This window comes from Dermacentor silvarum, chromosome 4 (genome assembly GCF_013339745.2).
Source record: "Dermacentor silvarum isolate Dsil-2018 chromosome 4, BIME_Dsil_1.4, whole genome shotgun sequence".
In the NCBI taxonomy this organism is placed as follows: domain Eukaryota; kingdom Metazoa; phylum Arthropoda; class Arachnida; order Ixodida; family Ixodidae; genus Dermacentor; species Dermacentor silvarum.
The window spans coordinates 21,036,673-21,108,761 of record NC_051157.2 but is presented as its reverse complement, the minus strand read 5'-3'; the positions used below and the strand labels follow the sequence as shown (position 1 = coordinate 21,108,761).

Sequence of the window (72,089 nt, the reverse complement as noted above, 5' to 3'; positions counted from 1 at the left end):
AACGAGAAACGCGCTGCAGTTATGGCACGTACACACTAGCGGCAAAACGCGCGCGGCGCGCCGCCGGCGGCAAACCGCAGCAGCGGCAGGGCGGCCACACCAACCGGCGGCGCGCCGCTGCGGCAATCACGTGACAGACTAGACTCCTCTCCCCTTCTCGAACTATCCGCGAGCTCACGCGTGTAGATGATAGTGCGAAACGAGAAACAAGCGGTCGGGCGGGTCCGCATGGCACCAGTTTCCCGCGCGCACGTCACGGAAGCGGGCCGCTCTCATTGGTCTCCTTCATCCGCGGCACGCGGCAAACCGCAAAAAATCGGTCCAGGAGCGATCCCTGCCGCGGCAACAAAAACCCGTTTCGCGGCTGCTTTCGCGGCGCGCGTCTTGCCGCCGGCGGCGCGCCGCGTGCGTTTTTCCGCTAGTGTGTACGTGGCATTACAAGATGAATAGATACCAACTCGCCCAACTTTCAGTACTTATGACTTATTTTGGAATATTCTTATCATCCACCGCTCACGGCCGGCTGATCCATTTGATAACGCGAGCGGACCGTCGCTCTGACCACTGACAAAGCGCGATAAGCGCGAAAAGGCATTATTACTTTAAAAGTCATCGCTACAAAATACCGGCCCTGCTGTCTTTTTTTTCCCCTCTTTACTCCTATAACTCGATGGGTGCTGTCAATTCCAACTTGACGTAGTAAAGAGGCCTTTAACACATTGCACGTCAGATCGCAGAGTAACGGTGAAAAGGAATCAGAGGTTTTATTTTGAACAGCATAGATTCACTCACAACTATATGTAGCCAATAAGTAATGAAGCCCCGCATTTCGATGGGGGCGAAATGCAAGAACGTACGTGTTGGGGGCTCGTTAAACGCCTTGGGGGCTCGTTAAAGATCCCCTGGTGGTCAAAATTAATCCGGAGTCCCCCACTGGTTTTGGCATGTAAAACCCCAGGATTCAACTCAATTCAATTCAATAATGAAGCCAAGGAAAGTATAGGGGAAGTTATTTGTAGTAAACACTACATATAACTTCCCTTATGCTTTCCTTTACTTCGTTATCTGTTGGCTTCATATGGTTGTGATTAACCAAAATCGGGCCCCTCGGTGCCTCCCCTTCTTCTCGTTCATAGGTTCACTCACGTAATCACTGTGTTATGCATGTGCAGTGCAAATCAGACTGTCATAAGCCTTTTTGCCTCGCCACCTGCCTGCTGTGCAGTTGAGGCATGTCTTGTCATTTTCTTTTATCCCTCATCTTTTTCTTTTATGTCATCGCGTTCTTTGCCTTTTCTCTCTCTTTTTAGTCCCAGTTTGTCCGTATTTGATTTTGCTTGGTCTTCGCTTTGAACCATTTCATTTCCTCAGCCAGGAAAATGAAGATCTCAAAGATCGTTATTTGCATGGTTCAACTGTTTTTATATTGCCCGGTTGCGTGGATATCACACGTTTTACGGTAATAAGGCCTCCATTACGCGTGTTTCTCATTGGCGCTATTTAAATCGTTGTTCGTATGTTCATTATTCTTTTACGACTTGCGTATATCAGCCAGCGCTGTGCGATTCTATAGGGTATCACGAGAACGTCTGGGCTGAATCTCTGCTCCTGGTCAGAGAGTATATAAAATTGCGCCTTTTCCAATATAAAGAAAAACAAAAAGAAAGCTAAATACATTGATGTTATTGACAAAAACTATAGTATGAAGACAGCGGCCTCTTATATTTAACGGTTCTTTTAAAATAGGTAGAAAAGTCTACAGGAGTCAGCTTATAAACGATATTTGCAGCAGAACCACTCGTCCAGACTTCTTTTCAGAACTAGTGGCCTTTGGTGTCAACGGGTGGCAAAGAATGACATGCACAGTGAAATCGAAGGCTGCAGACAAAAAAAAAAAAAAAAAAAGGTAAACTTACAACCCCTATAACCAAGTTAGCTGCTTTTCTTCGTTTTTCAGAGGCTCGCCAAAAATCGGCGTTAGCGTTCCCTATACGAGTGGCTTGCATCAGACTGTATACCACACTTGATGAGCGGCGCGCGGGCTGAGCAACTTCCCGCAGCTCTCGCAAGGTTATATCCGCTTGTATGCAGCACCACTCATCCTCCTCCTCCTCACGAGATACGCACAATTGCTAGCACTTCATTTGTTTACAATTACGCATTATGTTTTCACTAAACTATTTGACAGCCCTCGATAAACGTTTGTTCATCATTCCTCTTTTATCAGCAATCTCCACATGAACATGAAATTGCTTCCTTCGGTGAGTTCCCTCCGCTTCACCCGACCACTTCTTTCAATAGCTTTAGTTGACTTGAATATAGCCAAAAAATAGTTGCAGTGGCTTAGGTCGGCTATGCCAGGATATACGTAGCGTTAGCAAAGGTTCAGCTGAAGGTCCGAGTCGCATTGGCGCTTTCGCTGAGTTTCACAGTATATTCAGTCGATCGGCGAGCCTTGACGTCATCGACGGCGTTTTGTTGTTGCTGCAGGGGTGGTCGGGCACGTCGCTCAGCCTCCTGGCGACGCCGCTTTGCTAGACGTTCGTCCCTTTGCTCCAGTGTCTCCGCAGCACGTTTAGCCTTCTTCTGTTCATTCCTCCTACGCTCAACCGCTAATTGCCAGGCAACTACTTCGGGATCCGATGAGTCAAGCTTCTCCGTTCTTCTGCGCTGTTGAGCAGTATTTGCGCTCTCCTTCTCCACGGCTATACCACTCTGGCAAACGCCAGTCAGAAGCGCAGCGGCTCCAGCGCAGTGTGAGACGGCGACTGCACAGCGAGCGCGCGCCGGCGCCAGTGCGTCTACCACGGCTACGACGTCACTCCTCTGGAATGCGCAGACCGGCGGCGGTGAGTCGCGCGCGGCGGCGGCGGAGTGCGCGAGAGGTGCCGGCTCCGGTGGCTCCGGTGCGCAAGCCGTGTGACATCACTGATCCTTGCGCATGCGCAGCACGGCTCTTGATGTGCCGCGCGAAACGGGCTTGGCTAGGCCAGTGTAGCTAACGCTACAAAATACAACGTTACGGCGTGCGTGCTAAGCGAACGCCGTGTCGTCTGCTTGTCGTCTGCTTTGAACGGGAGACACGGGCGCCGCCGAAGAGAACGCGCCCGAGCGGCACCACCGATCCGCCGGGCTGCTGCTCCGGTGCGCAAGCCGTGTGACATCACTGATCCTTGCGCATGCGCAGCACGGCTCTTGATGTGCCGCGCGAAACGGGCTTGGCTAGGCCAGTGTAGCTAACGCTACAAAAAGTTGCTTCCGCATTCCTTCTCGTAATCCTGCTTGTGTTTTGTAAATACTGTTGGCATTTCTCGAACGTTGTTCACCGGATACCTCACAGCACAAAAATAGACCCATACATGCACCTTGGCTATTCCCCACTGCTACGAAAGTCATATAAACAAGACCCCACACATCCCTGAACAACGCCGCATGCCCTTCCTGAAACTAAGTGTCAGTGATCACTCTCCAGGGCTTTTATGCGAGTCCGTTTCTCCCGCACCAGCGGCTAAGAGAACGTGCGGTCATTCGCCAGCCACGCTCGGCGCGACACATGGTCGGAAAGAAGACCAAATAGAGACGGATAGTCTACACACAGTGTCGCCGTACACACGCGCGATTTGCCCGACGGCCGAGGGCGATGATTCTCCAACCCTTTCAAGTGGGAGTCGCGTTCATTCAGCGCCGCTTTACACTGCTGGCGACCACGACCAGCGGAGAAAAGGGCGCGCGTGAACCACTTTATAGACTCCTCCCTCGTACGGCGTACATCACTCTGTTTCCTCCTTTTTTTTTTTTTTTCTTTCTTCCGATTCGCAGGCCAACTCGATAAGGCTGAGAGGGGACGCGTGATCGCCGGGACAGCCTGACAGCAGAGACGCTCCGGGGTTCCCTTCCGTCCACCGGCCGGCCGGCACGCTGCCTCCTCCGCAGACCCGGCTGTGTTTGCGATCTCTGCCCTCCGTCCACGCGTCGCCACCACCTCGATTCCCACAGGGTGCACGATAGGTGAGCGTTTAATACACCGCCTTTAAATGTGAGTAAGTGTTGCTGGTCTCCAGTAAAGACTATCTTACGGAAGCGATTGAGTGCCGCCATCGTCGTCGTCTTCGTACTGTGAGAACCAACGCACGATAGTATAGGGTATTCGTCTGCATGAAAACGATTGTAAGGAAGACATGCTGGATTGTGAATTTTGACAATGCATGGTTGAGGGAAGTGGGTCAAGCTTGCTCTCCTGTTCTAGAATATTTTTATCCTGCACCTCCCTGCCCCTTCGTCTGGAAGAATCCAGATTGCCAATGAAGAAAGAAAAAAAAAAAAAAAAAAGGGGGGGGGGGGCATTACTAGACGAACAAAAGAACATACAAGAAGCTTCGAACCATATAGTTTCCCTTCAATCCAATAACTGCGGTTACCGGCATCCTTTGCGGAAGTTGTGGTGTAGATAAACTCGTGATGAAATTCTGTAATGTGCGATTCTACTTTCCGCACGTAAGTGTTGATGTAAGAACGAAACATGACCCTACTAAGAGATGTAAGCGGTTGAAAAAAAAAACATGAAAATTTCGACGAAAAATTTTTTTCTCGTTGTTTTTTTTTTTACTAAAATAAAATTTAAAAAAGAAACAGAGCACCCCGCGGAAGTTTCTTTTTAAAAGGCTTTTGCAAGAGAATTTGGTCAAAAGAAGGAGTTTGGGGAGTCAGCGAAGCACCTGGATCCATCCACGTGGTGGCAAGCACTTTGCTTCAACCAACCCTTGATCGAGCCCCCTCGCCTGTCGCGCTACTGCAGATTTACGCCTTCTTCTGCAGCATGCTAAAAGAAACTGGTCCGAGTTTGGAAACTGTGCACATCAAGCTACGCAACAGGCTCGCAGGGGATCGCGTCCAAGAACGTGCACTCGAACCTCAATGTCCGGAAGGCTTCGTCCGCTACACAGCGAAGCGTTGACGCGGCAAGCGGAAATGAATCGGACACAGGTTGATACAAGTGTCAGTCTTGACGCCTTGAGGTGAAACCAATGCCGTGACGTGAAATCGTGCCTAGATTTCGAACCCGGTAGCTCTGCTGGGACTATTGTGATGCAATAAAGTAACAATTATATTCTTTTCAGTGTTAAAGAAATAAATGTGTCTGGTTTTTCATAGCTCTGTGCGCAATCGTCGTTCTTTTTAAATTGTTCCTATTTTTCAGGAAAAAAAATGAAAGAAACTAGTTTTTTTTTCGCCCCTCAAAATTTCATGAAATTGATTCGCAAATTTTACATCTCTAGGTCTTACCGGTAAAAGAAAAAGCTGTTGACAATTTTACTTCCGCGTGCGTCCGTTAACGTGATGCTAGTTTAATGGAACAGAGATCATGAAAATAAGACGTTTACATCGGGAACAATAAGTCATGTACACAAGTTGAAAAATCGGCAATCACATCACATTCGAACGCGCGTACGACACCCGCTTCGTGCGCACGAAGGAATCGTCGCTTTAGTTTTGTCAGGAATATTTAGCCTGGACTATTCAGTCATGCACCTTGGCGTAGCGAACTGTGGCGCGAAAGGAAGGGAACAGTACACTCCATGGGCATTTTGTCGATCATGTACGACATGCATGTGCGCGCCGGCGGCCATCAGAAATTGTCGATAGTCACTTGTTAACGCTCTTTATCAATTCCCCACAAAATTCATGCTCAACTTTTATATATTTACTTTATCGCATAAGAGAGAAAGAGAGAAGAAAAAATGAAAGGTAGGGAAGTTAACCATGACTGAGTTCAGATGACTACCCTGGACCGGGTGAAGAAAAAAGTATAGGAAAAGATTAAGAGAATCAGAGAAATTCCAGTGTTGATATCGGCAGACTTAGTGAAAGTTCTCAGCACTTTATCTCAGATGGTTGCTCAGTTCAGTTGCTTTCAGAAATCGCGGCAGCGCTTGTGTGAATACGCTTGAGTGGTATCCGCAGCCGATCGCTAAATACGGCATAAGCATGGAAGCTTCTCAAGTACAAATTTTTGTTAGTCTTAACTTTGTTCTCGCCTCAGGCAAACGCTGGCAGGGCGTGCAAGAATTCGCAATCCCTATTTCACATGTCTTATACTTCCCACGATTACTTTTGGTAGCTCTTTTTTTTTTGTATTTATTTAGTCGAGCACCTCACAGACGTAAAGCGCTTCGCAACATTAGCAGGCTTTAGATTGTAGGAAAGGAAGGGGCTTGCGTTCTGTTTGCGTACGCAAGCCGCTTGTATACCAGCAAAACCCAGTCAAAATTTATATTCTTGGATACGCAAGTCACTTGCGTCCACTAACCTAGAACTGTCTATTAGGGAATTTTAGAAATAACTACCTAAGCGACTTGGTATACCCAAAAAACCGAGACTATACTTGTTCTATTGTACTCATCTTGCATGCTTTTATACACAGAGCCGATAGCTTCCCCTAACTTTGAGTTTCCTATTTCTACAACTGCCCAATACACGTCGTTCAAACGCCGACTGTCGAGCTAGAGACGATATTTTCGACAACTGTATACGACAGCCTAAACTAATCGCGAAAGTCTTCAGCGTATTTTCGATGGCTGTCTATCGGCGAGAGCTCACGCGTCCTCCCACTTTCTTTTTCTTCTTCCTTGTTGTCATGTGACGCCCATGTGGGGATCCTACAGTGTGGCGATCAGAAAGCTCTCACAGAATGTGCGACCAACTTGGTGTAACACAATAGCAGGGAGCCAGCGGTCAGAGTGATTGCGGTTTTGGAAGCAGTGCAATAGAAATCGCACTCTGGGCTGGTAGTTTGTAGCGATGCCTTTCCGATGCTAGTGCCTTTTCACGCTTTTCGCGCTTGGTCAGTGGTCAGAGCGACGGTCCGCTCACGTTATCAATGGGATCAGCCGGCCGTGAGCGGTGGATGATAAGACTAGTATAGAATAAAGCATAACGCATCGCTACAAAATACCGGCCCCGATGTGACAAAAGTGGCCTTAACCTTAACCTACATTGTGAAACAACCTTAACGTAAACAGAGGCCATATTGTCACTCAGTTTGATAGCGTTGTTTACTTCTCAGCGCTGCAGTCGGTGCTAAGGAAGGTCTCGTGATTTCGGCGAATCGCGGATACCAAATCGCATCGTCGAACTCTCATTAGGGCGGTAGCGACGACTTAACCTGGAACTAAAGAGAGCCTAGCGTACTGCTCGGAATCGAATGACACATAAAAAAGGCCGCGTCTGCAGATCAAGGTGTACCGTGTGCTTGTGTAGAAGGCAAGCGTTCCTCATATGCCGTGTGCTGTTCAGTACTGTTTGCCCGGTGTCATTCCTGGAACAGTCACTTCCTCGATTGTCTAGTGCCTGCACCTTCGTTTTCCTCAAAACTCTCGCGTCACCGACGCGCGCCCACATCTGACACAATCATGTTTACCCGCCCGCACATTCTTTCTATATACTTCGTTCGTCCTTTACGTGGTTGAGTGCTTGTAACTTTCCTTTATCGATGAAATCACGAACGAAGCACTTCGTTGCAATGGTTACGCATGCGTAAATTTTCACCGACCTTCCTTGCGTGCTTGCTGTCCCTTAACGTGCCGATAGCGACAAGACAATAATGCACTTCAATTAATGCACTTCAATGCAGCCTAGCGCAGTGCGTAGCTGAACTCGACCTGGTCCAGTGGCACATTCAGGTTTGCAGGATGGAGGCCTTGCTTCAAACGTTTCTGCTAAGTCACGAGAAGGTCAAAGTGCCTTGACATCGACGTTCTACTGTCGCTATACCAACACCATCCCGTGGTAGCTTCCCTTAGCATCACTTTTTTCCGTTGCAAAGTGCGTTTACTGACCCAACGGATAATACAAAAGCCTCAAGAAAACGAATTTACACAGCTACAGCAGCTACAGGCTCTAATGCACATGATATCTCGCTCCTTCAATGCCAGCGTCGCACACGACAGTGGTGCTCGACACGGGAGGTCGCCGAATGTGAACATGTAACCGTTTGCGAACAACTTTTATCTAGCGTGATCGCTATCGGTCCATTCATGCGATTACTGTAATCAATAAGATCGAATAAACTTATTTGAATGGGCCAATTGCAGGATATTGCTTCTGTGCTGGGCTTAGGCGAGTAAAACACAGGCACGATAAGTATGCACGATAAGTCTACTAAACTTTTCGGACCCAGTATACCGGTACCACTATGAAGCAATTAATGATAAGAAGAAACTGTGCACGTTAACTGTAGACGCCTTTGTTCTACACGCAAGCACCTATAGTCAGGTGCCACATTCATTTATATCTTTATTCAATACGGATCACTCCGCTCCATTCCAGAGCGCACATGTGGAGCGCTGCGTATCAAAGAAAGCGATAAGGCGGCCAAGACAGCTGATTGCGTGCTCATGGGAATGATCCCGCTGACAAACAAAACCACCCGCCATCAAGGCGTTGCGCTGCTGAGCACGAGATCGCAGGTTCGAATCCCGGCCGCGGCGTCCGCATTTCGATGGAGGCGAAATGCAAAAACGCCCGTGTGCTTGCGTTGTAGTGCATGTTAAAGAACCCCAGGTGGTCAAAATTAATCCGGAGCCCTCCACTACGGCGTGCCTCATAATCAGAACTGGTTTTGGCACGTAAAACCTCAGAACGAAGGAAGACAAACAAAACTAGCGGCTACATGTGTATAAATAAAGTCAGTTTACAGCCGACACCGAATAAATGAGAATTCGCTGGACGAAACTTACGAATAAGCACGAAGCCAGGCCTTATGTGCTTGTCGATTGAGGATGGATAACGTCGTTTTCATAATAAAAACCTTTCTTTAAAAACTCCGTTAAATAGAGCTTAGACGGGTGGCGGATTAGGCTAACTGGCCTTCCATACTGCTAAGTGGTGGAGCGCGAAACAAGAGAAAAGACGGGGACCAGCGCTTACTACATATTCCAAGTTAACTTTATTGCTTTAACTGGGGTTTATATGACAAAATGACAAAAAGCAGCAAACAAAATTGTGAGATCAGGAGAAAGAACGCATCAGAACTAGTAACGAGAACTAACTGAATAATGAAAAAAACGTTAACAGGATATCACAATCGCCTGCAGAGTGTGCAGGTATTCTCAAGAAACGCCAACTCCTTTTGCGATAGGGCGACTGATGGCGTTTGCTTTTGCTAGGGTCGCTTTCACGTGCTTTGCTGGCTGCTTCGACAATGATGCGAGTGCGATCATCTCCATGTCTGAAGATGACCACCGTGTGCTTGAACACGGGTGCTCAGTCACATGCGCGGAATGCAGGGCTAAAAAACTTCCTTTTCCGTGGTGAACGTTGTTCCCGTGCTCACGTATACAGGCGATCGTTTGGGCGTCTTTTTCTCGTCCTTCCTTCTTGCTTCACACTGCACCATTTATCAATTAAATGGAGCTTTAGCGAAAGCTTCATCAACCGTATAAATGTATGGGCGCCGAATGTTCCTCGTCCCACAGTAGTTTAGTTCCCACATATGGGATGCAAAGGCGCCAATTCTTACAAAGTGAACAATATTTGCAGAAAAATATTTTTAGCATCGGATGTGATTGGCCTCTTTGCTTCATATACTTCGTCGATCATTCTAATGCATGCACACATAGTGTTCGAGGAAAAAACTTCAAGATGCGGGACAGAATGCTGGCATCTTTCTGTCTACACTAGTCACGTCCAGTTCGCGCTTTTACCAAAGTCTCATATCAACATTGCTTTAAACTTCACCAAGACGCGTGGTCTATAGTGAAGTTAAAGGAAAGTGCGGCCTGTGGCAGGATTTCGCATATCTTCAAGTTCTGATTAAACGCTATATACTTTGTTTTCAGCGCGGCGCACCACACTCAGCCATGCAACAGCATCTATGATTCTTGAATGAATGAATGGGTATCACTTTCCTTTCGAACCCTAAACTACTTCAAATGACGATTACGTGACAGTCTAGAATTCTAGCTTGTCGCGTATGGATTCGATGCAGGCGACGCCAGTTTGTGGATCGCAACTGTCTATGAGCAGTGTACGGAACTCACGTGATCGCGTGTTTTCCTGGAAGGAAATTCGTTGTCACTCGGGATCTTGCCGTGACAGCTAAATCAACTGGTATACCTCTTTCTTTTTCTTTTTTTTTTTCCTCGCAAGAAGACGAGTCATAGCAGGAAAATGGTTTCCGCGACAAGGCCTCTCGTCGCGAACGTCGTGAATTTGTGAAAACGATCGGTGTGCGCACGTTTGAGCCGCACGGACGGTCGGATTCTCGTTAGCGCACAACGCCGAAAGAATGGCGCTGCACCGGAGAGGAAAAGTCCCTAATCGCGCGGTTCTGAGGAGTATGACTCATCGTATAATAACCTGCGCTTTTCGTTTGCTGTAGTGGTATATGCACTCTAAAACCACACTCAAGTGCATGCATGCGTGGTGGGAGTATGCATGAAAACGAGTAAACATGAGGGGAAAAATAAAATAGGAAGAAAATCCGTTTTCGGAGAAAGCAAAGAGAGACGCGCTCCGAAGTTAAGATACGAAGATGATCCATGAGCTCCGGGGTGAACACACGCAAAATTAGGCCCAACACGCAAAAATATACGCAAATAGCATTCTCAGTGCCTCAGAAAACTCAGTGCGGTCACGCACGTATGATTCGCAACCTCCAGAGGGAATTCCACTGTGCCGTTGCCAACCCGCGCCCCTTTCAGTGCGTCAGCGATCACGTGACTGGAATATGCGGCTCTCGGTTCTGAACAAATTAACCGGCATCTTCGGCAAATATACTGAAAAGAAAAGAAAAAGAAAAGGAAGGGGTAAAAGGCAAATCCACGTGTGTCCAGTATGAGCTGCTGCTTTTATTCTTTAGCTTATCCTTTTTCTTCATTCGAACTTTTTACCATGGAGAGGACAACCAACATTTCTGCTTTCACTTGACGTCAGCGGCAGGTTGTGAACCGGTTTGTACCCTAGCTTGTATCGCCACAAACGGCGCGTATCAATATTCACTTCGTGGAGTCCTTTCGTACGCGTATATTATACTCAACAGAGCGCCAGTCTATTCGAAGTCGTTTTTTTTTTCTTTTCTTGCTTTGTTTGACTTTAGCGGCGACAAGACAAAAGCATGCATTTCTGTTCACGTGAGATGCGTCAAAACAACTCTATGCCGGAAATAACAACATACCGGGGACAAAGCTTCCGCCACAAATGAAAGGGCTGCAAGTTTACGCCCATCGAATCTGACCCCTCTGAGAATCCAGATTGTAATCCTCGATGCCACCAGTTTAGTAAACATTTTGTATTTTAGTCGCTACGTTGCTGATTAATGGCTTGATAATGCAATTACGATTAACTTTTATTCTTCGATTATACGCTCGAAGTCACGTCGGATAAGTGATGCTAGTGCATGAGCGTAATCAGGGGGAAATGGCGGGGAGCACTTCGGCACGTGCCCCCCCCCCCCCCTCCCCCTACTTTGTTTTTGTGAGTAGCCAATTGAAACCAAGTCCACACGACATGCTTAAACTATGGTGGAGACGCTGTCTTGTATAGTTTCGAGATCCAAAGTAGCCTGTGAGTTTCCAGATTTCTTCTCGCTTGTGGCAGCTATGTCCAAGGGCTGCTGTAAAAGCGGGCATTACATAAGGCTCACGTAAGTGACCTTACAATGATGTTTCTGTTGATCGCAGCGCAGGCTCAACGTCGCAGCGTTTTCTGTAACACCAACCAGATGCTTCCTGCTTTGGTGATATTCCATCTGCTGTAGCAGGCTGCCGCCGCTACCTGAATCAAGCTTCAGATGTATGATGTAAACAGACAGCATACACGCTTACTTCGACGGTGCAGGTGCAAGTTATATATATATATATAGAAGCAAGCGTCGCATCGACGCACCGTTCCGCGAGGACGGCTCTTGAGGCAGCGGCGCAACACCTCGACCTTGAGGCGGCGACGATTGTCGCCGGGTCTTTCCTCTGCGCCTACCTTACAAGAAACAGCGATCGAGAAATAATAAGCTAAAAAGGGAGAGAAGAAGACACACATGCCAATTCAGCGTCGCCGGAATAGTTTGTGTACTACCGGCGAGAAAGCGCGTTCGCTGATCGCAAGTGCGTCACAAGCACCTTCTTTCCCATTGGTCCTCCCTTTCCACCGGCTCTTCGCGTCGCCGGTGATTTCGTGACAGCGGTGCCCCGTGGCAAGCCCTTCTTCTGCCTTCCACATTGGAACTGCTATTCGCTCCTCTCCGACGCTGGGTTTTGACCGCTACCTGCCTGGGAGAGAGGGAAAATGTCACCTTCTCCTTTCTCGCGCGATCAGTGCGCGGTCGAAATTGTGTGTGTTATGTCGACCGAATAGGGAGGAAGAGCTGAGAAGTTGAACCACACGCACGAATTCAGGGCCACTGGAATACGGGCACATAACCGGCAGCCCAGCTCGTCTATTCTCTACGTTCTGTGCTTCTTCGGAGCATCGTTTTCACGTGTAATTTGTGAGTATAGCCGTTCACGTTTCTTTGTTCTGCTGAGGTTGCCTATTAGCGTCGGTCACTTTGGCAGCGGCATCACCTGTTGCTATTGCGGCCGCAGCGTGTGGTCTGCGATCATGAGCTGAAGAATGGAGCAGCGAGCTCAAACTTGTATACAGTGATAATGCCGGCCTAGATGCAACGAACCTTGTAAAGACTAAAACGTGCTCAATGTGGCGCAAAGCACAGAAATCGCGGCAGTCTTCGATATATTCTTATAGTTGCTACTATTCAATATGCTTACACTTTGAAACTATTGCGCACGATAACGTTATTGCTGTTTGCGGGTGTGGCTCATCGCGTGTGGATTGATCCATGCACTGACACCGACACCTGCTCAACATGCCTGCTGTATGCTGCACATGACTAGTGACGCCTGGGTGACCGACGAATAAAATCAGCGAAAACGTTGTCTTTCTTGGAGAGTCCTTAACTGCGAGATGAAGATTTTAAGCCCTATGAGATCTGACAGTGTGTACTTGAGGCATGTCTTAGAATTGTCTATCGAGTGCAACTATAAATGCCGCGACAACGCTTTCAATTTTTCTATATATATTCAGCATACCCAAAGTGTTCACGTGAAATCCACGTGTGTCGTATGTTGAAAGCATTTAGAGCTACGAGCAAATACATGGTTCACCAATTGAATAACGTGCTGGTTGGGACCGTCCAGGTGTCTTTTCAGCCAACTGGCGTTATAAGGTAAATTGATTTACCTCGTGGTGCATTTATTTAAATGAGCCGCTTGTTATTCCTTAGTTTTACTGTTATTTCAGTATTTACTTGCCAAAATAGTGACAGTTCGGAAAATTCCAGTACGTTTTATTGTATACCATTATTATAGTTATGCATGATTATAGTTGTGCGATAAATAGTGCTAGAACGTACCCGTTTTGTTTACTCATCACTGCCTTAGAAATGCTTCCCAACAAGCTCCGTGATGACAGAAGAAGGCACAAATCTCTAACAAATCTCGTACGAGTAAAGAGCTATGACGAATGCTGAAATGTTAACTGCTAATTAAACAGTCTAATAAGCTTAAAGCTGTTCAAACATGAATTGCAAGAAATCGGGAAGAAACTAGCGTAACCCAGCTGATTCGTTTCCTCCAAGCCAAACATATGTTGCCAGAGGTTTGAAAAATAACACACCGCGCAACTCTGCAAGCAGCTGACTTCGGTTCCTTTCACCTAGAGGGGCATGCACAGACCTACTTCAATGGCTCCGTTATACGCCGAGCACGCTGGTTTTGTAGTATGCAGCTGCAGTCTGGCGATCTCAGCAAAATATGTCATAAACAAGATAAAAACATTCTGTATATAACAACGTCGACGGCTGTAAATCTTGTCAGGGCGGTAACACATATAGGGTGCCCCACGTAATTTGAGCTAAAGTTTAAAAATATACAAATGCCACGTAGCTGACGTGCACGTTGGGGTGCCTCTGGTATTCTAACAGCGCTCCCCAAGGTTGGGTAGTCGCTGTCTTAAAGGGCCCCTCACCATGTTTGGCCATTTAAAGCCAGCAAGAGTGGCGTATATACAGGTTGTTTCAGTTAATTTGGGCCGAAGTTTAAAAATATGCAAATGGCACGTAGCTGGACAGAACCAAGGTAATGTTGTTTGCCGTCGCTTGGAGATACTGGGATGATTTTTTTTTGCATTCCGCATAATTACATAACTAGTCTTCATTATTAATCAACTTTTCAATTATTATAATTAGATGAAAAGTGTCAATGAGAACTTTGTAGAGCACCATGAAAAACTCCCAATGCAGCTTTCGGTTGCTCAATACGCGCTACGTAAAAGTGTTTTTTCCAAGCATGAAAGAAGCCCGCGAATACACGCAAAATGCATCGAGCGGCCAGTCGCGCGGCAATTTTTCGTGTATTCGCGGGCTTCTCTGGAAACACACTTTTATGTAGCACGTGTTGAACAACAGAAAGCTGTATCTGGAGTTTTTCATGCTGCTCTACAATTTTCTCATTGACACTTTCGTACTTTGGTTTATATAGAGACGAAACCACACATACACACACACCACACACAGAGAGAGAGAGAGAGAGAGAGCAAAGCTTTTTATTGAGGCTCTTGGTCCAGGGCTAACCGACAGGGAGTGTCAGGGGAAAGAAGAACAAATTATGCGCAGGCCGGACGCGGGTGTCCTTTATTTACACCTTCCTATCTGGACGGCGTTGGCGGTGATGACCTCGTATGGCAGTGTCTACGATCCGACGGTTGGACCCATGGTCCTGGTCCATGAAGTCATGATAGGGAGACTCCGTGATAGGGAGACTCCTCTGTCTTAGCAATAGTTTTGATTAGCTCAATAGCTTTGTCTTGCGGTTATTATGGTATGTTTTAGTATTATTTAATTCTTGCGAGTGAACAGTTAGCCTTAGGGATTCGAAGGCAGCATTTCATTGTTTACCATGAAGACCGCGGTGCGGATGGCACACAAGAGATCTCCCGACATTAAACAAACAATTACCCACCTTGTCGAGACAGAACACAATGTTCCACAGCAGAAAAATCAGGGGTTAGAGTGCCACTGCGTTATCATTGGGAGTGAGCACATGATTGAAGCAGCTTGACGAAGGAAACCATAGGATTTTACAAGCCTGCCCAACTTATACCATCTTCTCCCCTGCGAACATGTACGATCACCGTATATAAAGAAGGCTCGCGTATATCACGCCTGCTCTATAGAGCGGGCGGTGCGAGAAAGCTGGTCTTTCTTTCTTAATTCGGAAGTTCGCCCAGCGGCATAGAACGTGTGAAGCATGTTATATGGGCATGTTATATATAGCTTATATTCAATGAAGTCCAGCAGAGATCTATGGTACCCACCGCGGTGGCTCAGTTAGCTAAGGCGTTGGGCTGCTGAGCACGAGATCGCGGGATCGAATCCAGGCGGCCGCATTTCGATGGAGGCGAAATGCAAAAACGCCCGTGTGCTTGCGTTGTAGTGCACGTTAAAGAACTCCGTGTGGTCAAAATTAATCCGGAGCCCTCCACTATGGCGTGCATCATAATCAGAACTGGTTTTGGCACCTAAAACCCCAGAAAGAGAGAAGAGAGATCTATGGTGTGAACCACAGATCCATAGATGGTAGTCAGGTGGGCGGCTTGACTGTAACCCCACTTTTGACAGGTAGTGGCACCTTGACGAGCGCAGCGCGGCACAACTCCACAAGAGGTCCGGCAGACCTGTGAGAGCAGCTGGGCGAGGACAGAAGGGACAAGTAGCAGAATTATGTCTAATATGCCTGAGCGGAATATACCAGCTTACCATGCAGTGCCATGCCACGCTATATATATCCAGGATGCTTTCCCTGGCCTTCGACACACTGCATTACTGCGGATGAGGACAGTGTTTCTCGCCTATGCTTGCAAGTTGTCTAAGCTGCGCCTTGTGTACATACGGCAGACGGACGCCGCCTGTTACCACAGGGCAGGATCGTTTGATAAACCAGGGGCTGTCATTACAGAAGATGGTACAACCCAGACATCATTTCCGACGAATATTTGTGCAGGAGAACATGGCGACGGCTAAGGAAACAATGTAAGCCTGTTTTCTTCTTGTTGTGCCAATTTTTGCCAAAAGATGAAGACGTACCAACTCGACCACCTCTCTGTCCTTTTAGATGTAACCCTAACATCACCTGTCATCGCATCGCAATTCAAGTCAAATGGCTCACCCAGATGCTGTGGCGATTTAGAACTTTATTTTTTTACTTTCTATTATTCCGGCGCGTGCGTCCTCTGCTTTAATTCCATCTTCTAGCTTATAACTTTTATGCCTTTTTTTTTCTATGTGGCAATCCGTTTATTCAAGCGAAGACCGTTGCCTTTTCAACGTTCCAGCACAAGAGAAGCCATTTTGAAGGAGGTATATAGTGATATGTGTTACAACGCCGTTCCGACATCAGCGATACCAATGATTGATGTCAACGAAGTGTGATGCGTATAGCTCAGTTCATGAACCTTGCGGAGACATTGGCAATGTACACTCGTATTTTTCTTCTGTATCTTGACGGAGTCCATCTTGCAGCAACATTCATGAGTTTACAGCGAACTATACATCTGAGTTTGACACCTTATCGTGCTTGCATATCGTGGCTCAAAAAAGATATCAGGGCTACCCTGAGAGCTAATTTTTGAATTGACAACAAATTCGTCGGTAGAAATTTGATCCGATGGTCCGATGGAACGGGATCATTTTTGCCACGAATCACTCTATGACATAACATTTTCCATCCGCGCCCACTGTTTCTAATTGTGACACTTCTTTAGGTGAAGAGGGGATTTTTTCACGCTTCAACACATCAATTTTATTCGCTATATTGGCTATATAGTTCTATGTGACTGAGGCCTATGATCGAGCTCATAGCAAGCATTGTGCGATACCCTAGTAATACATAACACCCACAGAATGACTGTGCTTCTCGTGTAGAAGTATGCGTCCATTGAGACCAAACTCAACATATAGGGCTTCACTAGGCGCACAAAGTTCTCCAAATGTAGCGTATTAGGATAGAAGCTTGGGAGAGTTGGTCGGGGTTCATAACGGCGGTTTTACGCGAAATGTAGGAAAAAAGGAGAGAAGTGTAAAGAGCGCTTTTCGCTCTTCTCTGTCCTTCTTTCCTACATTTCGCGCGCTACGCAAGACCGCCGTTATGAAAGTTCTCCAGATCCGCAGTTCCTACACAAATTAGCACTACGTGTCACAACTTTGTGGATAAAGATTTGACGTCGCTAGTGCGTTTCGCTAAAAAAAAAAAATTGACTGCAATTCATCGTTAGAGCGCCCGAAATGTAATGACCGTGTGCTTAATTTTCAGCTCGTGCGATATTAATTCGAGTGGTTACGAGTAATTAAACATACACAATACCAATACGTGCTTCGAACAGCTTCCAAAACAGTCGTTTTAATTATTAAATGCATGCAAGACTATGTTGGCACTTCATAAACGCTGGCGAATCCTCTGCTCCGACGTGCGAAGGGCGAGTTCTCGCGAATACTTCATAAGTAGTGACACGCAAGCCCCTAGCTCACAAGCCAGAACACAAGCCCAGTGCAGTCCGTGTGAAAAAAGAGAAAGAAAAAAAAACTATTACAAACAATTACAATTACAAGGTCCTGCAATTAACAATTAACGAATGGAATAATTATGAATAATGGAATAATTATGGAATAATAGGATCTGTGTAGCCGCAAGTGTAAGAAAACATCGAGGTCACAACAGCTATTTAGATGTTGAGCGTCAGCGAGAGAGCGCAGCTCATCAGCCATCAACGTCAGTAGTTACGTTTGACGTTGCTCGGATGTACAGGATCCCATCGCGTGATGGGAGAGGAGCACGCTACGATTCGCGACAAAGGAGAATATCGCTCAAGCTATAGCATTACAAAGTGCGAAGAGCCTGCAGAGCGCGTGGGGGACTCTCCGGTGTATATAGCCCCACCGGCTCCCCTGCACAGTCGAGCGCGAGATATGGGTTTGCCGGGCTCTCGGAGTTCGGGTTTCCACAATAGCAGGATATATGGTGCGACCGCGTGCGCGTACCGCCAGATCGACGGGTTAGACTTCATCGCAGCTCGGTATATAGCGTCGGCGCAGTGCCGGTCCAGCGGAGATTTCTCCACGTTTCACTTCCCGGCGGCCAGGTGCGCGGGTCCACCTCGCACCGAGGGCCCGCCAGCCGCGCTGGCAGCGGCGCCCGACGACGATCCGGGCCCCAGCGGCCCCTGGAGCTTCGTCTTCGAAGACGCGAAACCGCTGCTGGGCCCAGCGTCACCTCCGCAGCTATGCCGAGGTGAGAGGCGCGATATGTCACGGCTGTCTGCCTTCTTAGTGCAGTGTTCTCATTGCAGCCATCTTCGCGAGGAAGTCGGGCGGCGCGTTCATTTGCGCTGTGCGCTCCGTTAGGTCAGGTCGAACGCAGTCTATTCTTGGAGTCGCGGAAGGTTATTGTTTTCCAACCGGCCAGCGCACAGTTAGGTCTGCTTATCTCGAGAGACGGCTGGCCCCTCTGTCTCAAGTGAGGAAGACGGGGGCCCGACAGATGGTTTATACTCGCAGAGACCTGTCGCTGACTAAATCTCGCCCTGTCCAGGCAGAACGCAGCATCTAAAAGCCAAGGTGAAGCAGAGTCTGTAGTAAAACCAACGGGACTAAGGCCTGGCTTTACTCTAATTCATTCTGTGCATGCAGCCGCAATTGGTGCTTCTAACGCAGATGTATACGCGTCTATATGCTGCATGGCTGGCTGACCGGCTTCGAAATGTTGAGTGAGCACATATTAAGTTAAACAATTTAGATAGCATATCCGACAGCATGTCTGGTATCCTTTGTTTGCGACAGCTTTGTGATGCAAACAAAATGTGCCTCAGATACGAAAGAGCCATTGGCCCCTAATGACAGCCCAGCGAACAGATAAAGAATGTTTATTATGGCCGCTGTGTAGCACGCCTGGTAAGCAGGAGTTTTATGTGGCCGACCTTGAAATTGATGTCGTAGGTTGTGTCAAAACACTTAAAAATTCCCCTTTCAGTTCCCTACAACGTCGTACACTATGACAAACCGAAGCAAAATAAAAAAAGAGCTGCATTGCTTCCTAAATAAGCCTCAATCTAGCAACCATTGTAGACTTGCCATACCGTATACGACAAGGACACAATTACGCGAATACGCTCCGAATTATCCTTGACGTCCCACAGTGACATCATACGCGCCGCAGTTAATGCGCGAAATTCAAAACGAAAGCTCGGCCTCCACTTATTTCATCCAATAAACAATTTTTCTATCTCCCTTTCTTATCGTTTTTGTTTACCTACAATGGCAGAGAGCTGTAATTCTCTCGGCGTTTGTTTGGGGGAAGGGGACGAAAGAAAGGTTGTTTATTTCAAAATTTTCAATAATAGCACTCTACCATTCTAAAACTAATATCGACGCTTCTCGTGAGTGTCTTTATTGTCGCTCCAATGATCACACTCATTCGTAGTTAGCCTTGATTGCCAAACACCTTGATAATAAACGAGTGAAACCTGCGGCAAACACGAAGATACAGGGTGATGACAAGGACGGAACGATGTCCCCTTGGCCCCGTGTCTTCCTACTTTCACCACCCCGTCACCACCCTTGCACAATCGCAGTTGCGCCGCATCCACGACCGCATTCGGTGGGTAATCGTCGGTTGAATATGACCGCACCCTGCGAACGCCAGGAGCCGCGCGTATATCGCGTCCTTCTCGTGATAGCGATGATTGACCTGCGGCACCGCGGACTCGCGATTACAGACGGAGGCCGTGTTTCGGGCGAGTCGTGTTACGCTCATCCATTGCCAGCTCGGTTTCGTTTTTCCCCGGCGGCGCTTCCTCAAAAGATGTCCCTCTTTGTGGCCCCATAAACGGAAAATAGCGTGCACGAGAGGCGCTTTTCCGTGATGCAGTGGACACGGCGAATGGGCTAGCACTGTGCATGCCAACGCAAACAGCACGTTTAATTACACTGAAAGGGGACCTGCATGGCGTGCCAGGCTTCTTGCAAACTTCTCTGGTTGTCAGTTTTAACAAGTGCGATTGTCTTTATAGTATTATCTTGAATGCGGTCTTTGAGACATAACACATGGAAAGCTTCTAAAATATAAACTGCTGAATAAAAAGAAACATATACTACCGTTACATATTTCTTTTTTTTTTCTGTTTGCGCAAACCAATTTAGGTGACTGGTAATGTTTCCGTCAGGCTTTGAAGCTCGGTAACTGGTATATTTAAACTATCGCAAACCTCGAAAATCGCTCTGATGAAAGTGTAGCCGGGCCATGATTGACGGCTTACGGCACCTGCCATGTGCTGTGCTCGAATGTTTTCCGCGTTGTCCGTGAAGCAGTTTTCTTAGTTTGATTATGCAGGGTACCGAACACAAACACTTCAAGCGGCTTCACTCTCAATTTCTGTTGTTTACACGTGTAGCCATTTCGCTGTTGTTCGAGCGACGTACGACTTCTGTGCACTGCGCACTGTTTTCTACTTTTTTTTCCCTGAACCGGCTGTGTCCACAGTGTAACATACAGAGCAGCTGCTTCACAGATTGAAAAAAAAAAAAAACCTACCTGTTTACTACGTGGATTCACGTGCGTGGGGTGAATACCCGGCTAATCAGTCTCCATATCGAAGCTGGGAGGCAGCTGTGTAATCATGGTCTATTACATGAGCCCTGCTGTGTGCAAAACGCAGCTGTGATCCGAAAGGTCGCCCGGTTCATTCAGAATCTTGTATCGGCAAAAAAACGTATGTTGTTCACAGGAACACTGTTTTCTGATGACGTACACCAATACCCGTTTGCCAGTCCCGATTCATTTCCTTGATGGACTAATGCAACCGTATTTACTCATGTACGGGCCCCACTTTGTTTTATTTTCCCTTTTTTCATTTGCCGGGAGAGGTCTGATGAGTCGGGATGATGGCTTTACGTCATGACAACGCGTACTGCACCGTGACTGCTTCAACTTGTTTCCAGTATTCCGCAACTCTTTCCCCGTCGATGAACGCCCATGCCTGGTCTATAGTGTAAGTCATTTATATGATTTCCATTTTGTGAAACCCCTTTCCCAAGATTTAGAGGTGCAGAGTTGGATTGCTCGCTGAACGAAGGGCAGCCTTTTGTAACGAAAAACACGGCAGGGTCCGATATTACGACAACCCTGCAGGTAGTTTTTATCTTCCACGATCAGTTCTTAGTGATTAATTATTTTATGAGCAGGTGTCCGACCTACTGGTACCTTCGTATGTTTGTGTGTCGTTACTTACCACAATACGATTTTCAAAAGTATATATATACAAAGTCGTTAAGTTCAACCTTATGTGTTGTAGTAATATAATTTTCATGTATATATTCATCAAGTTCTCATGCAGCGGCTGTCCTGTTATATTGCACTTTTTGATAGCGTTAATGAGTATATATATATGTACTATACGGTATACAGCGTATCTCCACATATTAACGACGTAAGCAACGAAGATAAGTGACATCCACATCTAGACTGCAACATACATGTTTAATAAATTTGTCAGTCATAGTTGTTATAGGAAAGCACACAAAATGGGGGAGGCGGGGCAGACGCTCTCGCTTACGCCGTTTGACACCTTCTCCATGCACAACACTAATTCAAATACGCAATAATTAGCACTCGAGCGTGTGCACGCCATACATCTAGCCTCCGGCCGCTCACATAACGGCCGTACGAAACGGCTGCTCGTCGTGATTAGGAACGGTTGCTATTTAATAGTTCAAAACTTTATTTACTTATTAATCACATATCAAATATGGTGCAATAATGTATTATTGTAAGCGAATGTCTTGAAGTGCAAGAACTGTCAGTAGACCTCTTCAGTAAATGTGAATAACACTAAAGTGGGCAGGGTACCATAAATGGTGGTGTAGAGCTCAGTTTAGTACGTTTTACATTATGAACAACCCAAAAAGAATAAACGCAATGAATGAACTTGAGGATGACATGTGCAATGCCAAACGTCTAATCGAACTGTTGCCAAATTGCCTGTCGTCAGATGCACTCATTATATATGCAATGGTTGCGTCGCTAGAAAGTAATTCGTACTTCTTCTTCATCGTCCCATACGGAACGCAATAGCAAGTAATGTACCAATATTTCTGCGAAGGAAGCAGGAAGCCCACGGTGGAAAATCAATGGCAAATTGCTGTGTGAATACAACTAGAGGTCGTTAATCACAACCCGTTAGGCGAACACGTGCTCATAGACTGCTATAATGAAGTCACAGAAACCACGTAGGCGAAAAGAAGTAAGGAAAATGGCCGTCTTTTCCGCAACAGGAAGTTGGTCTTCAAGTTTTGGAGCATCCCTCATGAAGGATCCCGTCACCGAAACCTCCGCACGCCTTGGTCTCCAACAAAGCTAAATACAATGAGGAGCACCTCTCACCTAAATTTCTTAGTCTTTGGAGATCTTCGCGCAGAGCTCCTTTACGGATAGATATGATAGAGCTCTGGTCACGTGTACTGCAGTGTGGTTTCGAAACTTTAAACAGTTATGTACTCTGACGCTTGAATGAAACGAAAGTATACATATACAAAGTTTTCTTTTACTTCTAAAGCTTTTTTTTTGAACCTACAAAAGTTCTTCGAATATCACGTCACTACAGACTAATTATTTGGCCAGGCGAACTTCATTTGCAAGAAAAAACGAAGCAATCCATTCACGAAGTGAAATAATTACATTAGTAACTTTTTAGTTACAAACTTTAGGGCACATGTTCATATTGGAAAGTGGAATAGGCATAAATGTTTAGTTTTGTGTTTCTACCAGGGTATAGAATCGAATCCGAACCAAAAAATGTACCCGAACCGCAAATTTGGGCGGAGCTGAACCCGAACCGTAAGCCGGCGACAGCGGGTGCTCAATAGATTAAAAAACACAAATTCTGGGATATTACGTGCCAAAACACGATATGATTATGAGTCACGCCCTAGTGGGGAGATCCTGATTAATTTTGAACACCTGGGGTTCTTTAGCGTGCACCCAATGCACGGTACACAGGCGTTTTTGTATTTCGGCGCCATCTAGATGTGGCCGCCATGGCCGGGATTTGATACCGCGCCTTTGGGCTCAGCAGAGCAACGCCATAACTACTACCGTCCACCACGGCGCGTCAATAGTTTGCACGATTCTTCGAATAACTACTTCAGTCGGCGCACCCTACTAGCAGATTGTTACGACTCGCGAGTTGCTTTGTGTGCGTGAGTGGAGAGAGAGAGAGAGAGAGAGTATGCAAAGAAAGGCAAGGAGGTTAACAAGAGGTAGTTCCGGTTGAAAGTGCGCGGGAGAAAGGAGTAGGGGGATAAATAGATGAAGGGTATGTGCTGGTAACTACGGGCTTCTCGGCAGAGAAGCTTACACTTCTGAAGTCGGCCATGCCAGTAGTGTACCGCGGCTGCAAAATTTTTTCAGGGGCTCTGTGGAATCGATATTTAAGGATCATGCCCCCAATTCTGCCATTAGGCCAACTGGTTACTAAAATTAGATAATCTAAATCAACTGGGACAGCGTAAAAGGCGATGTCCTCGAGCAGGGATATCAGCGAGTTCAGCTACATGACTTATTGTAGCCATAAAACTGCGGTCGCTAATGCATGTCACCATTTTCTCAGTGAGCAGTAACCACGGCTGTAAGCGGCACTTGAAATTTGCTTTTGTTACATGCCATGGTTCAACGCACGTTTTGTGCTTAGCCAAGCAGAGTACAACACTCTTAGAGTTGCAGAAAATATTCGTCGGGCACAGTGCGCATGCTTTTGACCTCTTTGTCCGCCCTTTGCCAGCAAAACACTACGTGTCACGTGGAGAAGCGCAACAAATATCGACGTATGGTTCATCACAAACCGTCCTAGCTTGTTCATCGTTCAGAAGCATCAATGTCCTCACCTGATTCTAAAGAAGCAGCAAATTGAGCGAAATGTGAAACGTTGGCTTCTTTCTTTGCTACAGACTAGTAGTTTGAAGTTGTAAATTATGTGCGACAGTACGAATTCACGCTGTCTCCCACACCATAGATCACATGTCACTGTTCGATAACCACCAATCGTGTAGTCAAAAGCTGAAGCAAAACGAAAACTGACTCTGCTGCTGTCAAAGTAACGAGTGTGAAAGCTACGCAGACCTTACGCTGACTTAAGGATTCTCACGAAGTTACCTCTGTCTTTAACATGTACATGAAAATTTCGCCATACCTGTGCAATTCATTCGTAAATTTCTGCTTCCTCTTCATGAAACTTGTTCATGCGCCATGCGAACAAGTCGACAGTACTATGCTGCATATCACTACGGGGCAGGATAAAATGAACTGCTCCCGAACCGGTTTGCGAACTGGTTCGCGAACCGTTATAAATGTTTTCTCCGAACCGGAACTGAACCGGAACGAAATCGGAGCGCGTTGAACGCGAAACGAACCGGTACTTTTTCGGTTCGACAACCTGAGTTTCTACATTTCAAAACAGTTCTTTAAACCAAAATAACTCGTCAAATTATTTGTTCAGTTTACCTGATTACGCATGCAGAACTTCCAAGTGCTGCTCGCAGTGCAACCCCACTGTGACGTATAGTAGGGCGGCGTAAAATGAAGGTGGCTATACGGCGCGATAAAGCGGTCCATCTCGCCCCTGCTGCTGAAGTGACTGTGCATCCAGTCGGCAGTTGCACACAGCGCCAATCGGAATAAGATCGTGGGAAGAGGAAAGTGCGAAGGCAGCTTCATTTTAAGCATGAAATGCTTTAAGCTCTCGTTGTCGGCGACCTTTAAGTGAACTTGAGCCAAAAGCCAGAGCCATTATCCGGGTACTGAAACGAGAACATCCGGGCATCGTTGCGAGAACAAAACGAGATTATCTGGGCAACCATTTAAAAGTTTTAAAAAATGCGGTCTCAGGCCCCCAACTCTTTGTACTGGATCGCATCACATACGCTAGTTACTGCCAAAACAAGTTACAAAAAATTTGCTTCCGAGTTCTTCGTAATGTTTGTTCACAATACCACTCAAGCTGTAACTTCTAGTACGCAGTAGTTTTATTTGTCATTTCCAATAGCAACGTTCAAAAGGCACGATACAAGCACCATACACTTGACTGTCATCTTTTGGCGATGAGACAGGGTTGCCTGTGCTCTGTTAGACGCCAGCGGTCCGTGAGTTCCGCGGCGTGGGTTTTGCGCCTGCTCGAGAGATGGCGCCACGCTGCGTGACCAAGCCGGCAGCGACCGGCGCGCCGCGGATGGCTCTTTGGCCGAGACGAAACTTGCAAAGAGGTTCTGTTTGTGACAGGAAACCGTTGCGTCCATGTGGACCAGTGCACAGTATGGCGTGGTGTGGTGTGGTGGGGTGTGCTGTTGCGAACATACACTACGCCCATTTAAGATTGTGGCTAGTATCATCTCCAACCAATCTGCTTTGCCGGTAGCCATTTCATGCTTACATCTACTCTCGATTACGGGAGAGCCAGCATTTTCTTACGCCACGCTTTTACGTCACACATGGGTTGGACAGTGAGCCGCGCTGCGTAATCAGGTTAACTGAACGAATAATTTGACACCCGTTATATTTCCGTCTACATGATAATTTTTAAATGTAGTATCACGGAACAAAATACTTATATGTGCCATATACCATATAATATGTGCCATAAGATTGCTAAACTAGAAGTTAATTAATGCAATTCGTAAATAGATTGCTTTGTTGTTTCTTCCAAATGATGTTCGCCTGGGCAGATAATTCATCTCATCTCACGTAATTCGAATAACTTTTGTGAGCTCTTTAAAGCAAGTGTACGAAGTAAAAAAAAAACTAACTGTATAGGAAGATGCAAAATAGAATACCTGACATGCTTTATTTCTTAAGTAAATGCGCTAAAGCCACAAAGCTAAGCGTCTGTGAAGGAACTATACAAGTGTCGCGCACGCAGTGGCGAATGTATAAGGGAGATGCGCTTGTTACATCATTAAGATACGTATCAAGTACGTCCAGATGATGAATGTCTAGGTTCGCTTGATCGAGTACAACACAACCGTCGCCCCGCATTATTTGTCGTGGTGGTCCTTCATCCTCCTATTCTATACAGCAAAAAACGCGCCCTTAGAGCACCTGCCGCCGAGCCGGTGGCTCCAAGAGGCGAATCAACCGACTCTGTGTACAACTGCCCGAGCGGAATATTGTTTCCTCGTGTTACTACACTATATAAGGAACCATCGTTGTGCGAATAAACGCTACTGTAATCCTTTCATTAGGGAGTTTTAGATGTTAGATCGTTTAGAGTTTTAGCAAGCGGCTTCTCGCACCCAAAGCGCCACACACTGCTCGCGTTCTTTTGCACTCCTCTTGGGGTTCTTTCTGGTACCATCTGACGTTCTCGTATATACGCCCGGCGGTATGCGTCCCCTGACATGGGGTGAGTAAAATTTAAAACTCACTATTGTTTGATAAATGGTCGGTAGCGTTCTGCAAAAAGGGTTGAAGTTGAGTCAGTTCCGAGCAGGGGGCACGTACATGAATGGATGTCTGCGCGGGTCTCCGCGGTCCATTTTCCACACAAAAAGACGCGTGCGCGAATTGCTTGCGGAACGGGTGCGGATCGGAAGTACAGAGGCGGCCCTTACATCCAACCACATCAGCAAAATTTGAGTCAACATCCCATACACTATAGCTGTTTGGTTTCAAATTCCCTCAGCTTGGGCGTATGAAACGGCTAGAAGAACCCAAACTATAGTTACGACGGTGATCCGTGTCTTTATACTTACTATACACGCACCACTGGCCCGGTGATATGCGCTTGCCAAACTGGCGAACAGCCGCACTAAAGCCCGCGAAAGGTTCGATATAGTGATGGGATGTGGTTTTGTGTTCTGATCAGAAGGTTCACAGTGTAAAGAACTATAACGAGACAGAATACAGTTGCCTCTTTCTTCCTTTGGCATCTCTGTCATCGCGGACTCTGTCCTTGCAAGTCATTCTGCCGAGATACAAGTAGCTTTTTCGGCAAATATAAAGTCCCAGCTAGCCTCAAGTTGTAGGCTTCGTCGCAGACGGCCATTGAAAATGATCCATTAGAACGATGACCTCTTTGTGATGGTGAGCTGCGGGAGGAAAAGGGTGACATCGTTAAAGAACCCCAGGTGGTGAAAATTAATCCGGAGCCCTCCACTACGGCGTGCCTCATAATCAGAACTGGTTTTGGCACGTAAAACCGCAGAAAGAAGTGGGCTCTTGGACTGTCGGTCGGCGCGCTGTATATCGAACCAATACGTTTTTTTTTTCTTTGCCCATCTTCAATCGTAATGTCTGTAGCGCTCTCATCGCATCATTTTGAAGAGGTGTAGAAAACAAATCCGCTCAACTTTCTTAATGCAGAGTTGGACATAGATTTGAAATGGCACCGTCTGAGTTTGAATAAGCTTCGCGACAAATGTTTTAATCAAAGAAAGAGAGAGAGGAAGTTTATATATATATATATATATATATATATATATATATATACATACATACATACATACATACATACATACATACATACATACATACATACATACATACATACATACATACATACATACATACACACACACACACACACATCACCCTGTGATGTTTATATCCTCAATTGCAACTTGTTCTGTATATATACAGAACAAGTTGCAATTGAGGATATAAACATCACAGTGATCGCTAAATACACGTGGTTACCAGTCGTGCTGTTTTGTACTACATTGTTTATTTTCTTGCAATGTTTTCATCCAGTTCGTAATATGCTTTTTCGTAGAAGAATGTTCTAATCTTGATTATGAAATGGAGGAGGGGGCGCGAGGTTGACACTTCAATATCCTCTGGAATATCCCCTTTTTTTCACAGTCGTTTCTGTTAAGTTAGTGTAGATAAATGGTTCGAGTTCGCGGGTATCATTCGTACAGTCATGGGTTCAGTACTATTGAACTTCTCTATAAAAAGAGGTGAAAGAAACCGTTTATTCTATATAACGCACAGTGCCAAGTCTGTGTATAATCGGGAGGCGTTATCGAGGTTGTTAAATCAGTATACATGTAGGTGGTACTCCGTTTATATGTATTAATTCACAGTGTGTGTCCCGATTCGTGTTATACGAGTATGCTATATATGGGCCTCTTATAGTAAACGTATGGGAGTCTGTTTTCCTTACGTATATATAGGGAATCCCTCTTTTCAACAAGCTTGTGATTACTGCGTTAAAAATGAAAAGAAGGGGCGCATTTGCCTTGGTATAGGTGACGGGTAGTCCTTACTCGATACTTCATTTGCTTTTGCTCTTATTGAAGCAAAAGAAAAGTATTGCTTCAAAGCTCTTGCGTCTTGCAGTGCCTCTTTCGGAACAAGGCGCAATGGACGCAGCCTTTCTTAAGCAGAGGTGGTACGCTCGCCAACCTTCGCTGCATATCTGGTTCGCTAGCCAACTATACAGCACAGACGGCATCATGTCGACAACACTCCAGAAGTGTGGCAGGAAAATAACCCATGTGCCACGTGCCATGTCGTCCACCGGCTGCGCATACGGGCGCAAAGAATGGACGGGAATCTCATTACGGGATCAAGCTGACGCCGCAGCAGTCGTCGAGTCACGACGTGACTCAGGTGACGCCGCCGACCTCTGAGCCGTGACCGTGTTTGTAGCTCGCGGGCTGTGCATAATAATAGCTCCTCGCGCCTGTATAGACGCACTATAGTCCCCGGTGCGACGGGGCTTCCGCACAGGTTGGATCGGATCTCTCGGGCACACTAGCTCATGGCGCTATATCCATAGCGGCGTGTACATCAGTTTCTATATAGACTAAACAGGGAGCTTCATGGACACACCGTGCGAGGGGTGGTGTAAATGTACTGTGACCACATCGCAGAAGAACTGGGCGAACGTAACTGCCTTATCGTAACCACATCCCCCATATCCAATAATCTCACACGAACACGTGGGGGACCCATTTACAAACCCGCTAGCTAACGACGTATAGCCAAGTGAACGCACCGCCACGCTTCGCTCAGTCGGCTCTGCCTGAGCAGCGTTGTGGCTTCCACTGCTGGCAATGAGCGCTGTACGCACACTCATTATAGTCCCTGCTGAGGAGCTACGCAGGAGCGCTAATGACCAGTCTATGCAACCACGGTGACCAGGTTCAGACCAGATTCAGGCCAGTCTAAGCACCACGGTGTGCTTGCCACACCGTGGTGCATATAGACTCGTCTGAGCGGAACCGTTTAGTAAACGTCAAGCTACAAACCTATACAATCCTTTCATTGGGCGCTGACAAACGCCGGCGGCTTTCTATCGGTTTCATCTTGTGCATATATCATCGAGATGAGATGCCATTGTTGCGACAGCGGCGTTGTAACCAAGGAGGTTTAACAAATAAACCTCCTTGATTGTAACACACCTGCCAGGGTGCTGTTGCTGCGCAACAGCAGTTGTCTCTTTTTTTTTTCTTTTTCTAGCACCAGATGTTTCTCGTGCTGCGTTGTGTCATTTGTCGCCTCTGCGTATTGTTAGGAACATCGCGCAAAGAGCCCGAACGCAACGCTAAACCTTGCTATCGCTTTCACTTCGCCGTCGGGTGAAACTGCTATATTTTTAACGCGATTGCGTTAAGGGCCCCGTGTCTCAGGATATCCGGCGTCGGCAACCGGCGTGCGATGTCAGTGGTTGGCGGAGAAAATCATCCCCAACCACTCCGCGCAGGCCCTCCACGTGGTGCAAGGTTTCGGTGAACAAAAATTGAATTTATCACACTGAAATCCGCCAGAAAAATGGTAAAGTACGACTTTACCATTCGGCGTCGGATTCGCCGTTGGATTGTTTACCAATCGGCGTCGGATTGTAATTTGAATGTACGAGAAAACCTAATTCTGCTACGAGGAAACTCAAACACAAACCCCTTTTCCAGCATTTCTACCAGACCTGCGCGTGTCGGGGCAATAGCAAACAATTAATAAAATAGTAAAAAAAAGTTGCTAGGACCTTCACATTTTAATATAAGACCACTTATATGCCCCTGGAAAAACGCCTTCCCAGCAATGCATTTCAGTTTAAAAGTGAAGCCGACTTTAAGGGGATCGGTGTAAGCTTGGTCTTTGTAAGCTGGCTTTCGCACGTTCAGTGTTGCAGTGAATGAAGTCTACTTGCCGTATGCGAACGATGCGATGCGAACGGGTCCCGATAACCCTATCGCGTTCTACTCTTAAAGGCGAAGCTTAAGCGTCCTCCAAGTTTTTTTTCTTTAAACGCCTGAGCAGTTTTTATGCAATTAAAAAAATCGAATGGCAAAAACGCTATTAGTGATCACTCATCATGCATCATATCATGCATCACGCAGGCGCTTCCGAACAAATTGTGAGACAGTATCGTTCTGTCGGCTTAAAAGATCTGGTTTTTAGTTCTAACGTTAAATTTGCTTAGTAATTTACATTAGCATGCTTTTCATCATTTCCTCTTTACGCGGGTGAAGGAACAAGTCTTTTTTTTTTTAATAAATGTATTTAAGGAGAGGTTGGTGCCTATATGTGGCGCCGGCTACTCCTCTTCTCTTACATGATAGTTGTCCTCAGAAAGTTGTCAAAAATCACACAACTGGACTAATAACCACATGTGCGAACATTCACGTACTAAGTCTTAACTGCAATATAAATAAATGTTCGCGCAAAAGAAGAGTTCACATAACATAAATACTCACAAAACGGAAGTGTCCACACGCAACACATGAGTTCACAAAGCATAAATGTTCACAAAACCAATATGTTCACGCAGAAGATGTTGGGCACTTGCAAATTAGGTCCCTCTATAATGCCGCGCTCTAAATACAACAGTCGTTTACGCAGACACAAATGCTACACGAACACGAAGACACAATAAACATGTAATCAAGAGTGCCTGTTAATCATAACAATGCTAGCAATAACTGATATCTGACTTAGTAATTTTGTGATATTTTTGAGTCCTCCAAAAATTGTACTAAGGCGCGCGCAGCGGTGTTTTGTACTTTTTCTGTCGTCCATGGACCCAAAATTTTTCCTATGAGGAACAAGTCTTGCTGAGGACGAAGTAGTTTTGAAACTGCGAGCGAACTATTAGCCCAATGGCAGAAAAGCGGTCGTTTAAGCTCTTCCAGGCTTTCGAATAGAGTCCAACTATAACTCCCAAGAGGTCCTCCGAGCTGCGCAGCGTCTTACCTTTATGGCGACGACCAGCCCACTTCCGCGTCATAAATGTTTTTACTTATACTGCACGCCCAGGGTTTCCAGGTCCACATTTCAGTTCAACAAACCAACCTTTCGCGAGTTTCTTGAGTGGTGCTCCATGTTTCAGGGGGTTCCTTTTTTTTTTTTCATCTTGTATCTATAGACGGTAAGAATTAATGAGCGAAGCACGAGGAAAACGGCGGCTGCTTTCAGCCGTGAGTGACCGCACGCACTATGGCAATGCAACTCTTGAAGCGGAAATAACACAAAGGAAATGGCTGGTGACGCCCGGAAGTGAAGCACAGGATATAAATTCACTTTCTCTACTTCCGGAACAACCGTTCAGAACGTGCACAATTTACAACCTGGAGTGATATCTCAGCGGCCACATTTTTCGCTATTCATGCTGCTGAGCACACGAGGTCGCAAGTTTGATTCCCGGTGCCTTGAATGTGGCGACATGCAAAAGCGCTCGGCTAGTGCGCAAGGTTTCACTGCCCGCTAATTATAACCCCGGGCGTTCGAAATTAGTCCGGAGTAGCTTAAGTGCGCATTCTCTTATATTCCCGGTGCGCCATTGTGAATTCACCCCACTCCGCCATCTATAGTCAATAGTTAACCATAGGTTTACTTTCAAGAACAACGCGCCGTCCTATGAGCACATGGGTTCACGAGAACCATCATGGAACGATCGAGATATCCTTCGACCACTTGAACTTTTTCATGTACAAATGTTTCGCAATGAACGGACATTTCCTTACTTCGACGCCCCCATTGGAATGTGGGCGCAGCGAGAGGGAAAGGACCCTGCAACTTGTAATTCTTGTATTTTTACGCCTATATCCTGCTTGGACCTTGAGTCGGCAGTAAGTAATAAATAAGTAAAGTTAAGAACTTCATGACGCAAAAAATTGTTGAAACAAGCGACGCATTTCATTGCACTTCATTTTGTGCAACTACTCTTATCCGTGTTCGTGTTGCTTGGCGCTAACAATGAGGCCTTAAGCTATATTTTATGAAAACCACAATCCTGAAAGAGGAAATTGGCATCAAGTAGACAGTACAATCAACATGTGAAGCCGCTACTTTCAGGTGGATACGAACTTTTTATATTTAATAAGACTTCCCCTACCTTGCGTATTTCTGGAGAACTCATTTGCGTATATAGGCTATAGGTATATGTTTTCTTTTCTCCCGCCTATTTCAATGATGCATTACAACATATTCGTTCTCGGAACATAACGATTTAGAGAATAAGTTAGTACGTACTATATGTTTGTTTCCTGGCCACGGCGGCGGCATTTCTATGGGACCAGAAAGGAAGAAGCGCTTGTGTAATGAACCGTGTGTGTACGGTAAAGAACCCCAGCTGATCAAAATTAATCCAGAGCTCTTTACGTCTCTCATAGCTACGTCACCCTGTATGCAGCGCGGCTTCTTAGAAGCCAAGATCATTACGGACATGAACATTAGCTGTTAGTGAATAGTGGGACAAGCAGCCATTATTACTCATGACGCTCTCTCGCAAGGGTGCCCTTGTGCCATAAGACCAACAGAGCTTGGTCGTTAAGTATTCATCGACCACATAGCTATGGTGGGAGTGCCGAAGGAAAGCGCAGGCCAAGGTCGCAACTGTCGCTGTCGCACAGTACGCCGTCAACATTTTGCATCGTCACGTTGTGGAAGCGACAGGTCTGTCAAGCACTCAGAAATAAATAAACGTTTTGAAAACTGGGACACGACCGAGCGGCTCGAAAATGTTGCATTTGCATTGTCAGAAGCTTCCGTGCAGGAAAGCGCAATAATCTTCTCTTTTTTTTTTAAGCTGAAAACGAAGAGGTGAGAAAACAAAAGAACGTAATAATAAATTGCAAGTACGTATTGCGCTAGCAGACGAAGACGCGGAAAGTAAATTTGCCCGCGCTGCACTACGTCCTTAGCAAGGACGTATGCAGCGCGGGCATATTTGCAAGGTCTCCTTGCAATGTCGCACTAACAAGCCCGGAGAAACGTGTTTGCTGCAGGCATGATAATAAAGACGTCCCTATTGGAAAATTGTGATCCCGAAGTGATAGTCAGGGTAGCGAGCGTAATTGTGGAGACAACTGATACGTGCGCTAGTCATCACTGTTTAATTTGTGGTTAGAATAATGTAAGGGAGCGAATTTTGCTGACCGCGCCGTAACCGCTGATACCTGAACATCGGCCGGCAGGTGAGTGATGTAAATTGTGGACAAAATAAGAGAAAGTACATACATAAAGATAACAGCAGGGAGAAGGGAAGTAGGAGTTTTTACCATGTTTACAGTGTTACAGCACGCCATCACCACTTCAGAAATATAGCTTCATGTGGAAACATATGCTTCTCATATCTACTTGATAAATCACTTATGTCCGACTGCGCAGGTCCTCCAAGATGACAAGCAAAATTCAGCCTCTAGTATTTCTGTACGCTATCGAAGTGAGATGCAGGGCGTTCGTCAGCAGTGCACCTTTTCTCCCATCTTCTATGGTAAATACACCGTCTCGCCAATTACACAGTGTAATCTTCAAGTAATTTTCTATAATTAATACACCGTCTCACAAGCTACACAGTGTGGCCAAGGCTGCGGAAAGTGTAAGCCAAGCAGCGCGAGGTGAGCGAAGACTCGCACCATGTCCGCTGCTAATGGAAGATTTACAAATGAATTAGCACATAGTTTATGAAGAGACTAACGATACTAATCAAGCATGAGCATGCAGCTTGCATGAATGCTTTGCAAGGAAAAAGTGACATGACATTGTAGCCTTGTTGCTTTGCTCGAACTCGCTAAACTATGTATCTTATTCGGGCTTTCGTCCCGCATAAGCGCACGACCTCAGTGACCAGCTGCCTGAACTTGAAAGATGTCGAACCCGGAAATATAGTGCTTACCGCATCCTTTTCATCTATGTAGTGCTCGTTAATGCTAAGTCGTTCTTTGTTTATGAGGTACAAGTCGACCACCAGGATCTGGCACAATGCACCGCGGTTGAGGCTGCGAACCAAAATAACGCCGCGAGGAATGCTAAGACACGAGGGGAGTCTAAAGAAAATAATTGCCTCTCCTCGTTTAACGGATGAAAGCCGCTGGCATGCCTCAAACCATGTCGTTGCCACTGACAGCGTAAACGACAAGCACAATGCACCGGCACAAAATGGCGAGTGGCGCAGCTACACGCGGGGCAGCTTTTTTTTTTTTTTTTAAGTTTCCAGAAAAGACGCCATCTTCTGATCTTTTCGCTTCGGCCCGCGGCTACTGGCCCCTGTTGTCTTTTTACCTCCCACCTCTCAGTGTAGCGGGCGCCCAGACAGCCGCATTCACTTCCTCCTCCCGGCATCTGCGAATAACCACCCCGCACGCCCTCCCCTGCGGTTCAGCCCCCATGTGTTCCGAAATGGCTTTTGGCAGAGCCCGTGCGCAACCCCCCTTCTTCTCGTCCCGCTGTTTCACCCCCTGCTCTCCTCCCTGCCTTCTTCGGAGCCGGTGACGTCTTTCCCCCTCAAGACGACGGTCTTCCCATGAGAGGGAGAGCACGACGGTGCGCTCCGCCAGCCCTTTCCAGGCGTGCGCCGTCGGCCCGACCGCTGCCGCGGTTCCTCCGTTCGCTCCTTCGGCAGCAGCGAGCGACCGACCCATTTTCCAAACTGCCGCCGCCGTCCCTGCCAAGTGGTACGTTCAGCCGTGGCCCGCTGAACGAGACAACCCAGTTCCCTCCCGCCTTCCTCCTCGCCCTCCTTGCTGGTTGCCGAAATGTTGGCCCCTTCTCATTCTGCCCCCGGCCGCACCATGGCCGGTGCAGTGCGTTTCTCGTGGTGTTTACCCATCGATATGCGGATTCTACCTTGCCCTTGAATAATGACAGGAGCTTTGCTGCACGTGTGTGTCGGCGCTCGGCCTGCGTTTGTACTCGTCCGGGAATAACCATCGTGGGTGCTATACAGCAGCTATTCGGATCTGTGCATGCTTGGCCGCTGTGTGCTAGGACGAGTAGTACAGACCGTGGCCACCGGTCGACGGGAAGTGCCCTCTGCTCGGATTTTGCCTAGGGCCGGTGCTGACCGAACGGTGAGTAGCTTATCGCATGTATTCTTGCGTGGCAAACTTGTCACAGCGTCCGTGTGGCCCGTGGGGAACAACGTGGATATGTTGGTGATGAGGTGTTGCGGCCTGCAATGGGTCCTCGATATTCAGGGCACTTATCAACCTTGAGAAAAGCGAATGCCGATGGAGCAATGCCCGTACTATCTGCACGCTTGTCCCCGCTGACAAGCTCCAGGGTCGTCCCTTGAACATGGTAACATGATAAAGTGAAACTAGCGATCATTCGTGTCTAGATTATGCACAAGTCTTCAAATCAGGAGTGCAGTGATAGTTTGTGGAGTGGTAACAACAACCGTCTTGTGTAGATTCTTCGCAGAATACAACGCCTTCTACAATAGTTTCTCGCCACCTGGTCACGCCACTACTCACAATGACATGTCGAAATCACCGTAACCTGATTACAATTCGCATCGGTCACATGTCAAGGCCTGCAAATAAATGGCAGGAATCGCAGCACGCCGTCTTTCGGCATCTGCAGCTTCCGTGCAACCTCGTTGCACAAGATGAGGCCGACATTAATTCCGCGCTTCCGGTGCTGCATCAAATTGGCGCTCAGACGCCGCCTGTGTGCGACGAGTCTCGGTTTGCGCCGAACGGTGTTAGCCACTGCGCTTCGGCATCTACGGGGTATACGCAGACATTGCGCGTTGCTGTTACTTTCCCGTCTCACTGTACGCGAAGTCCCTGAAGCGACACTAGCGAAGAATGTGCCCGCAGGTATGGAACGTTGCATCTTCTTTCAACTTCACACGCGCATCGCAGTCGGTACAGTGGAGCGATCACTATCTGACGCTACGCAAACTGCTCTACCGTCGCATTAACATACACGCGCCCTGCGCTCCCACTCCACCACTTTTGTTATTTATTTGATTTTCACTCAAAATTCACGTGACTATGACTCCAAATATAGAGGAAACTTCATCCACAATGTATTGCATGTCGCACACTTTCTCGCACCAATCTAATCTACAGGCCTACACACGGCATTGGAACATTCCTTAGAATGCGGTTGCTTCGCTTGTTGCCGAATTCATTTACACAGAGGCAGCGGTTTGAGATGAGTCCGCGATGACGAAGACGTTTATTTGTTTCTGATTGGGAAAAAATTTACAGCTCCACACAGCGAGGTTTATTTTTTAATTATTTTTTATGGTTATTGCTCTCGATGTATCGTTCAACACTACATCCTTATATCAGACGACGAATAAAAGGCGACGAATGTAACCTGCTATGGTTGACGCCCTGTCCATCGTTTCTTAAGCGCTGTTCGTTCCTGCCCAGTTTAGCACACTCCTGCTAATCCTGCTATAAGTGCGGTCCATTCGAACACTTTCACGTGCACATTATCAAACAGTGCATGCGATGTATGCATAGCTATGTGTCAAACATCTATTTTATCAATGTTTCTGACATGTCAGTAACTGCTGAGTGTCGTTTATCTGTCAGGCGACTTTCCAAATTCCGCGAATCACCATTATTGCACATTAAAAAAAAAGTTTTCATTATTTGCTTATTTACTCCTGCCAACCACCCCTTGCCTTCATTGTTCTAAACGATAATTCTCTGTTTCAGACGGTTGCTCAGGTGGGGCGATTGTTTGAATATTCAACAAAGATTAGCCCAATTTATTCCTATACTCCTTTAAAGAAAAGTCGATCCATTAATGACAGTTAGATGGAATTTTCATCTTTCCAGCTAGCCTCGAGTATCATGCCTGCGAATACGAGAGAATCCTTTGAGAAGCACGCGACCGGCCGCCATGGCCGCGCTCATCTCATGCATTCGGGTTGCCGGGTCAGCGGCGAATATCGGTCATCACGTACCGTCGTTTTCCTTGATGGCTCCCGCGTCGTGACACGCCTTGCGCGACGATCCTTGCTCCTTTCATAGCTTGGCGGGCGACCTTTCTTTGTCTGTATTTGGGCCATCCTATAAAAATAGCATATCAGTTGCTCTTACTCAAAATTTAGTTATGCTTTCATTGGCGCGACTACGCTAAACTTGGGGGTTTGTGTCCGCGGCCCGAGCTCAAGGCATTCTGGAATGAGGACGCCTCGCCAAAGCTTCATTTACCTAATAATGATGCTTATTCTCTCTCTATTTCTCTCCATTTTGGAGGTGCCCTGATTGCGAAGGTGGCAGTGGCTCTACAAGACCGGCGTAAATGGTTTATAACAGTTGAAAGTGGTGTGTCAAGTTTGCATCGTAAGTGTCAGATCATGCTTGATGGCAGCACTATTGGGACGAGGTGTGTGTTCCCCGCGAGAACACACCCGTCCCATGCCCTCTATGCTCAGTAAACCTATATACTGCTATGGGAACCTTCATTAAAAAAAGTGTGCCCTATATTACATGAAGTTGATAGGCATGAAGGTTATGGGCACATGCATTTTTCTAGTGTTTGAACAAAGAATGAAATCGTTTAATTTGGTGGAATTTAACAGACTCATCTTGGTTATCACAAACGCCTTAGGGGGTTATACGGGTTGTTTTAATGTATATATTTTTTTTCTCGTACGCATAAAGTACATGCTTGTAAGTAGTTTTTTGCGTCCCCGAAATGCAGCCGTCTTGGCTGGGAATCGGAGGCGCGACCTCGTGCTTAGCAACAAAATACCATAGCCAACACAGTGCGTAATGAATTCATTGTGATATTGATTCCACGATTTCTCATGCGCAGATGAGGTTTTATAGTTATCGCGCTGCCACTCCTATCAGCTGCAGTGTATAGCTGACAATGGTGATACCACACACGCTACTGCGGATTTCTTTCTTTCTTTTTTTTTTTTTTTGGTCCCATTTCTTCCGCCACACATACAAAGCACGTTGGATTATCAGCAACCCCGGCGAAAATTGCATATCTGCATGATATAGAATCAGGAGCTTCTGTTTGCTCTGTGAATAGTAATTTTATCTACACGCGCAGACCACGAGTACATATGGATCCGTCTGCCATTTACAAGAAAGAAGAAAAAACAAAAAAGAAAGCTGATAACTGCACTTGATAGTAGCACACGTCACTAACCTTCGTTAGAGAAGCATTCGCGGCTTGCACATAGCTGCTGGAACTAAGCCGGAATAAGCGGATAGGATTAGCTTTTCGCTGTGTTAATGGTACCCCAGCATGACTCAGCGATGTGGTGTTAAGCGTGTCTGGAGTGGCACGGAAAGCCGGTGCCAATTCGCAGGAAACGAGTGCGACTCGTGCTTTCTGCTTACAGCACTGATGGGGATAGAAACTTCGACAGAAAGCGACGGGGTTAGCCCTACTAACAGCAGGGCTTTTTCTTTCACATGAGGGGGACTAGAATAAAATGAAAGCAAGCGCACGCGTTGACATAAGTCAACATGTGCAAATGCCCAGACTGTTGTAAGGGAAAAGCCATGGATTTAGTGACTGGCGTCTCTCTTACTTTGCACTCAGCGAACAACAGCAAACTGAATTGCCTGATCATCTGCAGCAACTGCTACGCGACTTCGCAGTCGATAAGTAGCATGCCGTAACAACTTGACATAATGGCGTGCAGCAATGTGCAGGATAAACTTTAACTCCAGGAATCAAGCACAACCGTTTTGTAGTGATGTAAGAAGCCCGACGTTCGCATACCCCAAAGGAAAAGGAATGGAAGGAGCACATGTATCACAAAGAAGGGACCATTTGCAATAATGTTGCTGAGCATACGCGAGAAAAGTGTTTTTCCACCCCAAAAATACTGTACAAGACAAAGTGGTATAACGAAAAATATTTGGCATTAAACAGCTCCGTTTAATATAGCCGAACCCTGCACACCCGTATACTCTGCGGGGTCATTGAATGGCAACTATGTGTAGCAAAGTGTGTACGAACTATGAGGCCATGAAGGTTTCGGATGGAATTCTCGGAAAGCCTTAACGCTCACGCTTCCTCCGGAAGATGGGCTGTGACCACACTTTCGAGGAAGGAATGTAGTTGGTGGACGAGTTCTTGTTAAAAAACAGCCTTACAGGGCAGCCGACTTGGACTCGCGCGAGTGGTTTTTACTCGATATGCAATACTGCGAGAAGCCCTAAGCCATCTCGTTTGCAAAAAAAAAAAAAAAAAAAAAAATTAATGGTGATAAGTTAAGTCTTCCTCAATCATCGACGACAGAAGCCATGTAACCCGGCAAGCGAACCCGATTAAACCACACCGTCCAGCCACATGTCTCGGTGTCGTTTAACGCTTTTACTGCCTATTACTGCCGGGAACACTTGTCATCCAACCTCGTGGCGAGGCACGAGGGTCCAGGTTCTGGCGCTAGAGGTCGCTACGAATTTTGCAAATGGGCCATTGGAACAAAGACGTCAAGAACACGGCAGATACGTTTACATGACGTTGTCCCAATGAAGTCGAGTCGGCTTGTCGGGCAGAGATCCGGTCGTCAGGTTCATGTAAACGCTTGTGAGTCGCGCCGAGCGAGCGTCAAGTTCAGCTCAGTCAACCCGTCCGCAAAGTGTGGGCTCGGTCGGGTCATGCTGGGGTTAGCTCATGCTGCAGACTTCATCCGCTCGCGTCGAGTTTATGTATACAAAGCTTCTAACAGCCATGAGAGTCGATCATTACCGCTTAAGTAACAAACAAAGGCTCCGCGAAAGCACATTTGTAGCCGCGGAACAATGCAGCGTTAAAGAGAAAGACAATGCACCGTTGGGTACTGGATTACACAAGCGTTCGGTGCATCACGAAGCTGGTATATTTCACCAACAAGGCTGGCACTCGCTGACATCAGTGGAAGCACTTCAGGTCAAAGCAGCCTGGCTATTCCGCTTGGTCCCTTCTCTCCCACAAGTCAGCCAGATAGGATAGCGAAAGTGTTATCATAACCGAAGTGCCAGACAATCCAAGCAACCCTCAACGCTGAACTATACTCTCGCATCAGATATTCTCTATCCTTGAAGGGAACGCGTAGCAGATTGCAGCTGCACGCGTCCAGGGAAGCCGAGCGAGACGAGAGAGACCCTGGCTTCTTTTAAGGTTGCTGCGCCCCAGGAGCGACCTTGAAGGCGTGCATCAGGGGCTGATGGCACTGCCGAGAAAAGGGCGATGCGGGGGGCTGCGGGCTATTTTGGAGGTGACCACGACGGACACACGCCCTCGTCAAGTGGTGTTCTGCTCGCACACCGAGCCAACGCTTCCGTCTGACCGCGTTATTCGGGAATTTTTCATTCTTTTTCTTGTTTTTTTTTTCTTTCTTTCTTTTATGCCGTGACACACTGGCCTTGAAAGACTGCGGTTAAGCGGGAGTAGCTGCTCTCATAACGACCACCGACATTGTGCCCTTTTCGTTCTTTCACATCTTTTTCTTCCCCAACTTACATTCTTAATTCCTAACCTCAATATTCCAATAGTACCAGTAATGTAGTGGCAACATGTCCATTTCAATTATTTGACCACTCTTCTTTCTCTTGCGATACACAGTAGAGGAGCAGTCATGACTATTACTCCACCACATAACCATACTTTTCCCGAATCTTATTATTATTATTATTCTTTCACTATTTCAGTCACTTTCAGTCGGGTCCAACCGTTTCTCGTCTAAACTGCAGAACTGGCAAACGGAATCACTCTTGCACAAGTGAGAATTTTTTGCCGTGCTTTCCGGCATCCGTGCTAAACATGTAGAATACGGCAGCGCGTGTTGACAAAGAGAATGGAGCTAGTGCGGCAGCGTACGTGATACCAACTCTCGAAGTCTCATGGGCTGCCAGACTTGACCACGTCGTGTCTTCTATGGCATGTGAAAGCGTTGCCATTGCAGCAGTTTTGCGGAAACTGAATTCCTATCAGCCTCAGCCTGTTGTTCTCTTTTCAGACAGCAAGGCTGCACTGAAACTATTACTGCGCGGGTTTTTCCTTTACAAGTGCATTCAGCGTGCATTACATGCCATTAAAGAATTGCAGAAAGCCGGATTTACCATCGTGTTCCAGTGGGTAGCTTCCCATATCGGCCGCTGACAGTCTGACGCACAAAGCGCTCCAGTTCAAGCCAACGAAGAAGCCTCCCCAGAACGCAAAAATAGACATGAAGAAATCTATCTTGAGCCACTTCCGTTCGTTGTGGTCTCCCCCGCATTAACCTTGTGTACTTATAGGATTTAACAGAACTGATGCCGCTCTCCTATGCCGCATCTGTAAGGGCCAGCGCAAACACCAGCTTGGCGGTGCAAGACCGGACTGGCCTGTCATCGTCGTGTGTGCATTGTAAAGCTCTTGGTGACATTGAACATATATTAAGGTGTCTTGAATTTGAAGCAGAACGTACGATATTAAGGTGAACTCAAGCGCAAGACGGCACCACACTCAAATGCCAGTGATATTTTGTTCCCGCGACGACATTCGATATTCAAGAGGCAGGTGCTTCGGCTCCTCCTAAAGTTCCTCCGTGATACATGGTTGGAAAGTGAATGGTGAGCCGTGTGGGTCGTCGTGGTTTGGAAAACGCGCAATGTATTCAGGTCCATGTCATGTTTTTTTATATATATACCTGGTGGTGTTAGCTAGACTGCGAAGTGTTTCAGACCACATCGTGGTTGATAGGTGGCGTTCAGGCGGAGCAATTTCCGGTAACTTTTGCAAGACTAGGTCCGCCTGCAGCAAGCAACGCCCCTCCTCCTTCTCCTCAGTGTTTTAGTTTACCATTGCCGTTACACCTAGTGGTTGCGCATAATTTGTTTCGAAACTTGCATCCGAAATAACACTGATGCTATGCTGGTTTCAGTCTTCAGGCTTCTACATACCAGCCTCACTGCCTGCCGAGCGCTGCTGAGTCGCGACCTTGGTGGTGAAATCGCTTCACTGCATCTGCGACCAAAATAGTAAAAGGTCAGGGCGTTCGAGCTGCAGTCTTGCGAGAAATTTCTTACGCTTTCAGGTTGCCTTCGAGGATCTGCGTAATGCGCTCTCGATATTCCCGTTTCGCTACGCGTGCTGTCGCGGTCCAGAGCCCGCTCGGAGATCCGGTTGATGTCTTGCCACACGTTCGTGTCGCAACATGCAAACAGCGAGAGGAAGCTCGTGGCATGCGCACAGGGACCTCATTGCTTTTCCTGTGCTTTTTTTTTCTTTCTTTTTTTTTTTTTTGCATCACAGCAGCCTGCTCCAGTACGAGCCCTATAGAGAGAGAGAGACAGAAAGGGAAGGAAAGACAAGGAGGTTAGCCAGCGTAACTACTGGCTGGCTACCCTGCGCTACCCTATAAAGTTTCTATATAGGAACGAAAAATGTTAGCCTAACGTTAAGAGACAGGAAGAGAGCGGTGTGGATCAGAGAACAAACGGGGATAGCCGATATTCTAGTTGACATTAAGAGGAAAAAATGGAGCTGGACAGGACATGTAATGCGTAGGATGGATAACTGGTGGACCATCAGAGTTACAGAATAGATACCAAGAGAAGGAAAGCACACTCGAGGACGGCAGAAAACTAACTGGGGTGATGAAGTAGGAAATTTTCAGGCGCAAGTTGGAATCAGCTAGCCCAAGAGAGGGGTAATTGGAGATGGCAGGGGAGGCCTTCATCCTGCAGTGGAGATAAATATAGGCCTATGATGATGATGATGATAGGTGCGGCGCTGAAAACAGGAGAACACCAGCGACAACGCATATGCCACGATATGTCAACATTGGCCCGCGGTTTCATTGCCAAGTCTCGAACTATGCGTGTAGTTAACGAGCGTCGTCATTGCCTATAAGCATCTTACACTGTCCTCTCAGAGGGAGTGGAATCATCCTTTCATCACTTGCCACAAGGTGTAAACCAAGAGAGGAAACAGGCAAGGTCTCCCCGAGCAACAAAGGACCTAATAAAGAAGCGACGGAGCGTGATGCAGTACACAACCCGAGATCAGGTCTAACAGATCGACTGAATTGTCATAACTCACAAATATAGACAAATAACTGACATTAGAAATTATAACTTTTGATTTATTAAGCAAGCAATAAAAAAACGGAGTAAGCATGAAATCAAGGTGAATCGGCATTGGCAGGAACAATATGCAGGCAATCGAATATAAGCAGGACAATGCCATTAGCTATTTCGATTATATAAGGCCAGCGAATAAAATCGAACTGTACTATAACATCCACGTACCATGATTAGATGCTGTTGCAGAGAAGTGGAAGTCCCGGGTTGTATTCCTGTATTGTAATCCTGTATCGATGAGGTCGGATGGACAATAAATGACAATGGAACAAGCGTTGGGAGAAACTGGAATAACTGTCGATCTGATAAAAAATAGCGGGAATACTGTGCTCGGAAAGCTTGCTACCAAGCCATGACTAACAATTTACCAATATCATTGAAAAGATAAGTATGCAATCAGTCCATTCCACAATTACTAACCTATTGAGCTGAAATTTTTACGATATCAAAGAAGCCTGAGAAAAAGCTAGGATCCGCGCAATGAGCGATAAACCGAGTTCGGTTGGACTGACAGCTTGTGGACAAAGAAAAGGAACATGCAGTGTAGAGAACGCCAGAGGCCGGGCTGGTGGTGGTGATGCGATTAGAAACTTTGCTGGCATAGCATGGAGTGTGCTTGCGTAATACACACATGATTGGATATCGCAGGGGGAGGCCTTCGCCCGGCAGTGGACAAAAAGAAAGTTTGGTGATGATGACGACTTACTACAACATTTTAATACAATATTTGTTGTGCGCCAAAATACAGTGGCAGATATGACGTCAGTGTATATCTGGAGGTACCAGTATAAGCTGTCATGCCTTTTACCTCTTGGCTACACAGTGCTTCAACTATCGTTGCTTCTTTTTTTTTTTTTTAATGTCGCAATTTCGCCTGAAAGGCGAAGCATCGATTGCGATAGCAAATTGGTAGACAGGTATGCGAAGTATGGATAGCATTTTTATCGGCCATGTAAACTTGTAGACATTCGCTTACTAACTAACATAACAAGCATGGTGTCACGCGCGCACAGGCAAACATAAACACGTGTCACTCGATGACCGCGGACACTCGCTGTCAAAGCGCTGGCGGGAGTAAGAGCGGCAGCAGCAGCGAGCGAGTTGACCTTCGCGCTGCATTTCGCTTCAGCGCGAACTAAACTGCGAGAACAAAGCGCACACGAAGATTTGAGCCGTCGGCGCACCTAGACTCGGTACCCGTCGAAGATCACTTCCAAGCTGGGCCCGGGCGGCCGTGCTCAGCCGCGCCATACACTGCCGCAGCCGAAGTAAAAGCCTCCCAGTGCCTTGTGCGCGCGATGGAAGACGGCGCGCTTCCTCCCTTGCGCCCGCGGGATCGAGCCACCATCCTAGGCTCACCCTCGCACGCTTTTACTCGCACACTCAGCATACGGCGCGCAGTCACGATGTTATCGCACTTGGACTTTATATGGAACATCACGACGACGACGGCGGCGGCGGCGGAAATGCGCCTGGAGGGTAACAAAATATATCTACGCCCGGGAAACGAGGCTCGCGATCCGATGGCTTTACGTATACCTCTTGCATTCTAGAGATTCGAGTCTTGTCGTCGCGTAGAGAATTCGCAGCACTGCGAAACGCGGCTGATCCTTCTAAGTGCGCGTCCTTTGGTGCGGCTCCGCTTCCGCGGCGAGCGCTGCCTGTTCAGGCGTTGCATTCAGTGCCTCGAATGGGCACCGGGCAGCAACGACCGAGACGGCACGATCTCCTTCTGCGGCTTCCGTAGCGCGTACGCTTGGCTTCCCGCTCTTGCATGCAGGTTCTTCCGCTTTGTGGAGTTCCTCACGAGGATCTTTGTCGAGGAACTTGCGAGCTGCCTTTCGAGGCCACTCGGCAGCGACGTAGCAATGAGGAGCTGCGAAGATGGAAACGCATGACGAATAGTATAAGCTTTGTACCGAATGTAATACGAATTTAATGTGGTTGAAATAATGACATCACCGAATCGAACACTGACCGAATAGAGATGATATTGAAGAATATTCGTGGAATCGAATACATTATGAAAACAATGGATACCTTTAAGATATTTTATCAGTGCAGTAGATGGTTTTGCATTTCTTGTTTACCCATTTACGATTAGACACGCTGATCACGCCTGTGTGTTTGAAATCTGTTTGTCAGTCATACCCTTGTCAATGTGGATAATTTGATTTTTTTTAACACGAAAGTGTTTTATGCCGGGGTCCACCAAGACTTCACTGACGTATTTCCGTCACGGAAATACGTGATACAAAGAAAGAAACCAGAAACATAATACAAAGAAAGAAACCAGAAGAAAAAGTTCCACAAACATGCAAAATTTGGAAATCGAACCCACGACCTCTCGGTCCGCGACGATAGATCGCCGAGCGTTTAACCCATTGCGCCACAAACGCATTTGCAGAGAGCTACACAGACGCGCCTTATATATCTAACACTCCTCCGTGTACCCGCGCTCTTGCTCGGGGCGGTGCCGCCGCCTACGAGCAGAAAAGAGAAGTACTGCATTATGACACTAACGCGCACCGACAGTGAACGCTTCGGTGGTCTCAGCACTACGACGCCTCGATGCCAGCATTCGAAGGGACGCTGGCATCAAGAAGCACTACCAACGCCACCTAGGTGGCGTTCACCGTACTCAGCACAGCGGAGCTACGTGGCCTCCGCAATTAGCTCTGAAAATGTTTCTGAAGTTGATCGCGGAGGCTGCAATTACGACGCGCTGTACGCGATGATTTGACTCGGTGACGATTCAGTTACGTGCTTTGTCTTGCGCGTTGTATTAGTGTGTCAGTTACGTGCTTCGTCTTTCGCGTTGTGCTAGCGTGTGCAGCGTAGTGCAGCTTCCATATGCACGACGGTTGCTCATGGTCATCGACGTTGGTAGTCGTGATGGAGGAGACGTGCCACCAGGCGTCAGCGTGGGTGCATCAACGCCTAAGGGCGCTTTAGCCACAAAACACCAATAGACATTATATATCAATGTGCAATAAACATTACACTACTTCTGTGAAGACACGTTTCACTTTCGTGTTCTATACCGATTCCTATATAAGAGGGATCAACCACATTTTTTTTACGAACATGCAGCGTACGAATGTGATGTGCTGAAAAATTGTTCTGAAATAATTTTGTTTACTCTAAGGCCACCCGGGTTGTTTGCCCGGCTTGTCCGCCGTCGGAAGGGCACGACTTGTGCGGCGGCTGCAGCTTGAAGAGCCTGCGTGGTTTTGGTAAAACGCCGACATTGTTGCTGACGTCTTACTCTGGGCCGGTATTTTGTAGCGATGCCTTTCCGGTAATAATGCCTTTTCGCGCTTTGTCAGTGGTCAGAGCGACGGTCCTCTCACGTTATTAACAGCGGCTAGTATAGGATGATAAGACTGGTACAGAATAAGTCATTAGGCATCGCTACGAAATCGCGGCCCTGGTCTGTCACCATGCGTGCCAGTGCGATACACACGTTTCCGCATGAGTTGAGATGTCACGCTCTGTCGCTTCATAGAGAACATCTATTTGATCCCAGTCACGCGCTCAGCTGACAATACCGCCGCGGAGGCTACATGACTACAGCCCGAGTGCACTCGCCAATGCTGCACCGCACGCGAGTGTACGGGGTTTCTATCGGCTAAAGCGCGCATTGACGTCACTTGACGTCATGCGAACAACATGGCCGATGGCACCGCTTTCCAGAGAAAGAGCGGCGGCGGCATTTCGCCCTCTGTCAAATGAAAAATGTGACGCAAAAAGATGTCGTCTTCCTTCCTTCTATTTATTTGCGACGCTCCGTTCGTGTCACTGTGGGGCAAGCGCTACGTTCGCATTCTTTTCTTTTCTTATCTTCTGCGTTCCAGCGGGCACAAGTGCGCCTCTTCGAAGGCGTGCGTGAGAGCGGCGGAGAGGGAAGCAGAAGAGACGTGCCCCGCGACTTCCAAAAGCGGGCTAATGCGCGTAGTCAGGAAGCGCACGAGGCCTTCGCACGCGGAAACAGCTCGTCCGCCGTGAGGACTGCATCGTGCATGCCCTTCACTCTGTGTCGTGCTTCGTCCTTGATTTAGCACACGTGAACTCCCCCACCGTGCAATTTAGTGCCCACGTGGTCCCGGCATCGCGGCGGTATAAGCGGCCTCTTATGCTGACTATAACATCTGCGCATTATTAGTGAGGAAGCGAAGACCTTGAAACGTGCTCCAGATCAAGGAAACCCTTTCTGAATCTAATGTGCGACTCTAAAAGAGGCCCCCAGGCAGGTGCGGATTATGGGTCAACGTCCTCAGTTGCGAGTCAGCTGCCGCGAAGAAAATAGGTGGGCGCCACATTCTCAGTAAATGAGTGCTTTTTCTTTGCAAGAAAGCCACCTTCAAGTCATAGTCATGAGCCTGCTAGTGGTTCTTGGAATATTTTTTCCTCTTTTCACCCGAAGCGTTAATAACACCAGAGTCCTTTAATATTAAAGTACTCTGACAACACGGAGGCAAAATGAACCCAGATGATGTAGATGACTTTTTTATTATTCATAAACAGGACATGAGAGTATAATGTACTTCCGTAGCAATTTCATTGTATGCTGTTCATTGTTCAGCAAAATGCAACTGCTTTCTGACGAGAGGTTCTCTGTCAGCGAAGACTTACCTATCTGGCTGCTTGTGGGCATAGTTTTATTTGGAATGTGCAGACTGTTCAGTCACTATTGACTAAACGGGCGTGAGTTAGGCAGCAAAACCTTTGCTCGGTTAATGTACGCCGGTTTCTCTGCTTCATGGAGAGCTCACTGGTGAAGCGGTCGCGATAACAGCGTGTAATTAAAAAGCTCGCGTTCCTTGACACTGCCTTCGTCGTTTGCACCCGGTTCGTTTCAGCCTCGGCGCGAGTGGTTAGCCCGCACACCAAACACCTTTCGGCCGCACAATGCGCAGGTCTTTCAACTGTCGCAAACAAGCGTGGAAACATTGCAGTGCCGCCCTCCTTGGACATTCGAGCTGCAGAGTCTTCTAGCGCTTGCTTGCGACGGCATACAGCGCGCACCCTACGGCGACTCACAGCTGGATCCTCTTGGAAGGGGGAGGGGGGACGTTGTTAGGCTAGTCAGTGCTTGCCTAATGAAATAATGTATCGCCAGGGCCCAACCACAAAGAAAGACACACAGACACGCAACGTCACAAGCGATTTGAAAAGTGCCCCCGGTTACGCTTGTGAAAGATAGTTAGGGGCTGCTTTCTTAGAACAAATTTGCAACAGGCCATTTACTGAGTACATCCTCAAACAATTATTCAGTCATTCAATTACCTTCCAATCCCGGAAATGATTTCTTGGCACGTATAAGTATACAACTTTAACATAAACGTGAGACTCGCGCTCGTTTTCGTACGTCATTTGAAGTAGACGACGTTTAGACGGTGTTTGGCGTTGGCTGACGGTCCCATTTCACCGCAGTCAACCACCAGTTGTTGCCACTCGAGCCCGAGCGGTCATTACGAGTTTACGTAGCTGGTGAGATACCATGGTGCCGGGTGATCAAGAGGTTCTGGGCGACGCCCAAAAAGAGCAAAAAAGAAAAAAAAAAGGTTTATTTACAGCATTTACATTTTGAGAGATTCAATGTACGAGCATGAACGAGCACTCTCACAGCACTGAAGGTCCGCTTTTTAAGCCCTTCCTTTCCCCCCTTTCTCTCGTAGGGGAATTCACTGTTGTTCTCGTCCAACCACAATCGCCGAAACGTTCGCAAAATCCCGCCCCTGACGTTGCACTCTCCAAGGTTGCGAAACCGCCCCCATGCACATACGGACGACAACCGCTTGACGACTTGGGGGCCTCAACTTTTATCCGTTCCCCACGGAAAGTCTTGCCGTTGGCCCTTTGCAAGAACGATGGGGCTTTTCATGAAGACCCGCTTGACAGATAGATGGGCCTCCACGCTAAATAGCATTTCCACGAAGGGCGGCGTTGTCGTCGTTTCAAGTGAACTCTTTTGCTTGACTGTCCCAGTCCATACCGTGACGGAAAAGAGCGTCCAGTCGTTTAGCGACGCACGAGATCGAGGACTCAGAATTCGTCTCGCCCATCAGCTCTGAGCTGTCGGACAGCCGAAGATAAGAAACATAATGACATGTCCATTAGTCTCAGGTGACGCTGGTCTAGTCACCAGCTCCCTGACCATGCAAAGACGAAGGGGTATGAATGGCATTTCATCGCTGCAAGCTTGCCAGTGCAGGATTATTTGACGAGAACAGCCGCCGGGCACAACTGTGCTAAATGCCAACGGTGGTACGTACTATTTTAGTGACGATCCATGTCTGCTTGAAACTGTGAACCATGTACTGTGTGTTTGGTCCTCAATACGTGCACGATTGACAGACTTAGACTGCGGCCCTAAAGTATTTTTTTTTATCGGAAACGTGTGGAGAAAACGAATGGCGAATATTTTCGCTCTGGTGCGGCACACGACTTCATGCGCGTGTCTACAGTATCGATCAGTGTCGACCGCAGTGTTTTTTCATAGAAACCGCGGCGTGAACAGTTACTGAAAAACGGGTTGGTAAGTGCGTTTGTAAAGGCAGTATCGAACTTCTGTTCATTGCATTCGTAACAATGAATTCATAACATTCATAGCATTCGTAACATTGAATTACCTTTCCTTTTTTTCAGTGTTCACCATTGCATTCCCATGCCTTAAATAGCTGGATATTTAAGAGTGCTGCATCTTGGGCGAGTTGATAATTCATATTGTGTGGTAATGTGCTTGAAGACACGGAGTGCAAGTGAGGTACACAAGGGCACATACGGGAGCGCCTCACCAATCGCATTCCCACACAGCATGAATTATCAACACAATTGGTTATTTAGTACTCCACGCAATTACCATGTATTTGGTGTTCAGTGATTTGCCACTGACTGTAGTGCTTTATCCTGTCCTGTTCACAGCTGGCGGTGGCAGATTTCTGTATCAGTCGACGCTTTCTTCTTGTCTCGCAGGTGCCCCAGCCGGAGCAACCGTGGCCCCTCGCTGCGAGCAGTTCGAGGTAGAGGCGCCCTCCGAGGAGAGTCGTGGCCAGAGACCATGCTCCAGGGGCCCTTCGGCAAGCACCAAGAGCAGAAGCATGTGTGGCCGGCGCTTGTGTATGTGTCTCTATATACTCGCCCCGTTCTACGCATGCCAGAACAAGCTTTACTGCACCCCGGTAACAGAGAGCTTCCTTCAGCATATAATTACGGATGTAGCAGGACAGAAAAGTTTCGGGAGACGATGATAACACGGGAACAGCTGCTTCGGGGACGACACCTTGTGGCGCGATGTGTAGCACGTGGCGTAGTATGGGTTATTGGTACAACAGGAGTAGATGATATCTCAATCGAAATTTAGACGAAGAAGTGGAGCTGTGAGCAGTTTAAGAAATGCGTAAAACAGGTAACTGGTGGTTTACTATAGTAACACAGCGGGTGACGGGAGGGTAGAAAACGCTGCCGAGGGCGGTGGAGATGGATGTATAGATTAGATGACGAAGATATTGAAGTTTTTCCGCAATTCTGTAATGTGGGCGCCCTGGGAAGCTTGGTAGAAAAAAGAAAAGAAAGTAAACTCCCATCCACAAGCCATATTTTGGATTTATAATCGACAGCGGCACTGGAATGTCGCGGGGCTATTTGAGCTCTGATTCATCCCTAGCTACCTTGAATACCACTGGTGGTATAGCAAATTGGCTGTTTGAGTAGATGACTCTCCACTGGTTTTGTGTTCTTACATCCGAGTTTTGTGCTGTGCACAAAGTCTGATTGCCTTGTACGCCGCTCGCGAATCCCTTCAAACGTTTAACCGTTCGTGGAAAACAACACGAACGTCTTGCGTTTCCGGATCGTGTTGTCGGCAGGACATCCTGACAACCCCCTGGATTCGCGCATGACTGTATGTGCAGAGTCAAACTAACGAAAGCTACCCTCAAAATATTGTGGTTGGCGCGCAGAAGTCTCTTTTCGAACTGGCAATGACTCATTAAACTGACACCACGACCTGAACAGGCACAGGAAGAGCCACGCAAAGGCGGAAGTTGGCATGTCGGTGTTTTCGTTGCTTGTCTCGATGTAACAGGATGCTTTAACTTTGAAAATCACGTCACCGAAATCAGTGCCACCCGAGCATGCACCGTCGCCGACGTCTTGCTGGGCGTCCTTGTGAAGTTCGCGCGGCAGGGTGTTAATTGTTTGTCGTTGGCGAAGTTGCATATCGGCGTCTTCCTGTGTTGACAATGAGCGATGGTGAGTCGCGGACGTCATGCCGATACAACGAACACCGACTGCAACATGTAGCTGTCGTTGTTCTGCATGTAGGAACACCACTCGAGGGCTGGCTAGCAAATTGGGAAGGAACGATATTAGCATTTATCGAGGACAAGAAAATTTTGAATACTTCCTTCTTCTCCATCGTGTTAGATGTTATCCAAGCGTATTGTATTGTTGATCATGTTTAGGCGATTTTAAAAAGTTGCTTCATGTTCTTGTTGGAGGATAACGTGTTGTGGGCGGCTACAGAAAGTGTGACAATTTCTCAACGCACACTCCCTCCTGTATTGAAGTTTCGACAAGTACTATTCTTACTTGTTGAATTCCTCGTTTATACTAGCCCGAACGAGTAACAGTGGAATGCATTTGGTGGCGTAAATAATATCTCGGGGAATACCCATACACCGGTACGGCACATATTCGCACGTTTTCGAACGTCCCAAGGGCTTCTATCTTGCCAGTCATGCAATGATTCGAATATTCTTGTATGTATGTATGTATGTATGTATGTATGTATGTATGTATATATATATATATATATATATATATATATATATATATATAAAAGAGGTGGAAGGTGATTTAACCTCTAGTTGACGTCGATCCAAGACAATGTCTTTCTGAGCGAGTTGTTGGTGAGAATGGGGTGTATGAGCCATATAATATAAATTACTGTGAGAGCCACGCTGTAGCGACAACGTCTGATCGACGTCAACTATAGAAGTTCAGTCGCCTTCCAACATATGTTGCGTACTGAGCCGCGCTTCCCGCTCTTTCGGTATCTCGGCTGTTCTCCGAACAAACCTGTTCTCCTGGAGCAGAGCTTACCGCTCTTGGGGCGTCTCAGCAATTCGCGCATGCACGTTGAGCGTCCCTAATCGTCTGGAGTCGAGCTGCCAGGTGCTCGGCAGTTTTACAGCAGCTTTCTTCGCCACATAGCCGGCATCTGGCAGCCTCTGCACGTTTCTTCTCCTGATCTCCAAAGTCAGCATTGGTCGGCAATTTCTTCGGGTGCAGCATGGCAGGGCTGCGAAAGGCGAGTAGCGAGCGAGTGCAAAATCGAAAGGAAGATTATACTTGACAAGCTGCACACAAGATTTCCAAACGCGTTCGTGGAACAGATAATGTTCCCCAAGGGCTGCCGAGCATAGTCCGTAAGGAAATGTCACGCCTTTTACTCGCATATCTATACGCGACACTGAACTCAGACATGTGGCAGAAGATTCCTGAACGGTGAAAAAGACGAACAGGTGGAGCAATTGTCGGCGCTGACTGCCAGGCTAACACCGCCTGTAATAAACATCATAACCAAACAACCAACTAACCATCCGAGCACCCGTCTCGTTCTGGAAATTTATTTAATGTTTGGTAGACAACATGAGGGGACCGCATGATCTTTCACAATAAAAATAAGAGCATCACACGAAGTGCAGACACGCAGAACTGCACTTTTTCGTGAATTAATATCAGTGGAATCAATAGTAACAAAATAAAATAAAAAGTAATAGCAAAATAAAATAAACAAAAATGAAAAAGGAAGGAAAAATAATACAATCACTGACAAAACTAGAAGCTCATGTAAATACACAATACGTATGAGATTTGAACACTATTACATCAATAATGCAAATAAATCATTATTACACACGTAAATAAAATCCAAGTCACGATCGCAGAGCTTCATTAAGGATCCGGGGGATTACGCTGCGTAACATTTGATCGCCATTGCAAAGTTTGATCGTTTTAGTTGCATATTTCAATGTTCACAACGTCTTGTGACATAAGTGGCTATGTTATCACGTAAATTAACAAGTTTTAATAAGTTATCGTTTTCATACTTCAATTCATTTTTCAAAGCCTCTTAGAGGCGATAATCAAAAAGGTTTACCAAGCTGATTAAATAGCACTTCTGTAGCAAAGTATCCACAGCCTTGTTCAGCTGGAAAATTGGAAATGATGCGGAGTATTCTACTTTCGAGGCCGCATTTCTATGGGGGCGAAATGCAAAAACACCCGTGTACTTAGATATAGGCGCACGTTAAAGAACCCCAGGTAGTCAAAATTAATCCAAAGTCCCCCACTACGGCGTGCCTCATAATCATATCATGTTATTGGCACTGAAAGCCCCATAATTGATTTTTTTTAAGCCGAGTAAGTTTATTATTATTTGAACATATTGTATTTCACCATATGAGAAAACAAAGTAGAACAAAGTATGTTCAAAAGAAGTAAATAATTATAGATCAATACTCTTGTTTTTATTGGAAATATGTCTTGATTGCGGTAAATTAAGCCTATAGTGCACGCCATCCTTCCAGCAACATTTTCCACGTCAAAGCATATTTTCAGAAAATATTACACCAAGTGTTTATAGCTTACTGTTTCGATCTGATCGTTATAGCTCCCCCGGTGTATGCTGAAATTTCCCCAGCACGAGCGCGATGTGGTGCTTCTCCACGGGCTGAAGGTGCGGAGTCACCGTGCACGGCACTCTATCGCGAGAGGAGAGTAGGAGGAGCACCGGACTTGAAACTGCACTACCTTCAGGATCGGCCCACATTTTAGACTGTACTGTCTCAGAGATCGACCCACGAAAGGAGCTAGAAACACGCATACCCGGTACAGAAAAAAAAAAAAGGGGGGGGGGGGGGGGGGTAACTCGCCAAGAAGGACATTATCTTAAAAAAAAAAAAAAAAAAAAGAGCGCAGCTTCACTGACTTAACGTTGCAAAAACTGATGAAACATCGGAGCTGGTGGCTTCAACTTGGCTTTTATTTAGCTTTAACTCCACCGTTTTCTTAGCTTTTAAGTTGACTCAATCTCCTCTTCTTTATTCTCTTCATCGCCCTCAGGCATCTCCCCAAGCTTGTTCCAATCAACCTGAATGTTATAGAATTTATACAGCGGTGTTCCAACCAAGTACTCCAACCACGCCTTTATATGACTCTTTTTAACTAGTCCACTCTTATACACGGGTTTACACATCAGTTTTCGCTTGATGTAACATCGATGGCAACGTCGTCTGACACACTCCTAGGCAGGCAGTCGACTGTCGCTTGCTCGATGGGCACATTCACGACCTGGCCTCGTATCCCATATTGTCCATTGCCATGAGTCTATCTTCTAATGCTCAGGAAGGGGAGGCGAGGTGCAATCAGTCGCTCTTCCACGTCGTTGAGCTTTGGTAGATGCGATGGTATTAGTGGGTATCGGTAGCCATTCGTCACACTCAATGGCGGTAGCTTGCCAGAGAGCAAAGCTTCTTTACAAGTCCTGCACACGTCCATCCCGCGGCTATACATCTGGCACTCCGGCAAATGCCTTCTCTAGAACCTCAATGCCATTAGCTCGCTGATTTTCATTTCGCACACCACTCAGCTTGCTCGAATTCGTGTTAAACCACAGCCAATCACAAACTTTACAGCTATGGCCAAACTCAACGTTAAGGAACTCACGCCTGAACCGCCCGTCGGCTCCGGCTGTAGCCACTCTCTCTCTCGGCGGCGGAAATTTTCCAAGACTCGCAAGCCAAGGTCGGATTCTTTTCGTTGCTGGGCGGCCGAACGTCTGTCTTCCCGATGAGTCTCCTCCTACCATTTTCGCGACGCCGCCTGCCTCACTCGAAACTCGGGGTCTTCGGATCTTCGCCGTCGCTTAGCCTCGGCTCCCCTTGCTCGGAACTCTGGGTCGGCGCGTTGTCGTTGGGCCCACGCTCGAGCAGCTTCCCGTCGTCTTTCCTGCCGCGCCGCTTCTTCTTCCGGAGACAGTTGCTTCTTCGTTGTCGCGATACTTGTCGCCGAACGTCGGAATGCTCTGCGCCGACAGTGCACCTGTCACTCGGCGCGCGCTAAGAAGGCGCTTTAATTCTCATCGTCACCACTCTCCGACCAACTGTGGCTGGCGCACGCTTCGCAAAAATGATCAACGCTTGGCACGGTTCAACCTCGGCCTTAAACAGCTCCGCTGTTAAAAAAGGCAGGGAAGCCCATCCCTCATGTGTCATGTTTATGCCTACTCGATTTTTGCAGTGATTTTCCAGGACACCACACACGTTTTCATAGGAGGTTCCTAATTTGCACCGCTAAATGAAAAGTCGCAGCGTTTCTCAACTTTTTTTCTTTACATAACACTTGTTGTTTGTCTATTACTTATATCATAATAGTATTTGCTCTTATGCTTCGTGCTTTCAGCTACTTACAGCGTGGAACATATTGAACTTCAAGCGTTAATATAATTTGGGTACGAATCCCGCTTAATCTGTCGTCTTCCGTTCTGTTGCAGGTATCTCGGCGTGCGCCGTGGTATCTCTGCTCCTCATCGTCTTAGGCGTGGGCGTCCTCCTTGGCTTCGACCACGTGTTTAGGTACATTCTTAACAAGGTGAGTGTCATCTATGGATGTGGATGAGTTGTCACAGTGCTTGGCTGTATCACGTATAACCCATGTCGGTTATCTTGAGCGAGGTGAGAGTATGTTTAAATTATGGAGTTTACATAATCTACTGCTAGGTCAAATAGTATACCGGTACGCCATTCTGAATTTCATGGGCTTTGTATTTGCTATAGGTGATTGCGGACGCTCTAAACCACAAGCCTCGTGATCGAACAGGGCCTACTTGTTTCGCTCACCGATTTTTTTTTCTTCTTTATTATTATTCTGGGTTGTCACATGGCACAATGTGGCTTGCGACTTAGATTCTGTAAAGCAGCCTCAAGGCACTACGTTGCTATAACGAAACAGTGGCCATATTCAGAGGCGTTCAAGATTAATACAATACAGGACCGATAGTAGCTTAAAGGCGCACATATGTGGCTATTTTGGCACCGGCTTTTCATAGCGTCAAAGTAAGCAGCCATCGCTTTCCTCGCTATCCAGCACGTGCTCTTCAAGTTTCTGCCCTGGCTTATCACTGACCACTATCACTATTGGCCAAAACAGAACAAACCGCGCGTCGAGCCAACGCCTTCCAGTTTCAGGGCACACTATTCACGCGGCATGTACGCCGTACAGTGCGTCGGCATGCATTGAGTAAACACGTAAACAGGGGTGCAATGCGCTACAGTAATGATGCGACACGCTCGCCATGTGACAAGGGGCTCACTAGCACTATACCCGTCACCCAACGACGTCCCGAAGCTGTCTCAAATGCGACGAAGAAATAAAAACAAAGGTGAAAACAAGTCATATGTCTGCGGGCATCGCAACTCCTCACCCTTCGATGCGCACGTAAATTACCGTAAAGAACGCGCGGGTGAAGTATAGAGTTGGAAATAGAATTGGAAAGCCAATATTAAAGGAAAGTGAAATGGACTGAAGGGAAGTGGTCTGCGCAAAAGCTTCGGCGCCTCTTGTAGACGTTACACGCAGTAGCGTACCCAGGATCTCTGCCAGGGGGGAGAGGGTTGACAGTTTGCCAATACCATCTAAATAGCACTAATTTCAATTTCTTCACGGGAAATTGTCAAAAAATGCGCTTTTTGTGAGTGTGCAGACGATTGCGCGTCTTACATCTTAGTTACAGTACTCAAATGCGCAAGGAAAGAAAAGGGGTGTTAAGTCGGCCTCAGGGGGGGGGGGGGTTACTGTTCCCACTGCTTTTTTTTTTTTTTAACTTTAAATATATATTCTTCATTGAAGCAACCGTGTTGGTTGAAGTAAGGTTTTCTAGTGAAACAGTGCGTATAATAAAGCTAACGGAATACATTTATTCCAGTCGCAAGTGGTAAAACATCGTTCCACTCCGATGTGCATTTTCATAACGCGTTATACTCTAATGCTGGCTGCCCTTCTTTCGATGCGCGCTGAATTATGCATGCGGCGCGCTTGCAGGAGGTGTCTCTGTCGGAGCACTCGCGGGCCTTCCCGATGTGGAAGGACACAAACCACGAAACCAAAATCCGCTTTTTCTTCTTCAACGTCACCAATCCCAACGGGGTACTCATCGGCGAGAAGCCGTCCGTCAAGGAAGTCGGCCCCTACACCTACAGGTGGGTCATTCCATCCATGCACGCTCCGTATACTGAGTTCGGAATATTCCAGAAAGAGGAAAAGGAACGGCTTAGGCCGGGGCCAGCGTTCCGAGCTTAAGCTGTACTAGATGTGTTACGCGATCGCCTATAACATGTATTCATGACGTTCTTCTTTTTCCTGCCAATCGTAACTGCAGTGGCGATATTGTTTTATTGGAACTCGTTATACCTCTATGACAACGGCCCAACCTGTATATAGGTATAATGAATTGTATATACCAGTATAACGTTATCTATATCGTACTATAACGTTCTCTTTCTCTCTCTCTCTCTCTCTCTCTCTCTCTGTGTGTGTGTGTGTGTGCGTGCGTGTGTGCGTGCGTGTGTGCGTGCGTGCGTGCGTGCGTGCGTGCGTTATGCCTTTATATAGGTATAACTAACGCAGGACGCTGCCTGAAGCCTCCTTTCTTCCAACAAAAACACAGACCAAGCGCTTATCACTTTTAATTACTACCGATGATGTAACTGTCAGCACTAACGTGGGGCGTGTTCTAGTTGGCGTTATGTCAATGTGGTCGTCTGTAGTAATGGAAAATAAATTGTATACTTAGATCCATGTTCAGAAATATTATCTTACGTAAGACCATTCTTTGTTTGTTTGTTTTTTACTAGCCAGTGTTCAGGCGCCCGCCAGTCACGATAATGATCACAGTGATAATGATACCATCTCCACGGCGTCTACGGCACTTGCACAAGAAGCGTTTTATGAGTGCTGGCCCAAAATATCTTATATAGGCGTAGCGTTAGCGGCGTGGTGGGAGTAACGAACGAACGTTTATCTTTCACTTTAAGGCGAACTACATGAGACCTCGCAGCAAGGAAGGGGACATTGAAAAATAAATTAAAAAAAAGGAAGATCAAACAACCTAAAGCCGCCTCTCTTTTTAAATTATTTTTTAGCTCCATTCCTTTGTGCACATTTAAGCAGTTGTGCCTGTAAAGTAAGTCATGTAAGGCTGAGCGTCACGGTATACGGTCTGTTCCGGTTTCTTTCCACAGGGCTGACTGGGTAAAACACAACATAACATTCCATGACAATGGCACAATGTCCTACAAAGAGACCAAGCGCTACTATTTCGACAGACAGAGTTCTGTGGGACCAGAGTCTGACGAAATCATGACCGTCAACGTGCCTTTTGTGGTGAGTGTATAATTTCGTGGTGAGTTCCTTTTGTGGTGAGCCCTAATAAAGTATTTGAATTTTTAACTTTATTGCTTTCGTCCAAGCCAGCCACACGCCAGTGACGTTACCTCTCACGTGAAATTTATTTTTTGATCGGCTCACGTTCATTAGCTGTATTGCCTATCTGCACGGGCTTTTTCTTTCTTTTTACTTGAATAGCATTTGCTCTTGGGGTAATCGGTTCACACTTGGTTGGATTATAATAGCGCAGAGAGGACTTTGAATGTTTGTTCCGTTCTTTAGCATGCCTTGTTTTCTGCGTGTTCCCGAAAGCAAATTAGCACCGCAAGTGACCCATTCCTAGTGTGATAAAAGTCATTACAACCATTTGAATTCTGTTTCATCGTTTGCGAGCATCTGCTCTGAGAACTTCCGTAGGACATGCAGTTTGTCCACATACTGTAAAACTGCGATACCACGGAGCGATGACTGTCATATCGCAGAGGCGAACATTGAACGAGGTCTTTCACTCCGCCAGTCCTATACAACTGGATATGCGGTATGTAAGCCGCACAGTCGCTTATGGAATAACGGGAACCGATACATACATATTGCATACGAAGGAAGCTCAGTGCATATGACAGAGGAAGGAGCACAATTTTTATTGGAACAACTCACATTTAGAATCCCGGTGTTCAAAGTTTATTGCAGCTAACAAACAAGTCCTTGGCAAGAGTTTTCTGAGACAAAAAAAAAAGGGGGGGGGGGATTTTTCGGCTTTTTTCCCCTTACGAGCTTTAGAAAGAGACAGCTTTTAAAGATAGCGCCGTAGTCACCATCCCATATGCGGAAGTCGTAGGCTTCCACATTCGCTGCAACTGGCTCTCCAGTCAGTGACCGCAGGTTACCGCCTGGAAACTTTTCCCCTAGGCATTAGAGGCACACGATGACGGAAGCGCAATTATGTTGTCCGGAGAATGACGCCAGGCGGGCAGGTTAGGCGTTTCCGCGGACATGGCCGCGGTCCTCCGGTTGAAGGCAGGATAATGACCTTCCATGACAAAAGGTCGTCTTACAACGGCAGCGACAAAAAGTTTCTAGCAAAGAATGACTGTGGGTGGGGACACCTCCCGTACAACGGGAGGCAACTTATCAATTGCACCCGAGTACAAGTAACACCTGGAGACTGCAGATAATGTTATCCCGTCTATCAGCGTGCGTTGAGCGAGAATTCAGACAGCTGACAGAGAAGTCAGACGGGAAAACGGCACTATTTGCGGCTCATTGGTACACGAAGCAGGTTGGTCTTCTCGGGGCGATCATAATTCTGAAAGTAGGAACTTGCACGAAGCGTTGTGTTCGTTGTCTTTCTTTATTTCATGTTAATAAAGCGTTCAGAAACGAGCAAATTCGGTTACAAGAGTTGTCGAAGAGCTCAATGCAAGAAAAAAAGAAAAGAGAAAGAAAAGGAAGAAAAAGCTATAGGAAGGAATTCGCTCACATAGCCGGACAGCAGTAATGAATCCTCCACTTTATGTTACATATATACACGGGCGAGTGTTCTTCGCATTTGCACAAAAATGCCCCACTTATATTCCAAAATGTCCGAACGTTACGCTAAACGACTGTTCTTGTCAAAAGGAGGAGTGAAAATAATTAGCTTCCGCACACAGATAACTTCCGCATGCCTTGCAATCATTGTTTGTCATTTTTTTTTTTAAAGGACGAGACCTACCGAGAAATATTGCTCCCCCCCCCCTCCCCCTATGCGCGTTCATTGTACTTTTCTTTTTTTTTTTTATTTCTACTGACATAAATATTTAAGGAGATGTTGGCATTAGAGAATAGTATCGGCTGCTCCTTTTGGCGGCTGAAAAAAAAATTGAAAAGATGGCGCTACTCTCTTCATACCAAATTGGTCTTCTCTATACACTTGGTATACTCGAAAGACATGGCATGCACGTTCTCCGTGCTTCGACGCAGACAACGGCCCAGCTGCTGAAGGAACAGAACTTCATCGTCCGTGGCATCGCGTCTCTCTCGCTGTCGGGCCTCGGGCAGCGCATCTTCATCTCCCGCTCCGTGGGTCAGCTCACGTTCGGCGGCTACCCCGACATCTTGGTGCTCCTGGGCTCGGTCATCGACTCCGGCCGGCCGCGGCCGGGTCAGCCGGGCTTCAACATCGGTGACGTGTTCAGCCATGGTTACCGCACCGTCATCGACATGCTCGGCTCCCTGGTCGACCCCGACCGCCAGGGAACCAACGGGAAGTTCGGCTACATGGTCAACGTGAGTGCGCCGCCCGCCGTCCTCGCTATAATGCGCCAAGCCGTTATTTTTACTTCTTCTTTTTAAAGAAGTTTTCTTTGTCTTCCTTGGCCGAAGCTTTCGTTCGGAAGCAGCAGGTATGCTTTAGATCAATTACAAAACGAAACATTTTTATGGTAATGACGCTCCGGCCTAAGGAGAGGCTCGTGCATGCAGGACAGAGGAGCCCCGCTCTTACGTAATAGTGGATGCATGTATGTAAACATAACATTATTTATTTATTTATTTATTTTAAATGGTCTCAAGGCCCGAACAATGCATAATAGGCCTGGTGTAAGGTAGCCTTAAAGTTATTGAAATTCGGGATTGGAGTGATGGAGCCAGGAAGGTAGTTACACTCGGCGCTTCTTCGAAGGATGACATGTCAGCAGGATGATAGGTTTTACAGATAGCTATATACAGAGACATGGACATTTGCTGCGCGCTGAGAAACGACGGCATTCAATCTATAGGTGCATAGTGCTTAAATTGCGAACGCCATGACTTGCATGTTATTCTAGCCTCGCTCGCGCTATTGAACAACAGAGTCCCTCTCGAAATTTACCGTCAAAATTGTTTAATAATCTGCATCTGCTTAATCCGAAACACCCATCGGCGTTTCCGTAGCTACACGAGGTTGAACCACGCAGCGTAATGAAACTTACCGAATGCTTTACGCAAGGAGGCAACATCCGAAGGACACGCGGTGTTATCGCGTTCATCGCACTATACACTGCTTACGATGCTTACAAGAAAGTTCCGCTCAGCCACTTACAACTTCAAACTAACCCTAACCCTCTCCCAAGCCATTGCCTACCGCTGTAGTACTCGCCTAACTCGATCGCTTCTACCTGGCAAATGTATCGACCCTGTATTGAGGGACCCAACGGGCACTGTATACCCAGTCTTTTCTCTTCTTCCGAGTTGCGTTATAGTAAATATTTTCTCTACTTTCATTAGCTTCCTGGATCTGCTTCACGTACGCTCTTTCAGCTGCTTTATGCATGCGACTTTTTCTCTTCAAATCCTCCGCTTACAAAGGTGCACATCGCGGTGGCGGTGCATGCACCGCGATGTGCACCTCTCTTTTACGACTGCTTGGTAACATGCTTCTACTCTCCTCTTAACGCTTCGCAAAGGACAGTTCGGATACATGGTCCGTGTAAGTTTCTGCGATCACTACTCGCTCTGTGCGCCCAACTCTTGTCAGTCCTCAATTTCCTGTGTTTTTTGTGAATTATCGACCATGATTTCGCGACGTACGTCGCTCTCGGTTTCTGTTGCAGAAAAACGACACTGTTGACGGGGAGTACACAATCTTCACCGGTGAAGATGACATCTCCAAAGTGAACAAAGTATACGAGTTTAACAAGCTCAGGTAATATATTTTTGTTTCGCGTGAGAACGCTCCTTTTCTTGTTTATTTCTCCCTCTCTTGATCTGCGGCTCTGCGCTGTGAGCTTGAGCACAGTGCGACGGAGCTGCAAACATTTATTTATATATTTTTATTTCTTATCATGTAGGAAACTGGAGGTGTGGCCGGACGATGAATGCAACACGTTAAGAGGAACGCGTAAGTATATACTTCAACACGTTCATAGTGTCCACAGTATAGTTGATAGATTCAGCTGTTTGCTAAAAAAACATGTTTTGGTTGTGACATAAAGCACTGTTCTATCCGATGAACATCAAGTTGTCTCCTACCCCGCACTTGCTGATATGACGTCCTCGAACGTCGATCTTTTCATCGTACACTGGTTTACACGTGCTTTACGTGTAATGCATACGCGGCCCGCGCACTCTATCGTGGAGGTAATCTGGGTGATGGTTGGTGACTTCATGCGCGCTGTCTTCCCGCGCGGCTAAAATGTTGGAGGTCGTGTAATCTCAAGTTTCGGAGACGTGTTGAAGCGAGAGGCAGCACGAAGCGTTCGCTCTCCACTGCCTGCCCTCTGCATTATGCCAGCGTCGTGATAGCGAGCGTTCGCGGTCATCGAGTGAGATATGTTCATGCATGCCTGTGCGTGCGTGACACACAATGCTTGTTATTTGAATTAGCAAGCGAATATTAATTCACTGCAAGTTCTACGGCCAATAAAACTACGAACCTTATACTCTGTACTAGAAGAGAAACTTGGGCGAGTTGGTGGGAATTCATGTTTAGGAAAATAACAGCGCTGGATGGACAAGGACACAGGCAATTAAAGAACACGACACTAGCGCCAGTGTCGTGTTCTTTTTCGTCTGTGTCCTTAATTGTCCATACAGCACTGTTATTTTCTTATACTCCGTGTTGTTGTCCAAAATTTGACGTCGCTGTCAATGTAAGTTCGCCTTCCGGGCACAACTGCGACTTCTTTTTTTCTTTGTTGATTATTAATTTCGATGCACCGATATGTATGCGATTGAGTGTCCCTTGTCCCTTAAAACACAGGTGAACAGACCCGTATATGTATAAGAATAGAGCAATATTTTTGCAGTGCCCCCCCCCCCCGAGCATAACAGGACACAATGATATACACTTAAGTCTGTGTATGTAATGCAGCAAGTTTCAAGCGAGGAAATGTTGTTGCGATAGCAGTTATACGGACGTTTGAGGCGCGTTTGCGCCGTCGCCGTGCTGTCCTGCGTACGATAACGCTTGCGAGGCCCACGCGTAGTGTGTTGAAAGTCACGACGTGATCTGTTGAGCGAGCGGGGGCACGCACGTGAGGGCAAGCCGAGAAGGCTGGTACCTTGATGCATATTGATGCACGCTGTATATCCACGCGCCCAGTGATCTACGGAATTTTCGGAGTCGCGGCACAGTGAAATGGTAAAGGGAACGTCAACACTGAACATTCGCTTTAGGACAAGCCCGCGCGCTCGCTCCCCGATGCCGGGGCTGTGACCGATCGGGTGAACTCTGTTGATGTTCATCTACGGGCATGTGGTGCCACGCGTGTTTAGTACAATTTTCTTTGTGCCCAATTTTAGCAGCGTCTCCTTTTTTTTTTTTTTTTTCGAGGCAGAGAGTTAGTGAGCTAATGTTTACTGTATTTTTTACTACCCATAAACTGTAAGATCCTTTGTTCGTGTAATATTCCAATAGTACTTTGCAGTGGCGTAACCAGGGGGAAGAACTCCGGGCACGTGCATGTCCCCCCCCCCCCCTCCCCGACACTACCCACGCCCTCCTCCCCCTCATCTACCGCCCCGTCCACAGCCAAGTATAGATGCCCCCTCCCTCGAAAAAAAATTCTGGCTATGCCACTGGTACTTTATCACAATTCAGTGATTTGCCCTTCAGACAAAATTACTTTTTTTTTCTTTCACGCTCAGTAGATCAATTTGGTTTAGTGTAGCAGCATTGAATAAGGTTATGGTGTCACTGCATGTGGTCTTGAAGCCTACAACTCTAGGGTAAATAAACAGTAACATAGAATGTTCAATGTGTACATTGCCTTAATAACGCATTGTGTTTTACCTTTTTTAAATTTTCTAGTTGGACATATTCGGCCACCCCTGTCAAAGAGCAATGAGCAAGTTGTCTTCATCCCAGACATTTGCAGGTTTCTACCTTTCATTTTTTTAACACGTCTATATATATTATGTTTTTAACACTAATCATACTATGAAAATTTTGTTTTGAATCTCCAGGTCTATCCCAACAGAAAATATAGGCTACGAATCATTCAAGGGCTTGAAAGTGAAGCGCTTCATAGCTGGGCCCACAGCATTTGACAGTGGACAACTAGCGGAGTGAGAATGAATGCTTCGCTGCTGGCAGAACATTGCCTGATGGGGGAGCAAACCTTGGTCCTTGCAAGCAAGGCATGTATTTGACTTTATTAACTTGCTTTGACATTTAATTATTCTGCTCCTAAGTTGTTCATTGCCACCCAACTGGTACAGCACTTTAAATGCCCATTCTTTGTGCCTTCTCTCTGAAACATTAAGCATACTATACACGTGCATCGTCTAATCACTTCGACAACACCATTTTGGTCAGAGTTCTGTTAATTGTTTCTAATGTGATGGTGCATTAAATGCAGCAATGGTATGTGCAGAAATAAGTTGAAATAATTGAGTGCATATGGAAATAACATGATGCAAATATATAATGTATTATGTTGCAAAGTACTTCTTCAGACTGGCAACCCTTAAAACAACCTCGTTTTATGTTTGTGCAAATATGGTATATTTTTATTTACTACTTTATCAAATCAAGTGGCATATGGGCAAGTTCTTTGAATTCAAGAAAGTTAAAACGTGACTGACTGGAGCAACAATGTTTTTTGTGTTTAAAGACAAGATAGATATTACCAAAACATCTTGTAAATCCGAATGACATCTTGTGCAGCAGAAGGAAATGTAAGAGAAGTTGCATTTATGCCATTCCAGTTCACAGAAGATACTTTTATTGCATACTGACGGCACTGTGTTTTTTATGCAGGTGCTCCACTTGTGCTTTCATTTCCTCATTTCTTGTATGCTGACTCATCCTATCGAGCTGATGTTGATGGCATGAACCCAGATCCCAACAAACATCAGTTCTTCTTCAACATTGAACCTGTAAGTTATGGTATTGGCGATATAAAATTTCATGCAGTAAAAACAAATATTGTTTTACCTTAATTCTCACTGCAGACACTTGGCGTGACCGTTAATGTTCGAGGTCGGATACAAGTGAGCGTCGTCTTGGAGCGAGTGTTTGGTCTTGGGTATGTTAAAGATTTCTTTTGTTTATTTCCAAGTGCTAGAATGCCTGCTAAGATTGCTGCTTTAACCATGTCCATGGGACCTGCATAAGTCAACCTGATGCAGTGAACAAAAATACTCTTTTACAAAACCTGCCTATAGTGATGATGATTGTGCGGGATTTTAAACTGTGGCAATCCCAAGCGCAAGTCTCATGCTTCAACCTACTTCAGCTCTTGTACACTTCCCTGCATTGAACAGTGTTGAACATGGTGTGTACTGGCTTTCAAAATACTGTGCAATCCTGTGCGAAAATCTGACAACACCCATGGCACTGTACCAGACAGCATAAAAGCAGAGCGGCTATAAAGAGGGCAAGGGTGGGGCATCCGACCCCCCAAAATTTTTTCCTGTCATCCAATCGCCCCCCTCATACCACCATGAAGTGCTGATTAGTGATGGAGTTCCCTGCTGCACCCCCTACCAAAATTGAGAATCTTGCTCTGCCCCCAAAAAGAAAAATCCTGGAGCTGTCCCTGCACAAAAGTATGAAGACTTGCAGTGCAAGCCTGATTGTTATCAGAAAAAAGCATTAACAGAAAGAAATCCTTTCAAGAGTCCCAGAGTCCCTGCATTAACAAGGAACGAATTTCAAGACAGGTTCATGACTAGACTTTCCAGAAACATGTTACGATAGCAATAAATTTTCTCTTCATTACAGACCCTTTTCTCGAGTCGCAGAAGGTGTGCTGCCACTCTTTTGGCAAGAAACGGTAAGCCCACTTGCTTTTGCTTTTCCGATGGTGAAGCTAAACTTCAACCACTTGTCTGCTTTCAGCGTGTTGAAGCAAGGGATAGCACAGTGAAGCTGCTGAAGACCATTGTTCAACTGCCTGAGTACTCTCAGTGGGGCTCTGTTGGCCTCATTATCATCAGCTCACTGCTGCTGGCTGCTTCAACGTTCCTGCTGTTCAGGTGCGAATTTCACCTAATGTAAAGCATTGCCCTAACGTTCTTCGCTCATTGCTAATTCTGCTTAAGGGCCGACAAAGACAGTGATGTTTGCAAATTCTTTCTATGCCAGAGATAGATGGTCCTCATTTTCAACAAACTTGTTCATGTCTTCGATGTACCACGGGCAAAATAATGTGACACAGACAAAGAACATAAGAAGCACCAAGAGCATGATAATAAGGAAAGAGTTCAATGTCTACAAACTGAATTTCATTATTCTGTAGCATTTGCAACACTAATTTGATCACATATAGGATGCATCATTGATAAAGCTTATTATTTTTGTCACAACTGTCTCTGCGATATACTGAGATATCACTTAATACAAAATGTAGTCGTTTATGTATTCCTGAACTTAAGTGATGTGGATGTTACACACCATTGGAATAACAGATCCTACACAGGGGCTGTATTTACAATGCTTTTCGCTCCAGGGATATATTCTTCACAAACAAGTGCATTTGCTAGCCCCTTGTTTGCTGTTATGCTAGAAAAGCACCTTTCATTAGGAGCTAGCCTTGCATGTGAAAAACAGCTTAATTTTGTGAATCTAGGCCCCTAAAGACCGGACAGTCACTGATGTTCACATCTGTGGAAACCTGGGAGTTAATCTGTTGCCTTCCGCTGCATCCTTGAAAGCATTCTTATAGAACTGTGAAGTCCAAATTCTGTATGTTGGTTTAGTATCATATAAAACAAACCTTCAGTGTACTTTTTTTTTTTTTTTTTGCAGCTGTGGTGCCATGTATTTCCACCCTACCCCATTGAAGGAATTTGTTGCTGTGTCTTAGTGTGAAGGTAGAAACCCAATAAGGGGATAGGAACCAGCACTAGCATTTTGTTTACCTCTCTAATGAAGTCAATTTTCATCATAATGACCATTTCAAGTAATTAATCTGCCTTAGTAATTCTTTTGTTTCTTTCTTCCAGGCCACGGGTAACAAAGAGGGAGATCACCAAAGTGCAGCCCATTGCTATAGATGTGAAGAAGCCTGGGGATGCTACTTGCGCTGACGTGTTTCCGACCAAGGTGGAGCGCATTCTGCAGAACGGCCTTGACCGTCTCCCCAACTCATTCGGGATCACCGCAGTGCGCAACAACTTCATCAATGAGCTCAAGAATACCAGGAGGGCTTCCGAGCCCTCTGCGCCCGCCGATATTGACATCTATAAGACGTGACTGCCTGTCACTCTTAGACTGCAAGATATTTCTTGTACATAATACTCTCGCTCTTCAGTGGGCCGTAGAGGTACCATGTCCTAATTGATTTCACAGTGAATCATCTTGAAACTGTGACAAATTATGTACATAGTTCCTTCCTACACTTTATAGACCCTGTAATAACTTTTATGCGTGCCGTGCTGTGCCTTGAACTGGACTGCTGCCAAAGCAAGAAGTAAGAGTTCAGGCCAGATGTTATGCTGCTGCAGCAGTGTTACAAAAATGCCATATTTGTATACTCTGCATGCACAGCAAGCAATGCTCTTTGGGAACCAAATGGAACTGCCATTTTTACATTTGCATTTCTTTGCAGTCCATTTTGATGGTCATGGGCATATAGGTATTGTACAATGCATGTGAATAACTGCTTAGATGTTCCCATATCATGTCATTCTTAAGTATGTCAAATGATATGGCACAGGTTTCATAACTGAAAATGCCTCTTTAATAAAAGAGTAATATGTGTGCTCCAAATGTAAGTGTGAGAAGACTGTTTATATGCCGAGGGGTCATATGGCTTTACATCTGTGCCTTGCTTCAAGTACAAATTACAATCTGCAGCCTATTTATACAATCCTCTGACATGCTTAGATCTTTATGCTGGGTCTCGTGGCGATACTTGAATGTATTAAACTGTATTTTGGAAAGAGGACTGTCTAAAAGGTAGTCCGGTACATCTGGTTCTGTGATCCTACCATGTATAGTGGTTTCTTCTGACTTGCAAGTCTTAGTAATATTTTCAGCTTTTTTATATGAACTTGTCAGGATTATGTAATTGAGTGCATTATGCTTTGTAAGCATGAAATTTACTCAGTTAAAGCACAAATATATGAGGGAACTGTAGAAATAAGGCTGATGTCAAGCTATTTAACTCTTCTGCACATACAATGAGTTCTGTACACTACAAACGGGCTAAAACACCTCAGGCTTGACAAACTCACCAACTATTTAAGTTGAAATTGTCTGAGTTATGTACATACATTTCCCTGTCCTGTCCTTTTTTTTTTTTCACAGACAAGCAGCCATACAGCAGTGCTCATAATTTGGGTCTGTTTTTTTTTTTTTTATTATTGATGAGTTGTTTCTGTTGATACTTCAGCCACATTCCAGAAGCAACCTCTAGGATTTCCTGTTTTTACATCTGTGATAGTCCATAAGTTTTGCAGAGTGTGAATCGTGAACCTAGAAAAATAAAAATCCTGCACCACATCATGCTTTTCATGTTGTAAACCAGTGTTCCCACAAGTATACTTCTTTGTTGCTTATGGCTTCACAGAAGTATGTATGACTAAATACAATTGCCAAGTGAGTAAAATACTAGGTCAAGAAGCTGCATACATCACTACAAAAGGTGCTGTTGTGTGGTGGAGCTGGTAAGTTTTCAGTACCATAAACATCTTGAGACATGCTACCAACAGGTATTTCAGTGCACAAGCTGATTACTATGGTTGCATGAAACTGCTTATTACTGTAAAACTCTGTTACCATACGCTAATCAAGTCCAGAATGATGTGTCCAGTTTATGTCAAGTTTTACTATCACAGGAGTTGTTCCAAAAGAGCAAGCAGCAGTGCTTCAGAACTTCAAAATTCTCCATTAGGTTGTTCTTATCGAAGACGGCATGCATGGTGTTATTCCACCTGCGGCCACTGCAGAGGCGACAGACATTTAGAAAATTGTGGTAGATGACAGCACATCTCTTTTTTCATTCAAATAACCTGGGAACAGAGAGAGCCACCTAACATGGGAATCCTGCAGTGTGGGAGACAGTCAGACGCTATGCTTTGCTAAAGGCTCTCCCACCTGCGGTCAGCCAGAGCACGTTGTATACCTATGGGCAACTAGAGCTGAAATTTTGCATGTCAACAGCAGTGCCGTAACGCAGCCTAGCAGTTGGAGGAAACGGTTTTTGGTAGGAGGTGCTGCGATTTCGCGTTGGCAGATTCATTGCTCATCTTGAGGCACATGTATCCAATGTCTGACCCGAGTGCACACTGGCATGCTAGAACGCAGGAGCACATGCACTCTGTTCATGGACAGAGCTTGGCTGGACGCATTGGATGGTCGAGCATTAGCTAGTGTTGATTGATGTAGGTCTGTCATCATTAAAAAATAGCATACAGTTTTCGCAGCCACCATACTGGATGGCGTCGGCATATTTTAGTAGGACTCAGCCAAACTGCTTTAGTGCCTCCTGGACTTGTAGAAAGATAGTGAGTTCTGCAGGAAAATATAAAATTGCTCAACTTGCATTTTCTTTCATGCTAAAGTGCAATATTATTTGCCTTTTCAGTATTAAAGGGATAGGCAACCGCTCAGAACATGAATCAAGATAACCCCGCTGATGGAAAGATTGCCTATCCTGCTGGTTAAAATGAGCCATGTTTTACGCGTTAAACATGAATTTATATTTATAATTATTCACTAAAAGTTGCAAAAATGACCTTTGGCGCCCCACATGGCAAAAACATGAAGATGCATAAGAGGTCTATCACGTGACCTTCTACTAGTGTATGCGGTTTCTGGTCTTTTTATTAGTATTGAAATTCAGTACACTTTTTTCTGTTATAAGTTTTTTCTAACTTACAACGTGCATATAGGCCTTCGTTTGTAGTGAGCAGAAAAGTGGCACTGCCTTCGCTTCCATTTTCAATGAGTTGGCTTGGCTTGTCTATCGACAGAATAGCGATGACAGCGGCCAGCCAGCCATGGTGCAGGCATGTAATTGGGGGAAAATGCAGTACAAATATAAGAAAGGTCTGTACAAAAATGCAAACTGCTTGTAAACTGCTTGTACCAGCTTTTTATTTTCAAAAGTGGTTGAAAAGATCAAAATGCAGGTGGTTAACCACAGTTGCACTCACTCCTGTGAAGGCAGAACGATGGGTGGCTTTCACAATTTGTGAGGCGGCCTATTGGCATAGAGTTAATAAACAGTCGGTATATTAACTCTATGCCTATTGGCATCGCTCTCACTTCTCAGCGTTGCTGGAGGAGGGACTCTTACTTTTTTAGAGGCCGCTCAGACCAGCGTTTTTATATTAGGTTCAGTAATCTAAAAACGTTGGCTCAGACCGAAAAATTCTGCTTACAATATCCACATGCTTTTTTAAGTAACCGCTGCAGGTGCACACACTTAAAAGTGTGAGCTTTTCGTTGCACCATAAAAAACTAGGTCCTTAAAAATTGGTTGTCATTCCCTGTAACATACTGGCTGTGGTGTAGAGGTCTCCATCAGCAGGAGGCTACTGTCAATTGCGCCTTTCCAATATGGTGCTTCCACTCCTCTCTCACATTTGTCCTCTTCTTGAACATCTGTTCTAGGCAAATATCATGCATTTTCTACTTTGGAATGGCATACTATCAATAAGCTAAGTTAATTTTTGTTAATAGTGTTACTTGAAATTAGCACTCTCATCCAGTACATAAATAAAGAAAAACTTTGTAGGCTTCACTATGGCTTTGAAGTCCTTTCAAAAGCTTTGACAGATATCACATTTCTGACTTGGAATTGGTGGCAGGGCATGCTGATCCAGGAAACCACATTGACCATTCATGTTCCAACAAATACTTTTTGATAAGTGCAGAGAGTGAGCGAAAGGAATCGAAGACACTGTGGAGGAGGAATGCATTTCAGCAATAAAATAAACTATACATAAGTTTTGTGTAAACGCAATGAAATCAAGGTTGGAGATGATTAGCAAAAGAGAGAGAGGGGTGCAAAGGCATGCACTGCACAATTAGCCAAGACCAAGCTGCATAAAGGGAAATCACATTGTTCTTGTTTTCTTAATACTAGGGAGAAGAGAGGGCACTGCACACCTGATTGGCCAACTGAATTGTTTACTTAAAATGTGGAAAAAGAATGCAGCAACCAATGTATATTCTGTTGATTACTGCAGTGGGTAATCGCAGTGATGCTGCCAGATATACTAGAATAAAATCTTTCGCGCTTGTGAGGGTAGATAATAAATAAGGGAAGTAATCACATTACCGAATTTGCGTTGTCCTGCGTACACTGCATGTAATCAATTATAAATTACTGTTGAAATCCGTAGTCGCGCGCACTTAGTGGTGTTC

The 72,089-nt window shown here is 46.2% G+C and overlaps 1 protein-coding gene and 1 long non-coding RNA gene across 2 annotated transcripts; one reads left to right on the top strand and one right to left on the bottom strand.

Moving 5' to 3' along the window:
- The first annotated feature begins 17,296 nt into the window (after positions 1-17,296).
- On the top strand, positions 17,297-69,218 carry LOC119449601 (scavenger receptor class B member 1-like). Its single transcript, XM_037712814.2, is given in 16 exon segments — positions 17,297-18,335; positions 50,333-50,476; positions 55,917-56,014; positions 57,464-57,621; positions 58,663-58,804; positions 60,770-61,075; positions 62,380-62,471; positions 62,617-62,666; positions 64,578-64,644; positions 64,733-64,835; positions 64,837-64,906; positions 65,529-65,647; positions 65,723-65,796; positions 66,495-66,546; positions 66,612-66,748; positions 67,718-69,218. Coding segments are annotated over 16 exon segments (2,331 nt in total). The 5' UTR covers positions 17,297-17,866; the 3' UTR covers positions 67,968-69,218.
- Positions 65,471-66,617, bottom strand: LOC125944667 (uncharacterized). The gene is made up of 2 exons (XR_007466342.1): positions 65,706-66,617; positions 65,471-65,645 (listed from the first exon to the last, which is right to left on the bottom strand). It is a non-coding gene; the product is annotated as an uncharacterized LOC125944667 (long non-coding RNA).
- Positions 69,219-72,089: the final 2,871 nt, after the last annotated feature.